This window comes from Petaurus breviceps, unplaced genomic scaffold (genome assembly GCF_028583685.1).
Source record: "Petaurus breviceps papuanus isolate PSGF00001 unplaced genomic scaffold, PetGlider_PUasm1.0 91133, whole genome shotgun sequence".
NCBI classification, from domain to species: Eukaryota; Metazoa; Chordata; class Mammalia; order Diprotodontia; family Petauridae; genus Petaurus; species Petaurus breviceps.
Genome location: NW_027187419.1, coordinates 32,106,293 through 32,178,381, shown reverse-complemented (window position 1 = coordinate 32,178,381; position 72,089 = coordinate 32,106,293). Strand labels below are relative to the sequence as shown.

The 72,089-nt window shown below is 38.6% G+C and overlaps 1 protein-coding gene across 1 annotated transcript; it reads left to right on the top strand.

Annotated features, from left to right (window-relative positions):
• Window positions 1-17,482: 17,482 nt before the first annotated feature.
• MTNR1B (melatonin receptor 1B) lies at window positions 17,483-48,857 on the top strand. Its single transcript, XM_069079901.1, has 2 exons — window positions 17,483-17,774; window positions 47,992-48,857. The coding sequence occupies exons 1-2, from the start codon at window positions 17,483-17,485 to the stop codon at window positions 48,855-48,857; spliced, it is 1,158 nt and encodes a 385-aa protein (XP_068936002.1).
• The last annotated feature ends 23,232 nt before the right edge of the window (window positions 48,858-72,089 follow it).

Sequence of the window (72,089 nt, the reverse complement as noted above, 5' to 3'; positions counted from 1 at the left end):
AGTTGAAATTCAGCCTTAGACACTTACTAGCTATATGAACTTGGCCAAGTCACTTAACTTCTATCTACCTATGTTTATTCAACTGTAAAATGAATATAATATTAGTACCTGCCTCCAAAGAGCTGTTTGTGAGGATCAGATGAGATAATGTTTATAGAGCACTGAGCACAATGTCTGGTATATAGTTGGCATTTAATAAATGTTTGTTTTGTTTCACAAAATATAGCTGCCTCTGAAGAACTAAAAATCAATATCCTGGTGATGGAGAAGCACATGTTGGGTGTGAGCAGGCTGTAAGGAAATGTGAAGAATAAGACTAAAGGTGTTATCAATGAAATATATGCGAGGAAGAGAAGATGGGCTGGTCATGTGGTGAATGTAAGGTCTACTAGGTGCATAGCCCTTGTATTCCACTGATACCTTTGTGACATCAAGAAAATGGGAGGAAAGTCCTTGCAAAACTGTGAACAAGAGTTGCATAAAGAGATGGGCAGACATGGGTGGGTTCTAATCTGAGTTATTGGAAAGAATATCCAATTTGTCCATTTGGGTTGAGTATTTTCACATGTATGTGATCTCTCTTTTGAGTGTTACACTATTTCTATATAACACAAGTATTTGATGGTTTATGTATGTGTGCTGTTGTTATTTTTACTGGAGGAGAAAGTGAGGTTGGTGACTTTGCACAGCACTTCCTCACTTAAGTCCAATTCACTTGTATGTCATGGCATCACCTCCCTGATGTCATGTGCTCTTTGAGAATGAAGCTACAAACTATATCAAATGGACAATGACTTCATCTTCCTTTGATGATACAGATCAGTACCTTCTCTGCAGCTAGGGAAGCTAGCCGAGCAGCTGGGTGATGAAATGGATAGAGCCTGGAGTCAAGAGGATCTGAGTTCAAATCTAGCCTCAGACACTTACTAGCTGTGTGACTCTGGGCAAGTCACTTAACACTATTTGGCTCAGTTCCTCATTTGTAAAATGATCTGGAGAAAGAAATGGTCAACCACTTCAGTATCTCTGCCAAGAAACCCCAAACAGGGTCATGTAGAGTTGGACATGACTAGAAGACTGAACAATAACAACCTTTTCTGCAACTTATAGTCTTAGAGTTTTCTTAGAGCACTGAAATGTTAAGTGCCTTGCCCAAGGTCAAATAGTAGTAAAGAAGAAGTGAGACTTGAACATAGATCTTCCTGACTTCAGGGTCAGCTCTCTACTTACCGTGACATAGACAGATAATATTCCCCTTTTATAGATGAGGAAACTGAGACTTTAGTGATGAAATGACTTGTCTAAGATCATCATCACTAAGTGATAGAGCTGGGACTAAACCACATGTCAATCTATCGATCAATTAATCAACAAATATTTGCTAAGGGACTCCTATTTCCCAGGCACTTAATATTGCTAGACTTTCAGAGACAAAGACAAAAATGAAACAATCTTTGCATCTTATTCTAATACTATCCTAGATTTTTATACTATACATCATACTCATAGTCAATCTACACCAACACCCTGAAGGTGACCAGCCCCTGGGAGAGAGAATCCTTGCCCAAGGTCTAATCCGGAAAACTGACTACATACATAGTTGAAACTACATTCGTTTCTGTAATTTTTGTGCTTGCAAAGGACTTATTTGCTAAGTGGGGGTTGAAGTCACACATGTAATAGAAAGCTGGAAAAGAAAGCTAATGGGGCAGTTAAGTGGTACACTGGATAGAGCACAAGCCATGGAGACTGGAGGACATGAGTTCAAATATAACCTTAGATACTTACTAGCTGCATGACCCTGGGCAAGTAACTTAATCCTGATTGCCTAAAAAAATGGAAAAAGAAAAGAAAGCTAATAGAAGTGAAAAGTGCAAGTGGGCAGATCTTTTCTCAAATGTGTTGCTCAGTAACTCTGTGACTGGCAGATTGTTTTGAGAGAGAGATTGTGTTACGGTCTCCCCCACTGTCTCTCCAAACTATACTGGTTCCCAAATAGAGCAGGTTGACTGTAGCCTGGATCCAAATTTAAAGCTAAGCTACAACTTATGACAAGCTCAAATCCTTCCCAGGACTCCAATAAAGCAGCTGAACAGACAGATTTTCAGGCTCCACATTTCATAAATAAGGACAGAGCCTGCCAAGCGATCTAGGGGAAATACTGATGAGGAACATGGCCATCCTGATGTAATCAGAAGTTCTCTGCCAGCCTGTAGCTTCATGATCATCAAAGGAGATAATGAAGTCTCACCACTTATGCCAAGAGCCATTAGATGGTAGAGGCCTGAAAGAAGGTTTTCCTATCTTCTGGGAATTGCTTATTTATACTTTGGACATCTTTGAAAACTGTGCAAAAAAAAAGTACCATTTAACATATATATTATCTCAGGAAACAACTCAGCACAGTTCTTTAAATATAATAAATGTTTAGTAAATGTTTTGGGAATTGAATTTAATTGAATTAAAGTCTGGGCTCTGTCACTTACTATAAGGCATTTTGGATTGGAAAACAATGTTAATAACCTAGGATAATTCATGTGTACATTTTAAACCTCAGTTTCCTCATCTGTAAAATGGGGCTAATGATAATGCTTGGAATTTCTAATCCATAGGTTATCTGTGAGGATATATAAGTTAATGCATAATAATCAGCTATGAGATAGTTGAAAGAGTCCTGAATCTGCCACTAACTAGCTGAGTAACATGAGTAATTCAAATAATGTTTATGAACTTATTTCCTCATCTATAAAATGGAGAACATGATTATCTCATTACTTACATCAAGGTTGTAAGGAGGTGTATGAGTGCTATCAGTGCCTCTAGCCAAAATCATAGTTGCCCCACCTAGTTACAAGTCTACTCTGAAGATTTGAAGATAAAAATGAAACCATTCTTGTCTTAAAGAATTTTTTTTTCTAACAGGGGAAAATCTTTGTATTTGAGCTGTCTGTATACAGAATAGTCTGCCTTGGGAGGCAGTGGGCTTCTCATAACTAGAAGACTTCATGTGAAGTCTGGGTGACATCATGTTACAGATGCAATTGCAGGGATTCCTGTTTTTATATGGGTCATATTGAGTTACCTCTGAGGTCTCATGCAACACTGGGTTTCTGTAATTTAAAAAAAAAAAAAAGGCAGCACTAACTTAAAGCCAATGAAGCTTCAACCCACTGAACAAAGCAAATTATTCTGCCTACTTTTCAGAAAAATTCCAACCCTGTCTTAAGCCATCCCCATTTTAGGCTGTGTGATCTAGGGAATGCTTAGCCCATGTGCCTGGTGGAGATGACCATCTCCTCTTTCTGTAAGTTTACATACTTACTGTGCTTACTATAGATTTCTCACTGGACCAACACAGAACAATGCATCCACTCATGTACACACACTAATCCTCCAGTGGTTAATCAGGGTCCCTCAAGGGTCTTTGTGTAAATTCACTGAGGCCAGCACACACATACTTCGTATAAGGTATATGCACAGCAGGAGTGTCATTGGCAACAGATTTGTTGCCTGTGTTGGAAGGAACATAGGATTGGGAGTTGAGACCTGTGTTCTAATTCCAAATTCAGCTGTACATCTAATGAGCTGGCCCTCAAACTTTTCATCTGCTAAATGAAGAGAATCACGACAGTCTTGTTTACTATAGAGGTCTATTATGAAGATTGAATGAGCACACAGATATCAAAACACTCAGCAAAGAATAAAATACAGTACAGATGTTATTATTACAGCAGCAATAATAATAACTTGCCTTGACTGGGTAGGGGGGAAGGTATGATTTGAAGCCATGGAGGGGATGGAAGAAGTAGCAGAGAAATGTAATTATGGGAAGAAGGTCAGGAGATGGCCACCATCTTATTCAAATTCCATTCCATTAACTCTACAAACCTTGATTAAGCACTTAACTACTAAGTTCTAGAGTTGGTGTTGGGTGCTGGGAAAACTGTACAAAACCAAAAATGAAATAGTCCTTGGCAGCAAGGTACTTATATACTAATCAGAAAGACAACAATATGTACAAATGGAATTACATAAGTATATACTGAATATATGCAAAATAAACACACAAAGTTCGGGGAAATGTGCTTTAGCAGCTGTGTCTGAGGAATGACTTCACAGAAGGTGGTGCCTAAGCCTGAGTGTTGAAGGAAGCCAGGAATCCCAAGAGATAGAGGTGAGAATGGAGAGCAATGGGGACAGCAAGTGCAAAGGAATGGAGGTAGAAGATGCAGAATGTGAGAAATTCGGAGTGATGGGACCTTAGAATGATCTGTGTGTAGATCTGCCAGTTGACTTTAGTGTTCAGATCTTTGATCTATCAGCTCTATCCTTTCAGAGATCTCTTCTATACTGAATTACTAGAGAAGTGAGCTTGCAAATGTAGAGCATAGCCATGAAAGGCATCAGTTCCCTTAAAACTCTACCTTTAAAAATCTGTTAAAAATATTTTCTGAGAAGAGGTATGTGTGTGTGTGTGTGTGTGTGTGTATGTGTGTGTGCAATTGAGACAATCACCACCTCTTCTTGGGCAGCATCCTTTAGCATTTTTAAGCTTTGGACACTTGTCCGGTTGTCCCCACTGAAAAATTAGAGATAATTTTAATCAAGTGAGGAACATGGAGATATTTCATGAAAATTATGATGCTTATTGACTTTCAGGAACATTTCTAGCTTAGTACATTTTAGAAAATTTACCAAAAAAGCTCAACTTCATAGAAATGCAGAATCTTAGAGTTGAAAAAGACCTAAGAGGGGCGGCTAGGTGGCACAATGAATAGAGCACTGGCCCTGGAGTCAGGAGGACCTGAGTTCAAATCCAGCATCAGACACTTGACACACTATTGTGTGTAATTGGGCAAGTCACTTTACCCCAATTGCCCCCCAAAAAGCAAAAACTAAAACTAAAACAAAAACCAAAAACCTAAGAGACCATGTAGTCCAATCTGTACCTAATTAAGAATTCCTTCTACAATTCTACTAAGAAAGGGTCATCCAGCATCTATGTGAAGACCTCCAGTAAAAGGAAACTCATTGCCTCCTAAGGCAGCACATTCCACTTTGACATTTCTCTTTCTCTGTCTCTGTGTCTCTTCATACATATGTATGCATATGCACATACACATATGCCAACACATGTACATACACAAACACATATATATGCATATGTATCTGCATTCACATATTATCTATGAATTAAGAACATGATTCCTAATATTGAAAATACAGAACCAGAAAGTAGGATGAAATTAGACTGCATCTGCTGACTCCATTTGGTTTTTACTTGATGCAAGGTCATGTAGACTTCTAGGTTCCAAAAGAAAAAAAGGGATAGGGGGAAAGGGAAAGAGGGGGAGAGAAACAGACAGAGATAGCAAGACCAAGGGACAGATACAGAGACACAAAGAGAGAGACAGAGAGACAGAACTTTACCAGTTGTGTGACCATGGGCAAGTGAGTCATTAAACTTGTTTTCTCATCTGTAAAACAGAGATAATAATCCTTGTAGCATCAATCTCACAGGGTTGTTGGGGAGGATCAAATAGGAAAATGTATGTAAAGTTCTTTATAAGTTTCAAAGCTCTTTATCAATTTCAGGATTCAAAAAAGAGAGTTTTTAGAAAACCTGTGGCTCTTTAAATACCATCCATCTGGTCTAGTTCAGGTAGCACATTACCTTCTTCCTTCCTTCCTTCCTTCCTTCCTTCCTTCCTTCCTTCCTTCCTTCCTTCCTTCCTTCCTTCCTTCCTTCCTTTCTTTTTTGTTTGTTTGTTTTTTTGGAGGGGAGAAGGAAGGGCAATTGGGGTTACGTGACTTGCCCAAGGTCACACAACTAGTAAGTGTTAAGTGTCTGAGTATGGATTTGAACTCAGGTCCTCCTGACTCCAGGGCTGGTACTCTATTCACTATGCCACCTAACTGCCCCTACCTTCTTTCTTACTTGACTTGATAACCTATTTCGTGGCATCCTTTGGATTAAAGGCAGTATCACAGTTTCATTTCAAATTCTAGACCAGATATCAGAGTCACTTGGGGCATTACCCTTTTTCATTATTTTGAGTCAAGAAGGTCCAACACTTGTCTACAACAGAAAAGTGGAATCTTTATCTAGTCACATGATACATGTTGTTCCCTTTTCCTGAGACTCATTATTGTGACTGAACCTGAGTAGGAGAGGGTCCAGTTATCTCACTCTTGAGCTAAATACCAGATATTTAGAGAGCAACACAATGGTAAACAGTCAATAGACATTTATTAAGTACCTACTATATGCTAAGTACTGTGCTAATCGCAGATAATAGAAAGAAATGCAAAACAGTCCCTGTTCTTAAGGAACTCCCTATCTAAAGGGGGAGGGGAATGATATGTGACCATCTATGTGCAAACAAACTATGTAATGGGTAAATTGGAAATAATCAAAAGGAGAAGGTACTAGAATTATGGAAGATCAGGGAAGGTTTCTTATAGAAGGTGGGATTTTAGTTGTAATGTGAATAAAGCCAGAGAAGTCAGGAGGCAGAGATGAGGAAGGAGAGTGTTATTTACATGGGAGACAGCCAGTAAAAATACTCAGAGTTGGGAATGGAATGTCTTGCTTGAGGAATAGCAATAAAGGTCAGTGTCACCGAATCACAGAGCGCGCGTGTGTGTGTGTGGGGGGGAGAGGGCAGTTAGTGGTGGTAAAAAGATGTAAGATGATTGGAAAGGTAAGGATGGGGTCAATTGATAATTTCAATATTCTCAAAGATAGTTAAACAGGAAAACACATTTCTCTACTCCTTGGATTGATCATATTTCTGCCCTCAGTTTGTTAAGCTGATTCTAATTCTTCTATTACTTGATATAGGGCAGAGCCAGATCCCTCAACCAACATCTGGAGAGCCAAAAAAATGTCTGTGGGTGATGGTAATAGCATCACATAAGCTGATCTAACCTTGGTTGTCTTGTACTACAAAAGAAGGATTAAAAAGGCCCTCCAAATTAAATTGCCATACACTTTGATATTCTAGAACTTCAGGGCAAAAGGGGGAAAAGTTAAGGATAACAAGAAATATACAGGAAAACATGGCTCAGGAAAAACAAGTCAGAAAGGCAAAAGACTTGTAGACTGCAGAGTGGCCTCAGGCTTTTGCATCATGAATACTTTCTTTGATAAAATACTTCATTGGCACTGAACTTAGCACCAAATAACATGAAATTGATTATATTTTAACAGACAGGAAAAGACTTGTTGTTGATGTAGGAATTATCCCTGAATTAGGAATCTGTGTACAGTTAGACCATGGACTTATCAAGGCAAAGATCAAAAGTAATCAAGAGCAAGAAGAATAATAATGAGAAATGGGTATGAAATCCAAATGAAATGACTTGATCACAAACTATATGTGTAAGTAATTAGGAATGAAAAATGAGAAATGAACAATAGAAATTGCATTTACACCTATTATTATAACTCTATATTGACATTCAACCATTGTAAGTCTATTGTTACCAGAAGACCAAAACAACTAAAAAAAAAAGGATTTTAGTCAGTGGAGGATGAAACCAATTTAAAGATGACTTCTGGTCCTTCTATTATTTTCATTTTAAATGCTCTTGAGATAACTTTGCATTTAAAGAGGAAAATGGGTGGAGAAAAAAGAAGAAAAATGAAAAATATCTGTAAAGATTACTATAATAAACAATTTTCAACATTAAGGATAGTGGAAATATCATGTTTGGATCTTAACGTCAATCTCCTGGATGTGGTGATAGATATAATAAGCAACACCACTAGGAAGGATAAAGATGGGAAAAACAGCTGGATTGGATTAAATGTATATAGAGGAGTTCTATGTTGGAGAAGACATGATTGCATAGGTATTGAGGAATCAATATGTTCTTGAAAGTATCTGAAGGAAAGGAAGCTATTCAAGGCATAGAAAAAATCTTGGCTTTTGTTAATACTCGACAAAGATGACCAAGAAAACATCAACAAATACTGATCAGTATGCCTACAATACCACTTTACCCGAAATGTTAATGTAAGTTGAGGACATTTTCAATGATGATATTATTAGTAAAAGAAAAGGAGGCTTCCACAAGGAATATTCAGTGATAAGCACCATTTCACAACTGACTGAAAGACGAAGAAAATACAAGATCCTACCATGCTATTGTTCGTTGATTATGAAAAAACACTTAATTTTGTGAAAGAGTCAGTTTACAAGCTCTTTCAATAAAACATCGCCCCTTCATACATCAAAATTATTCAAGTCTCTTTGGAAATGCATAGGAAAGAACTCTGTTTATGAAGTTCATATCGTAAGTATCAGTCATGATGAAAAAGACGGAGATGTATACTTGCCAAAAACATTTGCTGGATCTCCTACAGAATCAGAGTTAAACAAAACAAAACTGCAACCGCTCAAAACAGTTTGGTCTCCCTAACCACACAGAAAAGACTAAGTGAATGAAGAATGTCCGCTAAGAAATTAACCAATAAGTATTTAAGTGCCAGGCACTGTGGATGGATACAAATACAATCTTTATGAATGAATGAAACAATCTAGATTCAAAATGAACTTGTCTTCTAAACAGGAGAGATAGCAAGAACATATGTAATTGTATATGCAACTTACAGAGATCATTCATCAGTATTTAAATGTGGGACAGAAAGTGCAGATGGACAGTGATTTAGGTCTAAAATTGAACAAGAAGAGTTGGGTGGGCTGAGTGGCCTTTGAGAAGCTGCCAAACTTCTTTAATGACTCTATGCAAACAAAGACCCAATTTTTTTTTTTAAAGCAATTGGGGTTAAGTAACTTGTTCAAGGTTACACGGCCAGTTATTATCTCTGGGTGTGGTGCTGAGTATCTGAGCCCGGATTTGATCCAGGTCATCCCAACACTGGAGCCGGTGCTCTTACTTGCTGAGCCACCTGGCCGCCCCTAAGCAATTGGGGTTAAGTAACTTGCTCAAGGTTACACGGCCAGGTGTTTCTGGGTGTGTGCTAAGTGTCTGAGCCCGGGATTCGATCTCCAGGTCTTCTCAACACTGGAGCCAGTGCTCTTACTTGCTGTGCTACCTGGCCGCTCCCAAAGACCCATTTTTAATGGAAGTGTTACAAATTATAAGTCCACGAAGAATTAAAACGAGTATCAAAAGAGAACAATGGATAAGAGTATGATTCATGTGAGAAGGCTGCAACATATAGCTGATAAGGCACTTAAAAAGAGGCAAAATATCATGTCATTGGGAAGATGTATGATAAGAAGAAAATATGGGCTGGACATATGACAAGTCTGAAGGATGATAGGTGGGCAACGAGTGCTCCAGTGATACCCTTAGACTGCCAAGAGGATGTAAAGAAGGTCTTTAGCACATGAGATGGACAACATGGACATGGACAGTAATCACACAGAAAAGGAAACCGTGAGTCCACATAACTGAAGGAAAATCTTAAATCAATGAGATCAGAGATCTATTAATCATTTAAATATTAGTTAATATGGCCTTCCCAATACCTCCCTTACCAATAGGTGGCTTGTTTGTTTGGATGCCACAAATGGTCAAAGCAATCCTTGCAGTGGAAGAAACAGAGACTAGTGGTTACGATATATGTGTCACGTTGAAGCCCATTTCTGCCATCCCCTTGAAGCTATCTGTTAGTGTAGCTGTACATATTCCACTTAGGGCAGGTACATGGTGCAAAGGATAGAACACTGGTCCTGAAGACAGGAAGACCTGAGTTCAAACACAGCCTCAGACATGAGTTATGTGACCCTAGTCAGATCTCTTAACCCTGTTTGTCTCAGTTTCCTCATCTATAGAAGGAACTGGAGAAGGAAATGGCAAACCACCCTAGTATCTTTGCCAAGAAAACCCCAAATGGGGTCACAGAGTCATACATGACTAAACAACAGCAACAAATTACACTACAGATGATAGCTAACATATATTGCACTTACTATGTGCCAACTACTTTATAATTATGATCTCATTTGATCCTCACAACAATCCTGGGAGTTGTAGGTGGGTGGTGGGTGCTATTATTATCACCGTTTTACAAATGAGGAAACTGAGGCACACAAAAGTTAAGTGTGATTTGCCCAGAGTTACAGAACTAGTAAGTGTCTGAGACCAAATATGAACTCAAGTCTTCCTGACTCTAGATATGGTACTCTATCCACCGCACCACCTAGCTGCCCTATTGGCAGTTTTAAGCTGCGTGTTTTTATATATGCTCAGAGTGGTACATGGTCTCGGAAAATGTGAGCCCATAAGATATAAAAATCTTCAACCTCAGCATAAAAAAATATGGACAGAGCACATGATCAAAGTGGTAATCTGGCCATCTGCTTTTCAGCCACCTAGCACGAGATGGTGATGAACAATTCTTTGAAACAGAGCATAGTTATGTCCAGTTTTATTTTCATATTTAATGAATAATGGAACCAGCCTGAACTAGCATGTTTTGTCACCATTCAGACAAATGACAGTGATAATGACGATGAAAACTGATATGTTTTGAGTTTGCAAAATACTATATACACTGCCATTTATGCTTTACGATAACCCTGTAATGTAGGTATTCCAAATACTTCCCTTTTTCACAGAATCAAAAGTTGAGTGTTGGATAGGTTATTCCCACACACATAAAGCTAATAGAAGTCAAAAACTGCATTTGAATCCACGTCTTCTTAGTTTCTAATCCAGAACTTTATCTTCAGCATCAGGCTGCCATTTTTTCACATGCAGAATTTGGGCGTTAGCTCTCAGCCTGAAGATAAGTTTTGAGAGGTGTGGGTGATTGGCCTAATACTTGTGGCATGAGAAAACCTTTAACTTCACCACAGACACCAATACCTGGGGAAAAGAAAGCAAGAGTCTGCTTAAGACTAATCAACTTTGCTTGAGGAAAGCAATTCAGTGTTGACAACTGGGAGAAGACAATCAATCATTTGTGTTTTTGAATTTTCCCTGGGGGATGAATTTAACACCTATCCCAAAGCCTGGCACAGTACAAGCTTGTCAAACTGTGATCATTTTCTAGGCAGGTAAGCGAAAGTGTTTGGAGGATCTGGCCAGCTGATAGCCTTCCTCTAGCACCACTGGGCAAATGATAACTATCTGGACCCCTTTGTACAATTATCTTATATTCTATAGGTGGTTTGGGGTAGCAGAATAGTGGAAATAATCATCTCTGTCCCCTCCCTGGGTCAAACCCAACCACCATATTTTTCTTATTTTGAGTAGAAATTATGTATTATTGCTGTATGTGTGAATTATTGGAATGTTACTAATCCATAATCATAATATCACATCCCTGTTAGAAGAGATAGTCTTAAAATGAGGCATCACCTCATGTAGTCATAGACTTTTAAGGCAGTATAGGACCACAGGGCTACTGTTGGACCTTGGGGACATTCCTTTATCTGCCTGGATCTCATTTTCCTCATCTGTAAAATGACAGGATTGAACTATATGATCTCTAAAGTCCCTCTTCGCACTCAGGTTCTACTTCCATAGTTTGTAAATGTGGAAACAGAGACCCAGACAGCTGAATCAAGTTGTCCAGAATCACACATCTGGTTGCTAACATTTTTAGCATTGCTAAAACAAATTTTTTTTGCAATAGTTTTCCTCCTGATTTCAGCTGCATTGATTTTGTCTGTGGAAATGTTTCTCAATTTAACGTAATCAAAATTTTCAGTTTTGTCTTCTGTGACCCTCTCTATCTGTTGTTTGGTCAAGAACTCTTCCCTTATCCATTTTTGTAAAATGCAACTGCTTCCATGCTCCTCTACTTTGTTTGTGATATGACCTTTTATGTCTAAGTCATATATTCATTTGGAGCTTTGGGGTTATTTTGTGTGGGATACTGGTCTGAACCTAATTTCTGCCAGACTGTTTTCTAGTTTTCTCAGAAGTTATAGTCAAATAATGAATTCTTACTTTCCCTTGGATAACTGAACACTGTGATAGTTGGCAGTTAGTGGGGATGGCTGGTGCCTTTTCCACAGGAGCCAATTCCTTAGATGGTGGTTATATATAAGGTTCGGGTTGGAAACAGGACCAAGTGGTCTGAGAGGTGCTGCCACTCCAAGGGCTCCTGTGCTTAGCTGTCTATTGGTGGTAGTTGGTTATTACTAAAATAATCTCAGAATAAAATCTTAGGGTTTTATGAAACAAATGTGGTCCTGATACATTTTTTTTTTATTACTCTCTTCTCTCGTTGTCCCCAGGCTGTTGGTTCTTTCTGACTCAGATTAGTATAATGCAACTGCTTGCTCTCTGTTTTCTTGCTTTCCCTTCCTTAGAAACTCATTCTGTATACTTTATTTTCAAAGGCATTTTGACATGTTGGAGTTTATTTAGAAGAGTCTGACTAGGATGATGAGGGAGGTTGAAACTATTTTGCATGACAATTGGTTGAATGAATTATGTTTAACCTGCATTTGAAAAAACTTATTGGGGTAAAAGATATTCAAGTGTTTAAGTGGTTTTCATGAGGAAGAGGAAGGAGAGGTAGTACAATCAAGCATTTATTACATACCTACAATGTGCAAAGTACCTTACAAATATTATCTTATTTAATTCTCATGATAATCTTGGAAGGTAAGTGTTAGTATCATCCCTCCCCCCTTTTTATAGTTGAGGAAACTGAGGTAGACAGAGGTTAAGTGATTTGCCTAGGGTCACACAACTAGTAAAATATCTGAGGCTAGATTTGAACTCAGGTCTTCTTGACTAGTCCCAGTGTTCTAACCACTGGGCAACCTAGCTGCCTTATTCTTCCTGGCCCCAGACTAGGAGTTAAGGAAGGAACAGATAGGCAATTCAACATATGAAAAAACATTTCCTAATGACGAGAGCTGTCCAAAAGTAGAATGGGCTGTAGTTGGAGTGCGATTCCCCTTACTGGAGGTCTTCAGGTAAAGTATAGATGATGACTTGCTGGGGATGTTATAGTTGGAAGCATGACTCTCTCGGAAATGTATATTCCCTTAATATTATGACTCTGCCTAGGGGAGGGTTTTGTGTGTATGTGTGTGAGTGTGTTTGTATGTGTGTGTGAGTGTGTGTGTATGTGTGTTAAAGGCTGATGTTGTTTTTGCCAGAGATTTTATTTTCTAAATTATTTGTTCTTTTATCGATATTCTTGTGAGCACACTTTTGGCCTGAATTTGAGTCTAGTGAAAGGTGTATGACAAGAAGCAGCTGGATTTCTTGAACCTCTGTTTTTCTTTCTATTCCTCCTTAGTATTTTTTTCCTCCCCTGTGATTTCATCTCACCATAGGTAGCAGCTAATATTTTTGTTTGTTGTGAAAGAATTCTTTCTAGATAAGAGTGCATCAACCTGGAATGCTAAAAGCAATCAGCAGTCCACTCGTATATAGTTATCACAGTCAAAGATTGCTTGCTGCCGTTATTGAAGCAGAAACTTTCCTCTACTGCAATGGAATTGGAAAACTGGGCTAGATTCAAATGTCTGAATAAACTGGTCTATTTCTCTTTCTAGAGGCAACAACATGGGGAATATGAAGTCATTCTCACTTGTGGCCATGGGCTAGTAATCTCTTAGCTTCATTTTCCTCATCTGTAAAATCACAGAAGTTCAGATTAAAAGGGATCTAAGAGTACTTTGGTCCAACCCATACCTGAAGAAGAATTATGTGCCTACCATGTGCCAGAGACTGTACTAAGTGATGGATATACAAAGACAAAAACAGAAACAGTTCCTAAATTCAAGAAGCTTACATCATCTCTAGGGAAACAATAAATATAAATACAAAATACATGCAAAGTAAATAAAATACAAATGTATGTTTGTTGGGGAGCTGAAGAAGTGGAGGGATAGCTTCTGTTAGCATTCAATCAGTCTATTTGAAGAAATCTTATGAGGGAGGCATTCAATCTTCCAAGGCTACTTATTCCTCTGGCATACCTCTAGCCTCTAGAAGCTTTTCTTGAAATCAAGCTTAAAAATGATTCTTTGTCATTTCCCTGTCATTGTTTCTAGTTCTGTCTTCTGGTGCCCAACAAGACCAATGAAGGCCTTCCTCCACTGAAGAGATCTTCAAATACTTGAAGATAGCTATTATGTCTCCCATAGAGTCTTCTCTTCTCCCCCTTCCACTGATCCTCATGTGTATGAATTTGAAGCTCTTTACCTACTATGATTACCCCCCTCTAGATACCTCACTTATCAACCTCAGGCTCATAGATTTCACACTGGAAGGCATTATAAATCTTATTTAATCCAATCTCCCCTTTCCAGTTTTAAAGATGACAAACTGAAATTCAGAGAGACTGGTTATTTATTCAGGGTCACACAGACAGTAAGTAGCAGGGCTGGGATTTTTTTAAACACACATCTGATTACAAATTCACAACTCTTTTCCACCACATTGGTCTTATGGAGGTAAGAAATAACTATCTTCCTGAATGTTTTTTTGGGGGAAGTGCTTTGTGATCCTTAATGTTCTATATAAATTTGAATGATTATTTTTATTACTGTTATCATCTTTATTCACCTTATCTGTAGTAAGGTTGGTAGGGAGGCTAGATTATAGTGAGTAGAGCACTGGGCTTGGAATCAGGAAGACTCATCTTCATGAGTTCAAATATGGCCTCAGACATTTACTAGCTGTATGACTCCAGGTAAGTCACTTAATATCATTGGCCTTTGGGGTGGCCAGGTGGCTCAGCGAGTAAGAGCACTGGCCCCAGTGTCAGGATGACCTGGGAATCGAATCTGGGCTCAGACACTTAGCACCACACCCAGAAATAACTGGCTGTGTAACCTTGAGCAAGTTACTTAACCCCAAATGCTTTAAAAAAAAAACAAAATGAAACACTATTGGCCTTGGTTTTCTCATCTGTAAAATGACCTGGAGAAGTAAAAAGGCATCCCACTCCAGTGTCTTTGCCAAGAAAATCCCAGATGGATTCACAAAGAGTTGGGCATGACTGAAATGACTCAACAACAATAATAAGGTTGGTGTGTAGCCCTGGGGATCCTTATCCCAGCTCCCAATCTCACTGGCAAACTGGGTCCCCAGTAGTTTGAAGTTACATATTTCCCTACTCCCAACCTCTAGGAGTACCTTTAAGGGAAGTGGGGTTCTTCTAATGCTACTAGCTTGAGTTCCCATTATGGTGAGTTCTTCACAATATAAGTCACGAGTTATGGTTAATATGTCCCCTACATCATTGATTGCTCCATTATCAGTGGCACATTACCAATTTGACCAACTAACATCAATTGGCTTTTACAAATGGATATTTACTGAGAAGTTATAGCAAAAACATGTTCCCCCCCAACAGGATTACACTCTTCCCTCTACCACCTCTGTCCCTGAGGAGAGTGGGCTCAGACTTAACGTGTGTTTTACGAAGCATTTACCCCATCAAAGTAATTTCTGAATGTGTCATGGCCACTGGACCAGTGACTCCTTTATTGAAGGACTCTGTCTGTTACCTGCTTGATTCACTGCTGGACTGAATCCCACAATCCCACATCAGGACTTTGCTAGACCTTTACTTGGTGAGTTTATCTATAAACTCTATGAGCTCCTTGAGGGTAAGGGACTATCTTTGCCTTTCTGTGTATGCCCAGAACTTAGCACAGTAAGTGCATAATGGTAAGTGCTTAATAAATATTTGTTGACAGACTTCTGGAAGCTTGGTCTCCTAATGATAGCTAACAATAATGTGGCACTTACTACGTGTTAAGAACTGTCCTGTGTGCTTTACAATTATTATCTCATTTGATCCTGACAGACACTCTGGGAGGTAGGTGCTATTATTATCTCCATTTTATAGATGAGAAAATTAAGTGATTTGTCCAGGGTCATGGGGCTAGTAAGAGTGTGAAGCCAGATATAAACTCAGGTCTTCCTGACTCTAGGCCTGGCACTCTATCCACGAGTCATCTTCAATATTCCTTAATCTAAGAGCAAGAAGGAATAGAGACAAGAGAGACAGAAGCTAAGGCAGGGCCTTATGTTTGAGAAACCTGAAAGGGGAGGGTAGGACACTGGTGCTCTCCCCACTCAAAGGCTTACACTTCTTACTGCCTTTCTTGCTACCAGGAAAGAGATCCATTGATTGGGCTAGTTGGTATCTTTTGAATTCATATCTAGTTCAAACTGAGCAGCTAATCATCAGGTTGTTGCCTCTTTCCCCCTCATCTCTCCCTCTGTTTTACTTGGCCTCCAGGCAGAGTTGCCTCCCTTTTCCTTCTTCTTCTTGTTTGCCCCATTTGTACTTGGATTTAACTCACCTGGGCTTGGACTTTCCCTCTTAAAGGGAGGCATCTTTTTATGTTCAAGGTAGGATCAGGTGAGGGCTCTTTCACTCAGGACTGTTTAATACATGAGAAAGTGACTTTCCTCTAGGACTATGTTTCATGGCCTCCACTGTCCTGGACTAAGAGCTGCTGAATGTGATTAAATAAAATGAGTAAGACTTTTTCAGCATTGGAGAATGAGAGCTACTAAGGCCAAGGGAAGGGGCATGGTCAGGCTTTGGTGAGGAGAGTAGACTGACAATGAAGCAAAGCCTGGGGAGGACAAGAGTAGGGAGAGGAGATGATCTGGTCTATATGGTGAGGACCATGCCTAGGGAAATAGGGGTACCTAGGATTATTCTAAGGGGATACTGTTGGGCAAACAACACAGGTAAAATTGGGATAAAATGAACATTAACATGAAGGATAGCCTTGATGGGAAAAGATCTCACAAATAACTCTCAAGGGAAAAGAACATTCTCAATTCCATGCCTTGGTAACTATTTAGGTGTTTATATACTAACTATGTATTATAAGCTTCAACTTATTTCAATTTTTAAATTTAAACTTAAATTGTTCATTTCTTTCTTTTTATTTAATTGTTCTTGCCTGACTCGGATTTTTTTATTTAGTTATCGCTGCTCAATGCTTGGCACATAATAATGCTTGCTCCCTTCCTTCCTTCCCTGACTTCCCCGCCTAGATTCTCCTCTCTCTTTTCCAGATCAGAGTGCCTCAAAGTATCCATTAACTGAGATAACACGTGCAGTTCTTTGTCCTGGAGCTCCTGGTCACTGTCACAGCAGCTACTGAAGCATAGACTCAGGAGAGAACAGTTATGTGGTGTCTCGCGCTCGGTCGTTATCCCTCTTCGCTCCTTTCCTTTCTAATCCTTAATTTTCTTCTTTCAAGTCCTCCTGCTACCTCCTCTCCTCCCAACTCTCAATGAGCCAGTGAAGTCCGGGTAGTGCTTAACTAAGTGGCAATAAGAATAAGTGGGGTGGGCGAAGCCCATTATAAACCCTCCTGAGGCCAGGAGGGGGCAAGGCAGAGTTGTGAGGCTGGTGGCTTGAGCAAGACCCAGAAAAGCCAGAGGCAAGGACGGAATAAAAGCTAAAACCAGGGCCAGGGAGGTGGGGCAAGGAGAAAAAGGTCGGCTAAGTTCCCGGGTGAGTGCCGAATCACTTGCGGCTACTACTGTGAGGTTCATGCTGCGGCGGAGGCAGGAGCCGAGGCAACCGCAGGTTGGTGAAGCAGAGGTTCTAATGCTGGAGAATGGCTCTCTCCACAATTGCTGTGAATTGGCTGGATCCGGCGGCTCTTTTGACTGGGAGGAGGAGGAGTCAGCTGGGGACTGGACGCAGCCATCCCCGGTCGCTCGGCCCTTTTGGGTGGCCCCGGCGCTGTCCAGTGTGTTGATCATCACCACCGTTGTAGACCTCGTGGGCAATTCACTGGTGATTCTGTCGGTGTTAAGGAACCGCAAACTCCGGAATACAGGTAGGGGAGGTGGGCGGAGCTGTGGCATCTCACTCTTCCTCATTCCACCCACTCGCCTGTCCCACCAGTCTACACTCTAACCTCACTCTTTAATCTGGTTCAGAAAAATATCCTCTCACCTTGGGTATTGATTAATATCCCCTCACCCAAGAAATTGATTAAATTTAAATCTAAATCTTTGAGACAAGACTTTTGTTTTCCCCAGGTGTGACCCAGAACCTAAAAGCTGGGCTCAGGGCTTTGCTGAGGTCAAGTTTGGGAAGTCCAACCCCTTCTATTGATTCAACAACCAAGTTGAAAAGTTTTGTTCATTCACTTTCTGAGGCTATAACCCTCAATATGTGTTTTTGCCAAGAAATATGTTCCATAACTGACTCTCACTTAATGCAATCCTAGGGAGTGGTGCTATCTTAGTAACAAGTTTCTGAGGTTTTCCCTTGTTCTTTGTATAAACTAGGTCTCTTTTCATTGCCAGTTGACCTAGTAGCAAATAAGAAAACTTAGTTGGTCGGAAATTGAATAACTATTCCTGGAACATATAAATATACTGTCTCTTTGGAGGTTAGAGGATTGCTGGAAATATTTAAAGACAAAGGAATAATTTCCCTTCATATTTATGAGTTTACAATTCTGAAATTTTCTCATAGTCTAGACTTTTAGATTTTGTATACACAAGTTTTAGAAGGAAGAAAACTGGGTAGGGGACACACCCTGGACAACTGTCCTGATTGATTATTAAGCTTATGTCATGGTACTCAGCATCACAAATTTACAGCTAGCAGGTCTCTCTGTGAGGCCCAGAGAGATTAGGTGCCTTGTCTAAAGCCATATGTGTCATAAGAGGTAGATATGATATTTGAACCTCTGATTCTGAATTTTTCCACTTGTATCACACCGTCAAGAGAGCTGAAATATCTTTTCTTTGCAACTTTCCTCAGGGTATAAGTCAAACATAGAAGTTATTAAAATGGAAAAAAAAAACACAGCAAAAGCAAACAGCTAACACAGTTTAGAAATGTTGCTCAAGGGATCCATCCCTTAAGGGAGACTATTTTTTAAAGTAAATGTTCTTTTCTTTGACTAGTTGGATCCAGGATTTTCATATAGAAGAATCATTGGGAGATTTGATGTCAAGTCCTTGCAAGACCCACACAATCAGCCAAGAAGCATTTATTAAGCAATTATTAAGATCTAGGTACTATGTACCAGATCATCTTGAAAGTATTCTTTTTAATAGGAACTCTTTTTTAAAAAACCTCTTATGTATATAATTTAATATTACCTCAATGATTTAAAAATTCTTTTAAGTTCTTGTGGTTATAATAGCTTTTTAAAATAAAGTATATGTTAACATTTTATTTAAAGTACCATACTAATTCCCAAAAGAAAATTATATTCAAGATTTTTGCAGGAAGATTATAGCTATTTCTTTTTTTAAAAAGTTGTAAACCAGAACAGAGACATTAAGGCTTGAAAAAAAAACTTTATATAAGTCACAGCTATAGAACACTTTAAAGTTAACAAAAGAATTTTCTCACAATAGCCTGGAGAGGTAGATGCTGTTATTGTTGCTGCATTGTATCATACTCTTCATGACCCCATTTGGAGTTTTCTTGGCAAAGATACTGGAGTGGTTTGCCCTTTCCTCCTATAGCTCATCTATAGATGAGGAACTGAGGCAAACAGGGTTAAGTGACTTGACCAGGGTCGCACAGCTAGAAAGTGTCTGGGGCTAGATCTGACCTCATGAAGATGAGTCCTCCTGATCCAGACCTAGTACTCTATCCACTGCACCACCCAGCAGTCCAAGGTAGATAGTGCAGGTATTATTATTCCCATTTTGCAGATGAGACTCAGAGACATGCAATCACTTCCCTTAAAGTCATATAGCTTATACATTGTAGAGCCTTGTTTAGAACCTAGATTTTCTCCCCCCCACTTAATAATATTTTTTCCAATTACATGTAAATATGGTTTTCAATATTCACTTTTATAAGATTTTGAGTTCCACATTTTTCTCCCTCCCTCTCCTCCCCCTTTCCAAGAGAACAAGCAAGCTAATATAGATTATATGTTTACAATCATATTAATCATATTTCCACATTAATCATGTTGTGAAAGAAGAATCAGAACAAAAGGGGAAAACAACAAGAAAGGGAAAAAACAACAAGAGAAATAGCATACTTTGATCTGTATTTAGACTCCATAGTTCTTTCTTTGAATGTGGATAGCATTTGTCTATCATGAGTCTTTTAGAATTGCCTTGTATCATTGCACTGCGGAGAAGAGCCACGTCTATCAAAGTTGGTCATCACACAGTGCTGCTGTTACTGTGTACAATGTTCTCCTGGTTCTGCTCACTTCACTCAGAATTGATTTATGTAAGTCTTTCCAGAAACTGGGTTTTCTTGCTTCAAACCCAATGTTCTTTTTGTTATATGACTGTCACTATTTTTAAATCCTTTTATTGGGAAAAAAAACGAATCATAAAACCATAATTAATAACCTTAATCTGGATTCTTTTCATGCCAAGGAAAATTTAAGTCATTATCTAAGTTGAAAAGGAAGAGCGACTTCCTCCTTTTCTTTTCACACTCTCTCCTTATGTTTAGTCCAGGAAGAAAAAAGTTCTTTTGTGATTAATGGCTAGCATGCCTCTGTCTGCTCTAGCACATCTTTCTTTTTTTTTTTTTATTTCCTCCCTCCATTAGAAGGACATAAAGAACTGTGTTTCTGCTGAATCTGAACTGTGAGTTAGCCTGGTTAGTTGTGTGTATAGTGAGATCTCCCATTCTCCCAGCTATTCTCCTTCTGTTTGTGGGAAACAGTCCTGCAGAATAATAGCACAGATTTATGTAGTGCAAATCACTTAATCTCTATCACTTTCTTCATCTGTAAAATGGGGATAATAATAGCAGTTGCCTCCCAGAATTGTTGTGAAGAAAAAATGAAGTAATGTTTGTTAAGCACTTTACAAAACTTAAATCACTGTATAAATGCTATTTATTATTACTTCTACAAGGTTCACAAAGCACTTTACATGTGTCACCTTGTTTGAGTATCTAAACAATCCTTTGAGGTCTTCTTATTATTTCCATTTTAAAGAGAAAACTCAGAGATGTTAAATGATTTGCATTACTAGTAAGTATCTGAGGCAGATTTGAATTTAGGAAGGTCTTCCTGATTCTATGTCTGAGGCTCTACCACTTCCTTTCCTTGTTTCACACCCATTCAGAGTCCTCTGAGTTCCTTGCATTTTGGGTGCTCCTAGTGTTGGGTATGATGGAGTAATACAAATGTCATTGAATTTCTGGCACCTCATTTATTCTAATTCTTTTCCATCTCTTGCATCTGATACATTTGAGCAGCAGAACAATAATTCTCTACTCTAAGTTGTATTTATTTCTGAAATGCTAGTGGCTGTCCCTGGTCTTGTGATTTATTCAATTCTAAGCTAACCATTGTGTCTAGATGGTGGTATTCATAAAAATTATTTGATATTGACTTTTAACAAAATGATTCCCCTGAATAAGCCATTAGTGAACTCCCCAAGAAAAAATCTCCAGATGGGTTTGCCAAGTGAATTCTATGAAACATTTAAGGAACAATTGATTCTTATACACTACAAACTACTTGGTAAAATAGGTGAAGGAGTCCTGCCAAACTCCTTTTATGACACAAATATTGTGCTTAGACATACACAAGGAAGAGCTAAAACAGAGAAAGATAACTATAGACCAATTTCCCTAATGAATATTGATGCAAAAATTGTGAACAAAATATTAGCAAGGTCATTGCTATCACAAGATATCACAAGAGTTATATACTATGACTAGGTAGGATTTATACCAGGAATGCAGGGTTGGTTCAATATTAGGAAAACTATCAACGTAATTAACCATATCAATAACAAAACCAACAGAAATCATATAATTATCTCAATAGATGCTAAGAAAAAGTTTTTGACAAAATATAGCCCTATTCCTATTAAAAAACACTAGTTAGCATAGGAGTACAGGGAGCATTCCTTAAAATGATAAGCAGCATCTATTTAAGATTGCATCTATAATGTGGATAAGCCTTCCCAATAAGATCAGGGGTGAAGCAAGGATGCCATTATCACCGCTATTATTCAGTCTTGTAGTAGAAATGTTAGCTATAGCAATAAGAGAAGAAAAAGAATATGAAGGAATTAGAGTAGGCAATGAGGAAACAAAACTATAACTCTTTGCAGACGATATGATGGTATACTTAGAGAACCCTAGAGAATTAATTAAAAAACTACTTAAATTATTGACAACTTTAGCAAAGTTTCAGGATACAAAAAAACCCACACAAATCATCAGCATTTCTCTATGTGACCAACAAAGCCTAACAGCAAGAGATAGAGAAATTCTATTTAAAATTCCTGTAAACAATATAAAATACTTGGAAGTCTACCTGCCAAGACAAACCCAGGAACTATATGAAAACAATTATAAAATACTTTTCACACAAATAAAGTCAGATCTAAACAATTGGAAAAATATCAATTGCTCATGGGTACAACTAGCTAGTATAATAAAAATGATAATTTTACCTAAATTAATCTATTTATTCAGTGACATACCAATCAAACTACCAAAAATTATTTTATAGAGCTAGAGGAAATAATAACCAAATTCATCTGGAAGAACAAAACATCAAGAATATGAAGGAAATTAATGAAAAAGTACAAAGGAAGGTAGCCTAGCCATACCAGATCTTAAACTATATTATGAAGCAGTAATCATCAAAACTATCTGGTACTGGCTTAGAAATGGAGTGGTGGATCAGTGGAATGGATTAGGTACACAAGACATAGTAGTCAATAACCATAGTATAGTAACCTAGTGTTTGATAAACCCAAAGACCCCATCCTTTGGGATAAGAACTCACCGTTTGACAAAAACTGCTGGGAAAATTGGAAAACAATGGAGAACAAACTAGGTATAGACCAACATCTCACACAGTAAACCAAGATAAGGTCAAAATGGGGATGTGATTTAGACATAAAGAGTGGCACAATAAGCAAATAAGAAGAACCCGTCTACCTGTCAGATCTATAGAGAGGGGAAGAATTCATGACCAAACAAGAGATAGCATTATGATCCAGCAGTACCACTACTAGGTCTATATCCCAAAGAGATCATAAAAAAGGGGACTGGACTGCCATGTGCAAAAATATTTATAGCAGTCCTTTTGTGGTGAAAAATCTTGGAAATTGAGGGGATACCCATCAGTTGGGGAATTAATGAACAAGCTGTGGTATATGAATGTAATGAAATGTTATTGTGCAACAAGAAATGATGAACAGGCAGATTTCAGAAAAACCTGATCAGAAAAGGCTTCATGTAGAAAGTGGCCCAAGGTAAGTTTTAGAAGAACAAGTGATTCTAAGAGGCAGACATTAGGATTACATTATAGGCATGGGAGACAGCCTTTGCAAAGCTACAGATATAGGAGACTAAGTGACATGTCTGAGGAACAGAAAGAAGTCTAGTGTGGCTAGACTAGAATGCAAGAAGAGGATCAATCGATATGATTAGAAGGGTAAATGTGGGCTGGGTGGTGAAGGGCTTTAAATCCCTTATAGTTCTAGAACTATGATCCTGTGGTGCCAAATTACAAACAGGAGTTTATAATTGATCCTACAAGTAATAGGGAGACATTGTGCTTTATTTTATTTTATTTTCTGGCTTTATTTTGGAGGGGAGAGGGCAGCGCAATTGGGGTTAAGTGACTTACCCAAGGTCACATGGCTAGTAAGTGTGTCAAGTGTCTGAGGCTGGATTTGAACTAAGGTCCTCCTGACTCCAGGACCAGTGCTCTATTCACTGGGCCACCTAGTCTTCCCCTCCCCCCCCCACATTGTGCTTCATTGAATAGGAGAGTGACATAGGCTTTAGAATAAAAGCACTCTACTCTTCTCTCTCTTAGTTGTAGAGAGTTGTGATTGAGGTTAGGTGAATTATCTATCTATGGTCACTCGGACAGTATATGTGATACTAGATCATCCTGGCATTGAGGCTAGACTTCTATCAACCACACTATGTTGCCTCTCTGGCTGGATTCTATCGTATTACTGTCCTTAATGTTAGTTAGAATGTGACACTAATGATAAATGACATCACGGGACCCTGCAGAGAGTGCTTGCAGACAAAAGAAGCTGAATAATAGTTATGATGCTTATCAGCCATGAGATCTCAGGCACATCTCTTCACTCCTTCTGGGCTTAGTTTCCCATCTGCAAAATGGGGAGAAGAGAACTATTACTATTCACTGTTAAAGGCTTTCTCTGACTATGATTTTTAGTGCAAGGCAACTTTCTAAGGTTATAAGTTATAGGTGCTTTTGGAGGCAGTTTTCCATGTTGGTAATGAAACCCAGGCTTGAGTTTTTAAAAAATAGTTGTCAGTAAATATTTTTTGAGTATTTTCTATGTGTCCAATATTTTGCTTCGTTCTGGGCACAGGGATGATGCCAGCAAAGAGACAGAAGGAAGGAGATAAGCGTTTAGTAAGCACCCACTATGTACCAGGCACTGGGCTAAACATTTTACAGACATTATCTCATTTGATCCTCATAACAACTCTGGACGTAGGTGCTATTATTATCCCCCATTTTATCATCAAGGAAATTGAAAGAGAAGAGGCTAAGTAACTTAACCAGGGTGACAAAGTTAATAAATGTCTGAAGCTGATTTTGAACTCAGGTTTTCCTGACTCCAGGCCCACCCCTCTATCCACCCCACCACCTAGCTGCCTAGAGGCTGGAAGGCAAGGCATCAGGCAAGCAAGGAAATATAGCCTTGGCAGTGAGAGTAGGTTTGGCATTGCAGGCAGTGATACAAGCTTGGAGTAGGGTCCAGACATAGGTAGAGTGGAAGCAGAATCCATGAATAAATGATTTGCGTAGGGAAGGTTTGGTTTTTGTTTTTAAATTTTTATTTTAGACATATAATTTCACTGGTGTGTGGAATTCCCTCCCACTAAGGTAATTCCCTCTACGGATGAACACTTACTCTGTAAATGATAGTCTTGCCATGTTGCCTGAGGCATGGAGACGTTAATGCCTTGATCAGGGTTACATAGCCAGTAATATTCAGGACCTGTGCTCAGAAGGTCTCCATTGAAGGAGCAAGGGGAAAGTCAGAGACTTGGCCAGCACTGTTAGCCATTTCCTTATCATCTTTGGTCTCCAGGTTTTCAGGATTACCTGCTTATTGAAGACTAATTTGTTCCCTATTTTAGTCTCTGGGCTGATATGGGCCTCTGGAGGGACCAGACTTGTTCTGTACTCTGTCAAACTCCCCGTGGATACAGTCCCTTTTTTAAAGGCCCTTATCACCCGGGAAGTGTTTACTCATCATTTATTATTGTTTCAATTCCTTTCTCTGGATAGGTCCCTTACTACCCGTTTCCCCTATATTTGTGTCTACCTTTGAACAGCTGTGGGTGAATTGAACAAGTTTCTTCAGTTTTCTATTACCAAAAAAAAAAACATTTTGTTCCTGACTTTTGGCTGCATGTCACAATTTTTTTTTGGTGGGGGGGAGGAACACCTTTCCACATGGAATCCTCCTTTGTGGCAGAGAAAGGCTATTAAGTAGAAAACTCATATTATGACTATATCTGACAATGATAAAATATTTTTCACTGTGAGTCCCCACACCTTTTAGCCATGAAGCAGAAGATATGTTTCTCTATCTGTTCTCTTGGACATTTACTTTTTTTTTTTTTTTTGCTTTTTGGAGGGGGGAAGGGAGGACAATTGGGGTTAAGTAACTTGCCCAAGGTCACACGATTAGTAAGTGTTTAGTGTCTAAGGCTGGATTTGAACTCAGGTCCTCCTGACTCCAGGGCCTGTCCTCTATTCACTGCACCACCTGGCCTTCCCAAGGACATTTTCTTTTAAAATTTTATTGATATTAGTTTTTCAAATACTTAGAGCTTAGCTTCCTTTTAGTGATAGTTTCATTTACATTGCTGCTCTCATGTATGTTCTTTTAGTTCTGCTTATTTCATTCTGTATTGGTTAATACAAATCTAATGTTCCTCTGAATTCTTTGTATTCACAAATTATTATGACACAATATTCTATTACACTCTTATGCCGTAGTTTTTCCAAACATTAGCCAAGTGATGGGTAGTCAGTTTGCTTCCATTCCTCTGTTACCACAAATAAGGCTACTCAACCTATTTTGTTTTATATAGAAACTTTATTTATGTCTTTGACTTCTTCAGGTAAATGTGCAGAAGTGGATAAAAAGACCAAAGGATAGGGAAACTTTAGTCACCTTTCTCGTATAATTTCAAATTTATGTCCAGAATGGTTGGACCAATTTACAGTTCCACTGATGGGTGTAAATGTGTCAGCCTATACTCAACCCTGTTAACATTTCCAGTTCACTTTTTAATTGTCATTTTTGCCAATTTGCAGGGCATGGGTTGAAATACCAGAGCCATTTTAATTTTCATTTCTTCTTACTGTTTTGGAGTGTGGTGAAACATCTATGTGATTAATCAGTTTGCATGCTCTCTTTGTATAGATCCTGTCCCTTTGCTACTTTTAAGCTTTTTGAAGGGAAGAGGAGCCCAGTCTTCTGCCTTTGTCATTCCTCACAGCACCTAAAACACTGCTTAATCATTAAAAGTCAGTGTGTATAAACAAGGTTTGATGTAAGGAAACATTTCTTGGCAACTCCATGCTCCTTTAGGCTGTATTAGGTTCACCCCTCCCTTCAAACAGAAGCTCCTTAACCATTTATTTGTGGTGTCATCAGTTGTGCACAGAAGGAGGGCCACACAACCTATTCCTTCTATTACCATTGACCTTCCCCCTTCCTCTTCAGGTGGAATTTGAGCTCCAGGTATTCCCCACCTATATTCTCTGCATACCTAAATTATGGTGGGGATTCATTCTTGGTCAGGTACAACTTGGTCTAGATGACATCCAAAGTTCCTTCCAGTTGTTAGTTTCTGTGATTTTGTAAAGTTGAAACCATATTTGGATCCATATTTAGGAGACCTGAGTTCTTGTCCCAGCTCTACCACTAATTAACAGGTATCCAAGGACAAGTTGTTTCTTGTTCTCTAGATCTGAGTGTCCTCATCTGGAAAAATATTAGTGTACCCCAACCTCTCAAATTGCTTTCTGTTTACTTAGCATGGATTTTAAATGTACTTATTTGTATACATGCTATTCCCCTCTTCTCCCTAATCCCCCAGAGAATGTAAGCTCCTTGAAGGTGGAGACTATTTTTACTTTTGTCTTTGCCTCCCTAACACCTAGCACAATGTCTGGTACACAATAAGAACTTAATAAATGTTTGCTGAAATTCAGGGACTTGGACTAGACAATAGTAACAATATTTGTTGTTCTGTCATTCCTGATACTTCATAAGCCCTTTTGGGGTTTTCTTGGCAAAGATCCTAGAATGGTTTGCCATTTCCTTTTCCTGCTCTTTTTACAGATGAGGAAACTGAGGCAAACAGAGTTAAGTGACTTGCCCAGGGTCATACAGGCAGTAAGTGTCTGAGGCCAGATTTGAACTCAGGAAGATGAGTCTTCCTGACTCCAGGTCTGGTACTTTATAACTTATCTGTGCTACTGTGCTAGCTGCTCAATAAAAATATTTAGGACCGTAAAGGTGACAACAGGACCATATCTAGGACCTTAAAGGTGACAAAGTGTTTTTCTCACACTTCTGTGTCAGAATTCCAGGCCCTGTTAAAATTTCCTATTGGATCTTATGAAAGCATCTCAAATTTAACATATCCAAAAGAAAACATTTCTTTCTCCCCAAACCAACTCATTCCCTTTCCAAACTTTCCTATTTCTTTTGATACCACTAATCCTGCAGCCTCCCAGGTTCATAACCTTATTGTGATCCTTGACTACTCACTTTTACCCCTCCAGTTGCCAAATACTGCCATTTCTACTTCTGTAACACCTGACATCCATCGTTTTCTCTTCACTCACACAGTTCCCACTCTAGTTCAGGGCCTCATCAATTCTTGCCTGGACTCTTGTAGTGGTTTCCTAAATGGTCTCCCTTCCTCAGGTTCCTCCACACCCCAGTCCACCTCCAAAATCTCCAAGATGATTTCCTTTCTTTGTCAGGTACATATTCTTTAATTCTTCATCAGTGGTCCACATCCCAGTAAAACTGTCTTGGCAGAAGGGCTAAACCAGGTTGAGGGTCTCAAACCCATTGATGAGTTATGGGAATGTCTTCCCAAAGCATGTGAAGACTTTCCCCAGTGGAATGGGTGGATGAGAGCAGTTTGTTCCAATGGCCAGGAAAGCGGTTGAAGCAGGCACTGTGGAGTGCTTAAAGTTTGGTCAGCCATCAAAGACACCAAGACAATCCATTGCATCCCAGGCCATTGCTAATTTTCACGACTTTTGTCTTGCCACTGGACTTTGATGACTCTGGAAAGAGAGAGTGAGACTAATGACTTTGTGTCACTCTGCCTGCCTTAATTCTAATTCATATGCAAGTCATCACCCATAATGTCATCGATCCTTTTAGAAAATGAAGGACGAACAACAATATATCATTCCCTATAGTCTTACCAACCCGTCTTTCTTACAGTTTATAATGAAAGATATCCCATCGCCTTTCTCTGTGCCTTTTTATTTTTTGTTCCTGATTGATGAAATCCACTCCCTCCTCACCACAATCTCTCAGAATCCCTAATTTCTTCCAAGGCTCAGCTCAAAAACTGCCTTCTATGTGAGACCTTTTCTTATCTTCCTAGTTACTAATGCCTTCCCTCTCAAAATACTTTTGTATCTAATTTTTAAATTTCTATATATGTGTGAGGTATTGCCCTTTTTTTAATCTGGACATTTTATTTGCTGAAAGAGGTAAGATAAAGATTTTTTTTTGGTGAAAAGTTGAGGAAAAATGCTTGAGGAGAGACACAGACAATTCTGAGAGGACCTGAGAGAAAGTAGTCCCTCAGAAACAAACCTAATTATTGATAATAAAGATGACTATAATGCATCATTTCCCACTGGTTAATTTATATATCACCCACTTTAGGACTTTGATTCAGTTTTCTGGTTACTACAAATAGTTACAAGAACTATTTGGGGAATAATGGGACAATTATATATTGTCTATTTGTGTCATATTTAACAGAAATATGGATTTTAGGTTTTTCAACCTGGGATAAACCACATAAAGAGGCCTTGATTTGAGGCAGGGGAGACATGAGAAGTTTAGAAACCAAGAAATTAACAGAAGGCAGAAGGCAATGGAACTAAGAAGCTAACACTTGCAGAGAAGCAGAACAGAGAGCAAGAAAAGAATAAAAGAAGGTTCTTCAAGGTGATTCTAGAAGAGTTCAGTTGGTTAGAAACAGACTCTGGAGTTGACACTGGGAAGTCTATCTGACTGGTGAATAAGAAAGCACCTCTGAGAAGAAAGGAGACTGTTTCGGAAGAAAAGACTCTGCTACGTTACTTGAAAAGCCATCTGGGCTTGTCTACCTTGCTCTTTAGCACCACCTACAGCTTCAGAGAGGAGTAATTCCTCAGAATCTTGCCCACATTTCCCATCATTGCCCTCTGTGTCCTGAAAGTGAAAAACGCTTCAAAGCCCAGTGAGCAGAGATAGCTTAAGGGAATTGAACCTGAAAGCAAAAGGCTAGCTGAGCTGTGGCAGAGAAGAAAGAGACTGAGGGGGACCTCAGACCCTGAAAGGCATCTTGGAGCACAAGTCTCTGTCCAATCAGGTTGTGAATACCTTTAAAGGACTCTGAAGTCCCCTCTACACACACTTGCCAAATCTGCTCTTTACCCAACTTTCCGCACCCAGGCCTATCCAGTGACAGATACTATAATATACTCAGTGCTCATTTCTTTTACATAAACATTTCCTGAATCTTGATTTTTGCCTCAAAAGCAAAGAGGTCGAGGTTAGCTAGAGATAAACATGAATTTAATTTAGGGTAGAGAGCCAGATCTCTGTCTAAACATTAAGAATTTTCCTAATTGGGGACTCTATGCTGTTGTATTGTAACCATACTTTTGTATGTTTACATACAACATATGGTTACATACATACAATACATACCATATTGTAACCATTTTTATCTGATATAAATTTCATAAAGCAACTTAGGTGGGAATCATGTGGATGTGAGGGACATTATATATTCCCTCCCTCACAAGTGGCCTGCCTTCTACGTTTTGCCATCCCTTATTATGACATGAAAATTCTACTTCATGTTTCCAGAGGACCTGATGCCTCATGGCCTTTCCAAGCCTTCCTAGCCTTTGGATGGTTGTTATCTGTTGGAGTTCAAATCCATTAGCCTTGGACTTCACTCCCTAAGGTTTTCTAAGCTTTCCAACTTCTCACTTCAATTGTGAATACTTTATTATCTTCCCTCACAGCAAAAATTAACTAATTTTAAATCCTGTAATTATGTCTTTAGTTGGATAATCAGAAAAGCTTGTAATCCTCTTTAATTCTTCTTATGCAACACCCAGTAGACAAGGGTTATAAAGGCTTTGATGTTTCTTGCCTTTATTCTTAGATACCTGGCTCACTGTTTAGACTCAATGCTGAAATATGCCTATTTAGAAAAAAGTGGGTGCTCTACTGGACCTTTTTGCTAGTCTGAATGAATATTTGTTAAAGGTGTGAAAAAAAAAACCAGAAAAATGGAAGATAGAAAGGAAGCGATCCAGAGATGATGCTTAAGCTTGTCACAGCTTCAGGCTTATTCAGGCAGCATGAGTGAAAGGGAAAATAATCCACAGCAAACCTAGAGGTGTGGGGACTGGCCAACTTAGGTCATCAGGATTTGCAGGATTTACTGGAAATCTGGATTCAAGTCAGCTACTGGCTCTGAGCTTTAAAGAACTGGAATTTAAATCCTGGTGTTCTTTATGAATTGAGCCTATGAACATCAAGGGTACAGTAGACTCTCTCCAAAACTTAGTCTAGGTCTTTGGAATCGAATTCTGTTAACAGAAGCTGTGGTTTCCAGAAATCATTTCTGGGCTATGTGAAATTCTACATAAAAGTGTATCATGAAAAAATCCTTGGTATGAACTTTGTTACTAAGGAAAAAGAAGCTGTAGTTTCCACAATCATTTCTGGGCTATGTGAAATTCTGCATAAAAGTGTATCATGGAAAAGTCCTAGGTATGAACTTTGTTACTAAGGAAAAATTACCAGAGAAAACATTCAGTTTGCTCCTAGATAAAATAACACCAGCTAACATTTAACAATGCTTTATGGTTTGGAAAGTACTTTACATACTTTATCTCACATGATCCTTGAAACTACCCTATGTTGTTATTGTTGGTCAGTTGTTCAGTCATGTCTTACCCTTTGTGACACCATGGGCCATAATCTGTCCAAGTTCATGTCCATTGTTTCCATGACACTATCTATCCATCTCATCTTCTACCATCCCCATTTCCTTTTGCCTTCAATCTTTCTTAACATCAGGGTCTTTTCCAATGAGTCCTGTCTTCTCATTATATGACCAAATAATTTAAGTTTCAGTTTCAGTATTTGACCTTTCAGTGAATAGCCTGAACTAATTTTTTTTTAACTATTGACTGATTTGGTCATCTTGCTGTCCAAGAGACTCAGAAGTCTTCTCAAGCATCACAATTTAAAAACATCAATGCTGCAGTGCTCAGCTTTCCATATAGTCCAACTCTCACAGCAATATATTGCTAGTGATAAAACTATAGCTTTAACTATACAGACCTTTGTTGGCAAGATGATGTCTCTGTTTTTAGTATGCTGTCCAGCTATGCATAACGTTCCTTCCAAGGAGTAAGCCTCTTTTATTTTCGTGGCAATTGCCATCTGCAGCGATCTTTGAGCCTAATAATATGTAATCTGATAACTGCTTCCATTTTTTCTCCCTCTATTTGCCAGGAAGTGATGAGACCAGTTGCCAAGGTCTTAGACTTTTGGGGTTTTTTATGTTAAACTTCAAGCCAGCTTTTACTCTCTTCTCATTTATTCTCATCAAGAGGCTTCTTAATTCCTCTTTGGTTTCTGCCATCAGAATCTGCATATCTGAGATTGTTGATATTTCTCACAGCAACCTTAATTCCAGTTTTTGATTCATCCAGCCTGGCATTTTGCATGATACACTCTGTAAATTAAATAAGATAACAAATACTCTTTTTCCAATCTTAAAACAATCTTAAAACTGTTGTTTCATGTTTAATTCTAACTGTTGCTTTTCTTGACCCACATATAGGTTCCTCAGGAGATATTCTCATGTCTTTGAAGACTTGCTACATTTTGCTGTGATGCACACAAATGCTTTAGTGTAGCCAATGAAGCAAAAGTAGATGTTTTTCTGGAATTCCCTTGCTTTTTCCATAATCCAACAAGTGTTGACAATTTGGTCTCTGGTTTCCCCGCCTCTTTGAAAAGCAGTCTACTTTTCTGGTAATTTTCAGTTTACATATTGCTGAAGCCTAGATTGTAGAATCTTAAGCATAACCTTGCTGGCATGTGAAATGAGTGTAATTGTTTGGTAATATGATCCACCCTATGAGGTAGGTGTTATTATTGTGCTAATATTATAGATGAGTTAAATGATGTTGACAGAGGTTAAATGACTTGCTCAATGTTACACAATTAATTAATATCTGAGGTCAGATTTGAACTGAATCCAAATCTGGTGCTTTAGCCACTATGCCAAGTTGCCTCTATGATTATATGCTTAATTGAAATTAAATTTTGTTCTTTCAATTGAAAAGCATTTAACAGGTGAACAAAAACCTTGAAACAAAAAGGAAGAATGAATCAAAGCACTTTCCAAAATGTGCAAAAATGTGTTTCATTCTGTTTATTTAGTCCATCACCTCTCTGTCAGAAGGGGGAACATTCTTCATCATTGGTCCTATGGAAACATGGTTGGCAATTGTGTTAATCAGAGTTCTTAAGACTTTAAAGTTTTTCATGTTATTAAGTGCTTACTATATGGCACAGTAGATAGAGCACTGAGCTTGGAATTGGGAAGACTCATCCTCATGAGTTAAAATCTGGCCTCAGACACTTACTAACTGTGTGACCCTGGGCGAGTCATTTAACCTTGTTTGCCTCAGTTTCCTTATTTTAAAATGAGCTGGAGAAGGAAATGGAAAGCCATTCCAGAATTTTTGCCAAGAAAAACTCAAATGGGGTAACAGAGAGTTGGACATGACTGAAATAACTCAACAAAAACAACGTATGGTAGGCACAATGATAATAATCATAAGGATAAATAGAATTATAGATTTAGTGCTGGATCTGCCCTTAATTGTTACATAGTCTAACCCCTTCATTTAAAAGACTGGGATCCAAAGAGATTATTTTACTTCTCCAAGGTCACACAAGGAATAATAGCAGTTAGATTTTGAACCTATGTTTTCTGATATCAAATTCATCTGGTACTCTTTTTATGCATGTTATCTTATTTCATCTTCACAATGTCTGTAAAGAAGGTAGTGACAATATTGCTGCCCACCCCCATTTTAGAGATGAAGAAACTGAGGCTTTGAGAGATTAAGTGAATTGACAAAGGCCACACAGGTAATTAAAAAGAGTCTTCTGGCTCCGAGTTCAGTATTCTTTATCATACAATCTCAAAGATTAGTGAATGTAAGGAAATGGGGAATTTAATAGTCTAGTTGATGGGAATAATAGTTCCCAGGGCTTTTATCTTATACCCTGGTGTAGCAGCAAGCACCCCAAGCGTGCTCAGGGTGGCTGCCCATACAGGTTCTTGGATCTGCTTTGTTAAAGGAAAGCAACTCAAAATGAGTTAACAAGCTTACTTTAATCAGTCAGACATATATCATTTACCTTGTTCAGGAGAAAAGGTCAGCACCCCGAAACTTCAAAGTATACAGGCAGAATTATCAAGACAGAAACAGATCAAGTAGACAGATTTCCAAACTGTCCAACCATTACATCCATACCCAGTCAACATCTGGGTTTCCACATCTGGGTTTTTCAAAGCCGGGGGGGCCCTGGACAACGGCTTCCCAGAATACAGATCAAATCACAGAACACTTCTCAAAGTGAGCCCCCAAAACAAAGCTACACATCAGGGCTTATATAGCCTTCTCCTGGCTCAGACAATGTAACAACCTTTTGGACCCACTGGCCAATCAAAAAGTATCTACTGAAAAACAAGCCTCCCACCCCAGGCTTCAGGTGTACTTTAGCCTAGGGGCAGGGAAGATCTTCCAAATTTGCATTCCCATTACAGCCTGGTCAATCAGAAAAAAAAAACAACAAACATCTGTATGCTTGTTAGCTTACTTGCCCAGAGAAATGTGCACTGGAGGAGCTTGAGGGTTTGAGGGTGAAATGAGAATACTTAGAATGGATTTTTTAAAAATTAAAGTTAAAATTAAAAAATTAAGTCTCATGCACAGAAGGCTGGCTTGAATTAGTGAAAATTCTATATTATATACAATTTTGTTAATGAAGTATTTCCTGTTTGAGGTTCTCAGGCATACTGATTTAATGGTTAGGGAAGAATAATTTATAATGATCATATAAATTGTTTTATGTAAATAGCTGCTCTTAAAATGCTTGAATGAATTTTCTTTAAACATAACATCATAATTTTGTTTATACTGTCTCCTATACATCTAAGGTTGGGAGAATCTCTTTCTCTAATGTTATTAAACTTGAGTTCTCACTGGGTGTGTTCCTACCATTGTTAACCATGAATGTCTGGTGTCCCAGTTCCTCTTAATCAATTAACATAAATTAGTTTTTACAAAAGAATATTTCCTTTGAAGATACAGGAAGAACAGAAAAGGACAAACATTTCCTCCCCAGCATCTTAGGGGTATACTTCCCTTATATTACCTCAGTTTCTGGGGAAAGTTGGCTCAGACTTAGTAAGATTTCAATGTAGTATTGGTCTCACCAAGTTCACTTCCAAACATAACATTGCTGCCAGATGCTTCCTCATCTCCACTCCTGACTCACCTTAGCTAGGCTGGTCTTGAAGGATGCGCTCTGGGTCATCAGTTCTGGGCTGGCTACAAAATACAGCATAAACTTTACTCTTAGACCTTGGGTGACTTGCTTTCCTGACCTTACAAAACAAACAAGATTATTACTCTCAACTTTTGGGAAAATGAAAAAATATTAATAATAATAATGGCTATCATTTTTACAGTACTTACTATGTGCCAGGGTATTGTGGTGATCATTTTATAATTATCATCTCATTTGATCCTTACAATAACCCTGGGAGGTGAAAACTAGAATAATCCCCATTTTACAGATGAAGAACCTAAGGCAGGAAGAGGTTAACTGACTTGTCCAGGGTCAAATAGCTAGTATCTGGAGCCAGATTTGAACGAAGGTGTTCCCAAATCCAGGCCTGGTGCACAATCCATGATACCACCTAACTGCCTCTGATTCACATAAAGAACCAAAGTCCTTATTTGTAGGTGCATATATTGGCCTGGGGGGGGGGGGGGGGGAGAAAAGGGAGGAAAGGAGGAATGGAGAGACACAGAGAGAGAGGAAGGATGGAGAGACAGAAAGAAACAGAGACAGACAGACAGCAGGCAGAGTCAGGCCTCTCTCCTCATAGCACTGTCTCTCATTACGTGCCGTCGAGAGCAGAGGGCCCACCAAGAGTAGAGCCTAAGGATGACAACTCCTTTTCAAGATGTTCCAGCTTGTGTTCTACAACTACAGTAAATTTAAAAGGCTACTATGTTTAGCTTATGGGAACCAGTTACAGAATATTTATACATGCTCTAAAGTCTCTCTAAGGCACTTTTATTATACAACAACAGGGCTGTCCTGGAAGCAGACCTCCCAGCCTTCCCTCCCTGTACCCTGTGAAGGTTCACAAGGTCTGGCTTTATTGTCTGGTGCCTTTTTATACATACATTTCCCATGAACACTTTCAGGAAAAGAATTATTTTTCTGGAAAAATGAATTAATTTGGATACCAATAACCATATTTTATGTAATATTTCATTTGTCTTGTATTTATTTTTATTCATTGTGTTACTTTATATTACATGTTTATTACTTTATTTTATGTTATCTATTGAATTTGTTTTTGTTTTATATCTTTTATATATTCAAGACTTGTAAACTTCTGAAATGTTTTAAAATATCTCATTTGATTCACATAAGTACTCTGGGAGATAAAAAGAACAGATATTATCATCTCCATGTTATATAAAAAAAGACACCCAAAGCTAAGTTGAAGAGAATAAAGTTTCTACTTTAACTTTTCTGTCAGTGTTATAGAACTTTCTTTTTCTCAGGGAGCTCTGGAACATATTAGCTCATTTGTCATTTCTGTCTTCACCGTAAATCATTTGTAATTGCATTTTAGATTTGGGTTATTGTGTGCCTGAGTGTGTGCACACATACACAATACAATGATCTAAACCTTGTTTTGATGCTTCCTGCTTCCCTTCCTCTCCATTCACACAGCTACCACTTATGTTCACACTCATCACTTTTCTTCTGGGAGATTTTATTAGCTTTCTAACTGGTCTCCCTGCCTATAGTACTCACTGTAATACCCTCCAGTATTCTCTTGTCTTACCAGTCACTGTGTCGTTGCAGCTCTTGCCTGGAAGGGTCTTCCCCAAAAAGTCCAGAAAATCTGACCTCAAAGTCAGACCTCTAAAAAAGACAACATTGGGTCAGCTAGGTGGCGCAGTGATACAGCACCGACCCTAGAGTCAGGAGGACCTGAGTTCAAATTTGAACTCAGGCACTTGGTACTTAAGTAGTTGTGTGACCTTGGGCAAGGACTTAAGCCCAATTGCCTTGCCTTCCCCCCATTCAAAAAGCAAACAAACAAAAGAAAGACAAGATCTGGGAGTATGTGGAGTAAAAGAGAGAAAGAAGAGGTAAGAAGCAGTCTTCTACTTTTCTGTTTCTTAGGCTGGTCCTTTTTCTTTGGGGGAGGCCATGAATGGGTCTTAAAGATGCAGATTAGCTTGATCTTTGTATCGTGTCTTATGCTGGCCAATTTCACAAGTCCTATAATTGACATTTATCCAATTATTTCTAACTTTGGCAAAGTTAGATCTAGAAGATACTACTTTCCATTTTCATTTGTAAACACATTTTAGGTTTTGGGTTGTGTGTGAGTGTCCATTAATAAGTATTAAATCTTATTTTGGTACTACATCCACAGTAATCCCTCCCCATCTGACCCAGGTATAGGGACATCATATTATGTGTTATACTATAAATATTAATGAGATGCTGCTGCAAAAGCTTATTAGCAATCTCATGTGCAACCTAATTTAAACCTGTCCTGTCTAGGGAAGAAACGTATGGGGAAATTATTTCTCCTTGACTATAGACCAAACAGGCTGGATCTGATTTTGTCTTGAAAACAAAACAATTTTTTTTTCCTTCTTCCTCCCAGAATTGTTCAAAGACCCAGGTGAATGTGTTTCTGCAATTAGTTGATTCGAGCCTGCTAGGAACAGCCACTGTATTAGAGGAGAATAATGAGATCAATTTCCATGAGGAAACCAATGTATTCCTGCCTTTTTCCACATGCTGTTCTAGCCCTGCAGGGCCTCATTCTTCCATAAGGGAGTCTTTGGAACTGAATCCCTCTTCCCAAGAGAAACAGCTGGTAGAGAGTTGGCAATAACTCCTACAAGTGTTGGACTTTCACAGCTCATGTGCTAGCAAACATAGAAAGCCTGTTAGTCGCTCAGAAAGGGAAGACAGAAGTGCCTCTCTTGAACTGATTGCCATGCATTGAAAAGAGGAACATTTTAAATAATTTCCCAAAATAGTGTTATGGAGTAGATGGGGGTGGGACATTCCAAGAATACATCTGTGGGCAATTGAGCATGAATGAAGAAGTACCGGTATACAGTAAGCATACAGTAATATTTGATTGATTAAACTGCAGAAGTACTAAGGTTAGGGAACTTTTTTTTTTACAATCAGGATAAGTCACTTCCCCAGGGTCACAGAGCTAATATCTGAGAACAGATTTGAACTTAGGTCCTTCTAACTCCGGGATCAGTGCTCTATCCTCTGCACCAGCTAGCTGCCCCTGACTAAAGAAATCCTTAAGTCTGCCAACTCTGGAGAGAAGAACACGCTGTTGATTCATCTGAACCCCCAAAATGCTCCTCTATCACCCCAAGTGACTCCATATGCTTATATCATTGTATATTTATAGGTGGAAGAGATCACAGAAGTCATCCAGTCCAAACTTTCTTATTTTCCTGATAATGAAACTGAAGACCAGAGAGGTCAAGTAACTGCCCAAAGTTACACATTAGTAGGGCTGGGATTTGAACCCAGTTCCTCTAATGCCCAGTTGTGCACACATTCCATCATTCTGAAAACTTCCAGGGAATGATCACATTATGAAAAATGTTCTTGTTAAATAATGCACTGAGTATTTGGATGCCCTGGGGAAACCTCTAAAAATGACTGCTACCAATAGATGTGATTCTTAACCACTAGCCAAAGCTATGTAAAAGAGTTGGCATTATTATAATGCTCATAGTGGCTATTTTGACTTTTCTTCCCTTTTTCTATCTGTCCGTCTTAATAGAAAATGTCACCTTTTACAGGAAGCCTTTTCTGATCCCCACCTCTCCTCTTGGTAGTGTTTTCTCTCTAATGATTATTCCAGTTTATCCTGTATATACCTTGAATATGTATAGTCATGTTTGCATGCTATCCCCGCCATCGAACTGGGAGTTTCTTGGGAGCAGGTGCTGTCTTTTGCCTTTCTTTGTACCCTCTGCACTTAACACTGTGCCTGGGACATAGTAAACACTTAGTAAATGTTTATTGACTCATTGACTGACTAATGTAGTACGATTCTATCCAAGGAAGTCAAGACTTTATCAGGAGGAGAAATAAATATAATTAGCTGCTGCCTTTTTATCCCTTTAGAATGCCTTTTCCTAGATCTTCTCTGCTGCTCGTCGGCGTTTAAAGAACAAATGGTATGGCAAGTTCCACCCCAAGTAAAACTATTTCTGTGAGATATTTAGCAAGAGAGACAATCTAATATGTCCCCGGGGGCATAAAAGAGTAAGAGGTAGGAATAACTGAGGCAGTATTCTTAATAACCAAAGGCTGTATAATGTAATTTTAATGTTAAAAATTGACTAGCATTTATGAAGCACCTATTATATGCTTATCCCTGAGGATACAAAAAAAGGCAAAAAAAAGTTCCAACTCTCAGGGAGCTCATAGTCTACTGGAGACAACATGTAAACAGCTATACACAAAGAAAACACAGGATGCCCTGTATATATTTGTATTGTTAGATTGTAAGCTCCTTGAGGGCAGGGGCTGTGTTTATCCCTAACATGTAGCACAGTGCCTGGCACATAGTAGGCGCTTAAAAATGTTTATTGATTAATTAATTGATACATTGGTAATCAAAAAAGAAGGCACGTCATTTAAGGAAGACTGGGAAAGGCTTCACCTGACAGCTATCAATCTGAGCAGTTTGGCATCTGACATCTTCTCTGCGGTCTCGTAAACTATGAGCTTGTTGATTAATAGGCTTTGTAAGTCTGAGCAAAACAGTTTGGCCCTAGTTTATAAAACAGAGATGATTGTGTTGGACATGACTTTCGGTTTTTCTTATTCACTCTTAATTGTCCTAGGTGATCTTAATATCATAGGAGGACTTTTCCTAAACTGGCTGGTCCCTTACCTTTTTGGTCAATGGGAAGGTACCCTCCTGTATGACCTCGTGATTCCCTAGCTGCCTTCCTCTTTCTGTCATCAACATTTGCTTTAAACTCACATATGCAGGTAGAGACAACTCTTCAGCCTGTTCTTCCAGCAAAACAAAGTATAACAGCAGAATTGTTCTCTCTGGAAGTCAGGAGGAAAGTCTTCCAAGGAGTCTGTTAGAGTCCAAGAAGGGCTGAGAAGGTAGTTACTCCCTACTCTGTGAAACTCTTAGAAAGACCAGGTCAAAAAAAAAAAAAAAAAAAGAAAGACCAGGTCAAAACTTTAGGTCCTGGTTGGCTGAGGTTGGGTGTGTGTCACACACACACACACACACACACACACACACACACAAGGACACACCCAGGTATGTGTATGTATATATACACGTATATACATACACACATATATCCACTTAAACAAATTAATACGCAGTTGATTCCATTTCTTCACTGTCTTCAAGTCAAGTCATCAAGCATTTTTAAGTTCCTACAGTGTGCCAGACACTGTGCTAGCAAAGAAAGGCAAAAGACAGTTACCGCTCGCAGGGAGTTCATGGTCTAATGGGAAAGACAACATGAAAACAACTATATAGGCAGAATAGACTAAAGATCTACTTAGAGGAAAAGCACCAGTATTAAGGAGTATTGGGAAATAAACACAAAGGTCCAAGCTTTTGGGACAAGAACTCACTGATGGACAAAAATCGCTGGGAAAACTGCAAAGTAGTTTGGCACAAAGTAGGTATAGACCAATAGCTCACACTGTAGACCAAAATAAGGTCAAAATGAATACATGATTTAGATATAAAGAGTGATATCATAAGCAAATTAGGGGAACATGAAATATTTTTACCTGTGAGATCTATGAATGAGGGAAGAATTTATAACCAAAGAAGAGATAGAGTACTAAGCTATGTAAAAATGATAATTTTATTACATTAAAATTTTAAAAATTGCACAAGCAAAACCAATATGGCCAAGATTAGGAGGAAAGCAGGAATCTGGGGAAAAATTTTACAGCAAGTTTCTTTGATAAAAGGCTCATTTCTAAAATATATAGAGAACTAATTCAAATTTATAAGAATATGAGTCATTCCCTAACTGATAGTCAAAGGTTATGAACAGGCCATTTTCAGAAGAATACATCAAAGCTATCTGTAGTCATATGAAAAATGCTCCAAGTCACTATTGAATAGAGGAATGGCAGAAAAGGGAAATGACAAATGTTGGAAGAGATGTGGGAAAACTGGGATACTCATGCACTATTGGTGGAGTTGTGAACTGATTCACCCTTTCTGGAGTGCAATTAACTTTTGCATGTCCTTTGACCCAACAATACTAGATCTGTATTCCAAAGAGGTCAAAGAAAAAGGAAAAGGGCCATATGGACAAAAATATTTATAGTGTATATTTTTTGTGGTGTCAAAGAATTTGAAATTGAGGGGATTGTAACCATAATGCCAAGGAAAGGCAACTTCCCAAGCTTCAGAATACCAGCATAGGTGCTCTCCATTTTATTCAGTGACAAATTAAGAACAGAGAAGGTCAAAATATGACATCATTCAAAATACAGCATTTACTAAGTGTGATTAAATAATCTCCAAGTACTACTCCACCCCAGGACCTTACATTCGTTCAATCAATTACAAAGTCCCTGTTCTAAATACTACTCCACCCCTAGGCTGTACCTTCATTTAGTCCATCATAAAACCCCTCTTCTCAAATGGAGATTAGTTTCCAAACATAAGTAAAGTACATTCATTTGTTCAACCATAGAATACAAAAAGGTCAAAAGTTCCCCACCCCTGGATCACAATTGAATCTACCCCAGAGTTACATCAAGTCCAAGCACAGCACTTAATACCCAAATGGAGGTCTTTTCTTCATCTTGACAAGAGGCAAGTTCTCAGCAATCTTTGTTCCTGGGGAGACAAAGCTTAGCAAGGCCACAAGATACATTGCCAGTCTCTTCATTAATTCATTCTCTGTCAGCAGAACAGTCCTAGGACCCCTGAAAACATTAGCAAAACCCTCTCCCAGGATTTCTGTAAACATACAACAAGAAAATCCTTCTTCAGGGCTTCTGAACCAACAGAAAGGTTCCCAGACCCCTGCAACAACAGCACTGTCCTTCACCAGTGGACAGTATTCACTCTCTGTCTGCAGGACAGTCTCAGGGCTTCTTAACCAAAAGCCAGGTTCCAGGACTTCTTCAACAACAGGACTGTCTTTCACCAGTGGACAAATCTGGCAAAACAACATCAAAACAGACAGACAGAGTACCAGCAAAACAGCCATGTTTCCTCAGTCCTTGGCAGCTCAGGGGGCAGGTCTCAAAAGTCCAGGGCAATTCAAAGTGGCCCTCAGCAATCCTCTCAGTCTCTCTCTGCCTCTCCAAGGTGCTGCTTCCAAAAAGTTCTTCTGCCTCTCTCCTGTCTCTCCAAATCTACATCACCATCTCCTCCCAGTTCAGGACTTTCTTTTCACATCAACAAGTCCATCCCACAGGTGGGATTAACAAGCTCTGGGTTTTAACACAATCAGTTTGAAAACCAAGCCAATACAGGGGGATCTTTATATTCCATTACTATCACAGGGATGCTCATCAATTGGGGAATGGCTGAACAGGTTCTGGTATATAATTGTAAAGGACAATATATATTGTTCTACAAGAGATGTGAGCAGGATGCTTTCAGAAAAACATGGAAATATTTACATGAACTGATGCAAAGTGAAGTGAGTAGAACCATGAAAACATTGGACACAGTAACAACAATATGGTACAATGATCAGCTGTGAATGACTTAGCTGTCTTTAGTAATATAATGGTCCTAGACAATTCCAGAGGACTTATGATGAAAAATGCTATCCACTTCCAGAGGAAGAATTGATGAAGTATGAATGCATATCATAGAATGCTTTTTAAAATCTGTACTTTTCTTTTTGCGGGGGAGGGTCTATGTTTTCTTTTACAATATGACTAATATGTAAATGTTTTGCATTACTGCACAGATATAACCTATATCAAATTGCTTGTCTTCTCAAGAAGGGTGGAGATAAGGTGGGGTGGGAGAGAATTTGGAAACTCAAATTTTTTTTAAAAAGGAATGTTAAAAATTGTTTTTACATGGGATTGAGAAAAATTAAAAATTAATATTAGGAAAGGCTTTTTGTAGAAGGTGGGATTTTAGCTGGGACCTGGAAGAAGTTAGGGAAGTTGAACTGTGAAGATAAGGAGAGAGAGCATTCTGTACATAAAAGGTAGCCAATCAAAATGCCCAGAGTGTCTTGTGAAAGAAACAGCAAACAGGTCAGTGTCTTAATGATTTTTTTTGTTGTTGTTGGGAGTGGGAGGAAGAAGGTGTTAAGATCTGTGAGTTTTTCAGTGTGGAGTTCATCATACTCCCTGTATGAAAACTGCCTCCACTGATACAGATGAGCAACCTCTCTGTAACTTAAAGTTTTAGAGGGTTGCCTGGAGGAAGAGTGGTGAAGAGTTTTATAGTCACAAAGCAGTATGTGCCACAGAAAGGACTTGAATCCAGACCTTTTTGATTCCAAGGGAAGCCCTCTTTCCATGATGTCACATTGCCTTTTGTCTTCATGATTTTTTTTTACCACCCTGTGATTTCATCACTAACAGGGAGTTCTTTACCAAAGTAAGTCTGTACCTTTTCTATAACTTATAGTGGTACAGAGTTGCCCAGGGCACTAAGAGGCTAAGTGAATTAGCCAAGGTCATACATTTAGTGTGAGTCAGAGGCAAGAGTCAAACCCAGGTCATCCTGACTCCAAAACTAATTCTGAATCCACTATATATCTCGATGAATATATCCATCCTTGACTTAGCTAAAATGAGTAGGGAACTTCTCTACTGTATGAGCATTCCATGCATAAAAATTCAAGTGCAGAGAGGATTGCAAATGACCATTATTAAATGGTAAGGACCTACCTATTAATACTCATGAGTTTATATTCCCCACAAAGAAACTCTCAACTAAAGTCTGGTTTCTCCCTTCTCTGTGGCTTTTCTTCCATTTCTTGACTTCCTTGTACCTCTCAGACACATGGTGGCAGTAAAGATCTATAGCCATCATTAACAAAGCTGATGACTTTACCCAAAGAAAGTCTGTTCTATTCTGTTGGCCTTTGGAATGTTGTTGCTATAAAGCAGCTAGCTCACGTAACTCTTCATGTTGCCTGCAAATGAAGTTCCCACCAAAGATCAGGCAGGAGTTTTGCTTTTAACTTGTTGAAGAGATCAAGAGAGAACCTTTGGTCTTAAAGTCACTGTGCAGAAAGTGTGGGTCTGACCGCTGGATTTAATGGATGAAGAATGAAATTAGAAGGCAATCCCATTCTAGGTCATTATTGCTTTGGGAAAAAACATTTTAGAAGACTAGGGTGGTTCAAGGGCTAACTCATATAGGTTTGTTACCGACCCCATAGGCGATAGAATTAATTTATTTTTTGGTCTCATACTAGAGAAGACCTGACATTTAGGTCAACCCAAGAGGCACTCATGGGAAGTATCTTTATCTTGCTCTTCCTTCTTGAGGTCCCTGTTACATTTGATGCTGCTGACCACGCTCTCCTCTTGGAAACTCTCTTCCCTCTGGGTTTTCACGATGCTACTTTCTCCTGGTTCATCTCCCACTTCAGTCTCTCCAACAGAGTTCTCTCAAACCTCTCCTCAGTCTCCATTGCTGGCTCATCATTAATATCATGCTTTCTAATTAGGGGAGTCCCCCAAGGCTCCATTCTGGGGCTTCTTCTCTTCTCTCTCTACAGGGTCTCTCTTGATAAGAACTCCCATGGGTTTAATTATCTTTATTTGGATGATTTAAGATCTCTATGTCTAGACCCAGTCTCTCTTGAGATCTAGTCCCACATCACCAATTACCTATTGCATATTTCAAACTGAATGTCCCAGAGATATCGCAAACTCAACATATCCATAGCAAAACTCGTTACTTTTTCCCTTTCCTGCTTAACCCTTTCTAAATTTCCCTATTTATGTCAAAGGTACCCCCCCCTTTTTTTGCCTTTTGGAGGGCAGTTGGGGTTAAGTAACTTGCCCAAGGTTACATGGCTAATTTTTTTGTCTGGGTGTTAAGTGTCTGATGTCAGAACTGAACTTGGGTCCTCCTGACTCTTGGACCAATGCTTTACTCACTGCGCCATCTAGCTGCCCCTAGGTATCACCCTTCTTACAACCTCTTATTTTCATAACCTCAGTACTAGATGATTGATTGCTAATCCCTATATCACTAATACCAAGAAGGCATGTATGACCAATGGAACATGAATGGAGAAGGAAGTACCTGGTACACAGTAAGTGTACAGTAAATATTTTATTGACCAAATATCAAAAGTTCTAAGAGTAAAAAAATTCTTAAAATTCTTGGGTCTTATTTTAAGGGGGTACAATCAACTGAGACACATGCCTTCTCTCCCCCCCTCAATTGCTGAAGCACTTTATGCTTTAGAATGACTCAGAAGCAACATGGTCCAATGATATCAGTAAAGACTGCTTGCGTCAATGGGAGATTGGCCAGTGGGCAAAAAGGGAAGCTACCTACTTGGTAGACTTTAAAAGAAATTGACTCCGCTTCATGACCTACTTTCTTCCTTCCTCCCTCCAGAATAGGACATGTTAATCTCTGGAACTTTTAGTGAGGGGTGGAGTAAGAGCACCTTTCTCCTTCCCTCCTTTATGTTGGTTTTGAACACTTGTGTTACCTAGGCAACCTAGAGCCTGCATCTTGGACCTCTGCCCATTCCTTCTGCTTTGTGTTTTCTTCCCCAAGTATAGCAGCCTGAAAAGCTACCTCAAGGAAATGTCTTCTGACCAGTCAGGTCAGAAGTTGGGTCTTCTCCCCTAGTAGTTTTCTCCAGGAAACTCCAGAGAACACCTCCCATTGTACGGTTGACACCCACTGAGGGACTCAGTAACTCCTGAACTCTTGAGGTAACCACTCCTGAAAAGTCTATCTTTAAGAATGGATGAAAGGCATAGAGATCCACCATGTCCTACTGGAAAAGTCAAAGGGGGCATGAGAGAAGATATGGGAGAGAGCAGATTGGAGGAGGGGATATACTGTGGGACTGCTATTTTGGGGCAGTGAGTAGGGGAAAAAAAGGGGAGAAAATGTGTAACTCAAAATCTGGTGGAAATTAATTATGTAAATAAGAAGTTAAAGCATTTGAAAAATGAAAAAAAAAGAATGGGTGAAAGGCACAGTAAAGATGGGGAAAAGGGGAGGGGTCAGTAGATTACCACCATTCTACTAGGAAAGGCACATTTTATGAGTGAGACAGCATTCTAGCCATTCACTTTTTCATTTTAAAGAACTTGAAATCTGTGGGAAGAAACACTTCAGGCCAAAGCAGGAGAGGGTGGGGAGGGCCCTAAAACTTCCTGAAGGGCTGAAGGGGATGATGACCTGGGCATTTTTGTCATTTAGTTCACCAGAGGAAATTGTTTTGCCAGTGACTGACATCATAATTAGCACCTTAATCTCATATATCCCACATGTCTGATCAGCTGCCAAATTCTGTCATTTCTACCTTTACACATCTTGCAACCATCCACTTCTGTCTATCACTTAGCCACCAGTGTATTTCAAGCCCTTATCACATCAGATTTGGACTATTTCAATAACTGCCTAATTAAATCCCTTAAGTGTCTCCCCATTCCAAACCATACTCCACATGCATCAAATTGGTTTTCCTAAAGTATAGGTCTAGCTTTGGGTAGAAGTCACTACCTCTCTGATCCTTAATTTCCTCGTATATAAAATCATAGAGTTGAATCAGATGATTTCTTTTTTTTTGGTCTTTATTAATTTGTTTACTTTTAGTTTACAAGATTCATTTCCACAATTCCTTGAATTTTCTCTCCCTCCCCTTCTCCCCCACTCATGGCAGCATACAATTAAGTACAGTATCTGCTAGTACTTTCACATTAGGCATTAGGTTATAAAGGATTGTATCAGATGGAATGAACAATGGGAAAGAGGAAACAAAACCAAACAAGTAAAAGAAAAAGAGCAGGTAGTTTGCTTCAGTCTGGGTTCAAACTCAGTTCTTTCTCTGGATGTAGACATCTTTCTCCATCATGAGTCTTTTGGGGTTGACTTATAACCCTGCATTGCTGAAAAGAGTCCAGTCTATCAAAGTTGGTCATCACACATACATTGTGTCCGTAATTGTATACAGATTTCTCCTGGCTCTATTCTTCTCACTCAGCATCAGTTTGTATAAGCCTCTCCAGGTAAATATGAAGTCCATCTGCTCCTCATTTCTTATAGCACAATAGTATTCCATAATATGCATATACCACAACTTGTTCAGCCATTCCCCAATTGATGGGCACCCCCTTAATTTCCAATTCTTTGCCACCACAAAAAGAACTGCTATAAATATTTTTGTACATACGGGTCTTTTTCCCACTTCTATGATCTCTTTGAGATACAACCCTAGAAGTGGTATTGCTGGGTCAAAGGGTATGAAATTATTTATAGCCCTTCGGGCATAATTCCAGATTGCTGTCCAAAATGGTTGGATCAGTTCACAACTCCACCACCAATCATTAATGTTCCAATTTGTCCACATCCTCTCCAGCATTTGTCATTTTCCTGTTTTGTCATCTTAGCCAATCTGACTGGTGAGATGTGGTACCTCAGAGTTGTTTTGATTTGCATTTCTCTAATCAATAGTGATTTAGAGCATTTTTTCATATGCTTATAAATATCTTTAATTTCTTCCTCTGAAACCTGCCTGTTCATACAATCAGATGATTTCTAATGTCCTATCAAGTTCTAATACCCTAATAGTTCCTCTTTCCTTTTTTTGGTCTTCCCATTACCCTGCCCCATCTTCTTCTGCTTCCACTATTTCTTGCCAGTCCCAGCCCCAATATCACCATTTATGATGAATCAGCATGATATATGACTCCTCTGAATTGGTATGTCCTATCTCTGACACCCATTGGCTGTGGGACCCTAGGCAAGTCCCTTAACCCCTCAGCACTCAAGGCAATTTTCCAAGATCACTAGCTGTAGAAAAAGTTCCATCCTCCCTTGGGAGAAACAGTCTCTTCACCTGGGAGCTTCCTATACCAATGACATGACAAGTTCAGTCACTATCCCTACCCCTAAGAGTAAATGGAAGTAGAAAGTAGTTTGTGCAATTCAGGCAAAATTAAATTCTTTTAAGACTCAAAGTGGAGAGAATAGCAAAAAAACTAAGTGTCTTGCAGATTCAATATAGGCCTTGAGGATGTATTTTTTGAATGAATAAGTAAATGCTTTGGTTATAAAAAATAACCTTACATGTCTCATGTGTTGGGGGAGGGGGAAGCAGGGTTAATTACTGATCTGTCAGTTAAGTACCCACATTGTTCAAGTGTCTACCATATGCATTTATTATGGATGCAGTCTCAAATGACTGTCACCTCTCTTCTCTTCTACCTTAGGTAATATGTTCTTGGTGAATCTGGCTTTGGCAGATCTGGTGGTTGCCTTGTACCCCTACCCCCTGATCCTGATGGCCATTCTCCACAATGGCTGGGCCCTGGGTGAGATACACTGTAAAGCCAGTGGATTTGTGATGGGCCTCAGTGTCATTGGCTCTGTCTTCAACATCACCGCAATTGCCATTAATCGGTACTGCTGCATCTGCCACAACCTTGGCTACAAAAAGATCTACAGGGCCTGGAACACTGTCTTCTACATCTGCCTCATCTGGGTCTTCACAGTTATTGCCCTGGTGCCCAATTTTTTTGTGGGCTCCTTAAAATATGACCCCCGCATCTATTCCTGCACCTTTAACCAGACAGCCAGTGCCCACTATACCATCGTGGTGGTGGTGATCCATTTCCTTGTCCCCATCACCATTGTCACTTACTGCTACCTGCGGATCTGGGTGCTGGTGATTCAGTCCAGGAGAAGAGTCAAGCTAACAAGGAAGCCCAGGCTGAAACCAAGTGAGGTCAGGAATTTCCTCACCATGTTTGTTGTCTTTGTGATCTTTGCCATTTGCTGGGCTCCACTAAACTTTATCGGTCTTGCTGTCGCCATTAACCCTTTGGATATGGCTACCCGGGTTCCTGATGGGCTGTTTGCCACCAGCTATTTCCTGGCCTATTTCAACAGCTGCCTGAATGCCATTATATATGGTCTTCTCAACCAGAATTTTCGGAAGGAATACAAAAAAATTCTTTTGTTTCTATGGATACCAAGGCTCTTCTTTCAGGGCAATTCCAAAGATGGGACTGACAGTCAGAGGAAGAAGCCTGCTGCTTTAAACAAGAACTATCCTCTAGATACCAAGACCTTGTAATCTTTCTACAGAACACCTAGAATGAATCAGTGCATCTGGGATGAGTTCTCTGGCAGAGCAAAGAAAGGACTCATGGAGTTTTATTTTATTAAGCAGTATTTGACTTGTGGAACTTCATCTTTTGTATGCTCACTTTTGGATGAGATGCAGTGGACTTGTACAGGGGCACCATGGTTAACTAAGCTCATGGGCTCACTATCCCTTTTCACAATTACCCTGATCTCTTTCATTTTCTGCATGGTAGCCCTGGGCATTTGGTGCATCTGAAGAAAGACTAAGAAGCTGCACAAGGCAACGATGGTCTGATTTCTGGTCTGCCAACACCTTCCCATGGGGACTTCTGATTGTACTGACATTTTGACCTCTTGGTGCTGTGTTCTCACTGTTCCATCCAGAGACAGAAAGAACACCTTCCTTCTTAGAATGGTGTCAAGTCCCACGTGGGGGAAGAAGGTCAGTCATTCAACCAAGGAGGTCCCTCTGAAAAAGGAGTCTCAGCAAAGTTACTAAATATCCCATAACTCCCATCGATTTTCATTATTTAGGCGAAACCAGGTGAAAATAGGTAGCTAGGGCAGTCTTTAAGGGAAAGGAAAAGGGCTATGCAAAGATAAAAAGGGACAGGTAACAAGAATGGGAAAGGGGAGAAATAATGTCCCACCTTTTGCTTTACGTGTGTGTTTGTATGTGTGTGTGTGTGATGGGCAGGTGGCTCAGTGAGTAAGAGCACCGGCTCCAGTGTCGGGATGACCTGGGGATCAAATCCGGGCTCAGATACTTAGCACCACACCCAGAAATAACTGGCCATGTAACCTTGAGCAAGTTACTTAACCCTGATTGCTTAAAAAAAAAAAAAGAAAGAGCCTCAAGTCTTTTTATTTGTTTAAGTACCACTAGAAAGTCACCTCCTCCCCACTCTCTCCATAAGCCTTTGATTGTTCAGCTGTTGATAGTCCTTGGAGGATTCCCAAAGGTTGGGTTGATCTACGTGATTTAGTGGATCCTGAATCCATCCCAACCTTCCATGGGTGTAGAAATAAATGTGGGAGACATGCTGCATTTACATAGGCTACTTCAGTTATTTCATGCTCATCTCCATGATGTCAGTAAGGGAGGAGGAGGACGAGAGAATTGGGGTGATGGGGGGCATACTAGAGTCACCTCTGGAGAGCTAAACACACACACACACACATGCACAAAAAGAAAGAAGGAATTATGAAGGTCAAAAGGAGGGACTATTTCAATTTTTTCAATCTTCAGTGTCTAACACAATGCCTGGCATGCTTAATAAATGTTTCTTGATTGATTGAGAGAGGCAGGGAAATAGGTAGGAGTAGGAATAGAAAAACACAAAAGAAAGTAAGGAGGAGGAAACTGTTGAGTAAACAGCCCCAAAGTGCAACCTGGGACAAAACCTTAACTAGACTTACTTTGTCACTCAGGTGTTGCCTAATATTTTTTATAATTCACTAACCCAAACCTCTCCACTTTTTCCCATAGGTTCCTGCTGTTGGGCATGGGAGTTGGGGAAAGGGATGAGAATGGGGCAAGATGGGACATTTTGATCTATATACTAACACACACATGTGTTTGTATATGTATGTATGTTTATATGTCTGTATACATATACACACAGAGGTTGTTTTAAGCTATAGAATTTGACTCTCAATAAAGAAAATTTTGCCTGAAACTCTTTTGCCTGGAACTGTTTCCCCAATGGTCCAAGAACTTATCTTTACCCACATTTTTCCTGCTCCCTCTCTCACATGTATGCTGGTTGCTTTCCTTCTCCATAGTACTCCACTCATTTTCCTATGTCTTTCTTCAAGATCGTCATAATAACAACTACCCCATACATTTGTACACCACTTCATATTCTTTTTTTGTAAATAGTATTTTATTTTTCCCCAATTACATGTAAAGGTAACTTTCAACATTAATTTTTTTGTTTTTCCCCCCTTATTGGAGGGGGGAAGGTCGGGCAATTGGGGTTAAGTGACTTGCCCAAGGTCACACGGCTAGTTTTGTGTTAAGTGTCTGAGGCCGGATTCAAACTCAGGTGCTCCTGACTCCAGGGCCAGTGCTCTATTCACTGTGCCATCTAGCCACCCCACAACATTCATTTTTATAAAATTTTGAGTTCCAAATTGTTCCTCTTCTCTCCCTTTCTTCCCCCATCCCCAAGAGGACAAGCAAAATAGGTTATACATGTACAGTCATGGAAATATATTTCCACAATAGTCACGTTGTAAAAGAAGAAACATAATGAAAAGGAAAAGCCACAAATTAAAAAAAAAGTGAAATAATATGCTTTGATCTACATTCAGACTTCATAGCTCTTTCTTTGGACATGGAGTCTTTTGGCATTGTCTTGCTGAGAAGAGCTAAGTTGTTCATAGTTGATCATCACACAGTGTTACTGTTACTCTGTACAATGTTCTGGTCCTGCTCATTTCATTCAGCATCAGTTCATATAAGTCTTTCCAGATTTTTCTGAAATCCACTTACTCATCATTTCTTATAACACAATAACATTCCATTACATTCAAATACCACAACTTGTTCACTCATTCCCCATCTGATGGGCATTCCCTCAATTTCCAATTCTTTGCCAACATAAAAAGAGCTGCTATAAGTAATTTTGTATATGTAGTTTATTTTCCCTTTTTATGATCTCTTTGGGGTACAGACCTAGTAGTGGTATTGCTAGATCAAAGGGTATGCACAGTTTGATTGCCCTTTGGACATAGTTCCAAAGTGCTCTCCAGAACAGTTGGATCAGTTCACAACTTCACCAAGAGTGCCTCAGTGTCCTAATTTTCCCACATCCTTGACCACATTTATCATTTTCCTTTTCTGTCATAGTAGTCAATCTGAAAGTTATGAGGTGGCACCTCAGAATTATTTTAATCTGCATTTCTTTAATCAAAAGATTAGATTTAATGATTTAAAGCACTTCCTCAAATGCCTATAGAAAGTTTTGATTTCTTCATCTGAAGACTGCCTGTTTATATCATTTGGCCATTTCTCAATTGGGGAATGGTTTGTATTTTTATAAATTTGACTCAGTTCTCTATATATTTGAGAAATGAGGCCTTTAACAGAAACACTTGCTGTAAAAATTGTTTCCCATCTTCCTGCTTTCCTTCTAATCTTGATCATGTTGGTTTTGTTTGTGCAAAAGTTTTATAATTGAATGTCATCAAAATGATCCATTTTGCATTCTATAATGTTTTCTATCTCTTGTTTGGTTATAAATTCTTCCCTTCTCCATAGATCTTACAGGTAAGCTATTCCTTGCTCTCCTAATTTGCTTATGGTATCATCTTTTATGTCCAAATAATGTATCCATTTTGACTTTATCTTGATATGGTGTGGGATGTTGGTCTATAAAAGTGGTGACAATAGGCACCCTTGTTTCACCCTGATCTTACTGGAAAGGCTTCTATCTCATTCCTAATACAGATAATGTTTGGAAATGATTTTAGATAGTTCACTGCTTATCATTTTAAGGAAAAATCCATTTATTCTTATGCTCTCTTGTGATTTTAATAGGAATGGATGCTGTATTTTGTCAAAAGTTTTTCTGTGAGTATTGAGATAAGTATATGATTTCTGTATTTTTATTTATATGGTCAATTATGCTAATAGTTTTCCTAATATTGAACTAGCTCTAGCATTCCTCACCACCTCATATTCTTAGGAAGCACATTCCCATATATGAATTCATCTGGTCCTGGAAACAATTGTGAGAGGACCAGTTTCAGAGTGAATAAATAAAGATCCATTCAAATTCTGATATCTTAAGGCAAAGATTCTTAACCTTTTGTGTGTTGTGAACCCTTTTGGCAATCTGGTGAACTGGATCCCTTCTCAGAACAATATTTTTAAAGGCTTAAAGTAAAATAACTAAGATTACAAAGGGAGTAAATTATTTTCAAATGATGTTATTGAAATATATTTAAAAGGTTAGGTGGGGTAACAATACCTAGATTGAGGAAAATGCCAATCCTATATGCTATCATCAGTCCTCTCTTGCTGAGCCATGAAGTAAGGACTTTAGAAAAAGGGAAAGAACTCTGGCTTTCACCAAATCATTGGTTGTTACTAATCATTTCTCTCAGACTTATACTTCCTTTAATAATAATAATAGCAGTAGTAACTAGCATTAATATCTTGTTTACTATGCACTAGGTACTGTGCTAAGTGCTTTACAAATATTATCTCACTTGATCCTGGAAGGTAGGTGCTTTTATAATCTCTATATTGCACTTGAAGAAACTGAAACAAAGACTAAGTGACTTGCCCAAGGTCACACAGCTAGTAAGTGTCTGAGGCCAGATTTGAACTCATCTTCCTGACTCCTGGCCAGGCACCTAGCTGCCCTCTGAGTCAGAAAACAGCAACAACAAAAAAGCTTTCATTTGTTTACAAGGGAGTCTTGTCAACCTACTGGCATTTGGCCAGCTTGGCTAGTACTTCAAGACTGGAGCAGGTTGCTTCTTAATGGATGTGTTATGGCTGGATTTCAGTTTTGCTATTGATGACCTTGGTTATAATCAGGAGCAAGAAATCTTCCCAGGAACACTTGGGTTACAATCAGTGAGCAAAACAGAGAGGAGAGGGAGTTTTCTTTTCTTTTTTAAGTGGTATTTTTCCTGTGTTACATGTCAAGACAATTTTTGGCATTCATTTTTACAATATTTTGAGTTCCAAATTTTTCTTACTCCCTCTCTCCTCTCCCCTTTTCTGAAAATGGTAGGCAATTTGATATAGATTATATATGTGCTACAATGTAAAACATATTTCAACATTAATCACAGTTGTGAAAGAAGAAAAAGATCAAAAGGAAAAAACCATGAAAAGGAATAAAATAGGTGAAAAAAGTATGTTTCATCTACACCATCAGTTCTTTATCTGCATGTGTATAGCATTGCATTCTCTTTCATGAGTTCTTTGTGCTTGTCTTGGATCATTGCGTTACTGAGAAGAACTGAGTCATTCATAGTTGATCATCATACAATGCTGCCAATACCGTGTACAATGTTTTCCTAGTTCTCATTTCATTTTGCATCAGTACTATAAGTCTTTCCAAGTTTTTCTGAAATCTGCCTACTCATCATTTCTTATAGCACAATAGTATTCCATTACCCACAGCATGCTTAGCAATTCCCCGTTGATGGGCATCCTCTCAGTTTCTAATATTTTGCCACCACACAAAGGGCTGATATAAATATTTTTGCACATGTAGGTCCTTTTCCCTTTTAATGATTTCTTTGGGATACAGATTTAGTAGTGGTATTACTGGGTCAAAGGGTATACAGTTTTGTAGCCCTTTGGGCATAGTTCCAAATTGCTCTCCAGAATGGTTGGATCAGTTTACAACTCCACCAATAGTGCATTAGTGTCCCAATTTTCCCACATCTTCTCCAGTATTTATCATTTTCCTGTTTTGTCATGTTAGCCAATCTGATAGGTATGAGGTGGTATGTAAGAATTGTTTTAATTTGTATTTCTCTAATCAAAAGTGATTTAGAGTACTTCCTCATATGTCTATAGAGAGCATTGATTTCTTCATCTGAAAACTGCCTGTTTATATCATTTGGCCATTTCTCAATTGGGGAATGGTTTGTATTTGTATAAATTTGACTCGGTTCTCTATATATTTGAGAAATGAGGTCTTTATCAGAGACACTTGCTATAAAGATTATTTCCCAGCTTTCTGCTTTCCTTCTAATCTTGGTAGCATTGGTTTTGTTTGTGCAAAAGCTTTTAAATTTAACATAATCAAAATTATCTATTTTGCATTTCATAAAGCTCTCTATCTCTTGTCTGGTCATGAAATCTTCCCTTCCCCATAGTTCTAATAGGAAGACTGTTCCTTGTTCTCCTGATTTGTTTATGGTGTCACCCTTTATGCCTAAATCATGTACCCATTTTGACCTTATCTTAGTATATGATGTGAGATGTTGGTCCATACCTTGTTTATTCCCTATTGTTTTCCAGTTTTTCCAGCAATTTTTGTCAAATAGTGAGTTCCTATTTGAAAGGCTTGGATCTTTGGGTTTATCAAACACTAGGTTATTATGGTTATTTACTATGTTTTGTGTACTTAATATATTCCACTGATCCACCACTCTATTTCTTATCCAGTAAAAGATAGTTTCGATGATTACTGCTTTATAATATAGTTTGAGATCTGGTATTGTTAGGCCACCTTCCTTTGTATTTTTTCATTAATTCTTTTGATATTCTTGACCTTTTATTCTTCTGGATGAATTTTGTTATTTTTTTTCCTAACTCTATAAAAGACACACACACAGACACACACACACACACAAAGAAAAACTAAACTCTTGAAATAAATATGCTTAATCAAGCAAAACAGTTCCTGCATTGGTCATGTCCAAGAACATCTATGTCTCTTTGGTCCCTGAGTTCACCTTTTGTCAGTAGGTGGGTGGCAGGCAGAATAATTGATCCTCTGGAATCTTTTTTTAAAATTTATTTTCTATATATTGCTTGCCTTCTCAATGATGATATAGGGAAGGGAAGGAGGGAGAAAGACTTTGGAACTCAAAAAATTTTTTTTAAAGTCTTAAAATTGTTTTTACATGTAATTGGAGAAAATAAAGTATTAAGTATATTTAAACTTATCATCTTTAAAAAATTTAAACTACTAAAAATATTTTATAGAGTTATAAAAAATAATAACAAAATTCATCTGGAAGAGCAAAAAGTCAAGAATATTAAGAAAATCAATGAAAATAATGTGAAAAAAGGTGGCTTAGCAGCACCAGATCTTAAACTGTATTGCAAAGTGTTAATCATCAGAAACAATCTGGTACTGGCTAAAAGAAAGAGTGGTGGATCAGTTGACTAGATTAGGTACACAATACCCAGTACCAAATGACCATAGTAATCTAATGTTCGATTAACCCAAAGATCCAAGCTTTGGGAGAAAGAACTCAACATCTCAGAAATTGCTGGGAAAACTGGAAAGCAGTTTGGCAGAAACTAGGTATAGATGAACATCTCATGCTGTAGACTAAGCAAAGATCAAAATGGGTACATGATCTAGACATAAAGAATGATCTCATAAACAAATTAAGGGATCATGGAAAATTTTACCTGTCAAATCTATGGATAAAATAAAAATGTACGACCAAACAAGAGATAGAGAGTATTATGGGATGTAAAATTAATTATTTTGATTATATTACATTGAAAAGGTTTTGCATACAAAAAACCAATGCTGCCAAGATTAGAAGGAAAAAAATTTATAGCAAGTTCCTTTATTAAAGTCTCATTTCTCACATATATAGAGATCTGATTCAAAATTATAAGAATGCTAGTCATTCCCCAATTGATAAATGGTCAAAGGATCTAAACAAGTGATTTTCAGAAGAAGAAATCAAAGCTACCAATAGTCACATGAAAAATGCTCTGAATCACTATTGATTAGAGAAATTCAAATTAAACAATTCTGAGGTACCTCCTCACACCTACCAGATTGGCTAATCTGATAGAAAAAGAAAATGACAAATGTTAGAAGGAATGTGGGACAATTGGGATATTCATGCACTATTGGTGGAGTTGTGTACTGATTCACTCATACTGGAGAGCAATTTGGAACTATGTCCAAAGGACTATAAAACTGTGTATACCTTTTGACCCAGAAATACCACTACTAGGTCTATATCCCAAAGAAATCAAAGAAGATGGAAAACAGCCTGTATGTACAAAAATATTTGTAGCAGGTTTTTGTGGTGGCAAGGAGTTGGAAATTGAAGGAATGCCTGTCAATTGGGAAAGGGCTGAACAAGTTGTGGTATATGATTGTGATGGATTACTATTATGCTATAAAAAATGATGAGCAGGATGCTTTAAAAAAAACCAGGAAACTCATGCAAAATGAAGTGAGCAAAAACAGGAGGACATTGTACTCAGTGACAGCAATGTCACAATGATCAACTGTGAAAGACTTATCTACTCTGATCAAGACAGTGATCCAAGTCAATTCCAAAGGACCCACAATGAAAAATGCTATCCAACTCCAGAGAGAGAAAACTGATGAATTCTGAGTGCAGATTGAATCATACTTTTAAACTTTATTTTTCTTGCTTTTTTTATGTTTTCCTCTGCAATTTGACTAATATAGAGATACATTTTACATTATTTCACGTATATAATAAAGATCATATTGCTTGTCTTCTCAAGGAGTAGGGGAGGGGCAACATGGAGGGATATAATCTGGACCCCAAAATTTTGTAAAATGAATGCTAAAATTTTTTTATACATAATTGAGAAACATTTAGTGGAATATATGCGAAATATTTGTTGATTGAAAAAAAAGTTTAAAATAGTCCTTGTAGTGAGTGAGATAATAAACTGATTAGGCAGATATAAAATTATTGCTTTATTGCAGTGAGAGCCTGGATGAGAATATTTAATATACATTTGCAATGAACTTATGTGGCATGATTTCAGGATTTTTTTTCCGTTCTGTTCAGCAACATATGAATTAATAGTCAGGAAGGTGGCAGATAGTAGGGATAATATGAGTCTGAAGTTTGGCAAGACATAATCATTGACAGGACAATGTGATGGTAAAAGATGCTGAGAGCACGCCACGTGGGGAGCAATTAAAGGAAGTGGGCATGTTCAATCTGGAGAAGATAAGACTGGGGAACATGAAAACGTGTTTAAGTATTTGAAGGATTATCCTATGGAAGATAAATTGGGATTGTTCTGTTTAGCTTCTGAGGGCAAACCCAAGAATAGTGGGTAGAAACAGCAAATTGAACATTTTGTTGGACATAAAGACTAAACCGGCCTCACAACTGGTCTGAGGAGGTAACAAGTTCTCCCTCTTTGGAGGTCTTCCAGGGGAGGATGAATGATCACTTGTCTGGGAATTTCTGTCAGGTATGAGTTGAATCAGATGAAGTTTTGAGATTTTGTAATGCTAGGCAGTAATGAGGGCCCAACTGGAATAATTTGTTTTTTCTGTGCCACAATAAAATCTAATGATAACTGTAGAATACTCCAAGTTAGTAGGAGTTTAACCTGTTCTACCTGGTGTAAGTGATAGACTTGGAGGCCTTTCTCTCTTTAAAAAATATATTTTATTTCATTAAATATTTTCTAATTATATTTTTAAAAAATTTTAGCATTCATTTAAAAATTTTTTGAGTTCCAAATTCTCTCTCTCCTATGCCTCAAGAAGGCAAGCAATATAATATTGTTAAACACATGAAGTCATACGAAACATTTCCATATTAGCCATGTTGCCAAAGAAAATACAATAAAAATAAAGTAAAAATGTGTGCTTTAATCTGCATTCAGATTCATTAGTTCTCTCTCTGGAGGTAGATAGCATGTTTCATCATGTGTCATTTGAAGTTGTCTTGGATCATTGTCTTGATCAGAGTAGCTAACTCTTTCATAGATGATCATCATTACAATATTACTCTCACTAAGCACAATGTTCTCCAAGTTCTGCTCCCTTCACTTTGCATGAGTTAATGTAAGTCTTCCCAGGTATTTCTGAAATCATGCGGCTTGTCATTTCTTATAGCACAATAGTATTCTATTACATTCATAAAGAACAACTTGTTCAGCCATGCCCCAGTTAATGGGGATCCCCTCAATTTCCAATTGTTCTCCAGAATTAAAAAACGCTCTCTCTCTCTCTCTCTCTCTCTCTCTCTCTCTCTCTCTGTCTCTCTCTGTCTCTGTCTCTCTCTCTCTCTCTCACACACACACACACAAACACACACACACACACTTACATATAGGTCCTTTTCTTTTTTCTTTGATCTCTTCGGGATACAGACCTAGTATTGATATTGATAAAAAGGTATGCAGTGTTACAACCCCTTGGGCATAGTTCCAATTCTTCTTTGGGGCCTTTTTTCAGGGGGTCTCCCTTGGTGGGGCTCTCCAGTTACGTGCAAGTTCTTCCTGATGGAAGGGAGGGAAGAATAATAACTCCTAATTTCCCTGAATTGTTTTGGGATAAAGAGTCCAATGTAAGTGAATCTTACAGAAAACTAGAGCTTAACTACTGCAAATGCCAACAACTTTGCTTTATTTTAACCATTTAAATGGATTTAAAAAAAATCCCACTTTTACAAACAGAATATTCTGCACTCAGTTGAATATTAAAAAACAAACAAAAAATCCCACCTTCCCCAACATGATTGTAAACATTCACCAACACAGTCTTGCATCTGCTTTTCAGTTTTCACTTCACATCGCCTCCCTCTACCTCAGTCTGTCAGCTCCCACTTCCTGCTGCTGTCACCATGCCCATCTTTCATGGCCACCCACATTTTTCTACCCTGCTGCTTCTGGGCTGCTCTTGGCAGGGAAACCGTGCCATAATAATGCCTCCTGACATTGATGTAGTACTTTAAGATTGGCAAAGTACTTCATATAAGTTGATCAGGAGGTATGTGCTATTATCCCCTTGTACTAATGAGGAAACTGAGGCACAGGGAGATTAAGTGGCTTGATCAGGGTCACACAGCTAGTAAAAGTCTGAGTCAAGATTTGAATCCTGGCTTTCCATTGTCTGAATCCTGAGTGATGTGCCCTAGATCATCCTGCCTCCCAAAGTAGCCAAGTTTGTTTACCTTTGTGTTTTATATAAGAATAAATAACCACTGAGAGCCTGAAGGCCCCTCCTGTGGCCCAATAAATGGCCATCATGCTGAGGAATTTGTGGCAATTATGAAAATTTTTTCTAATTTTTTTTCTACTTTTTCCTGGTTGGGGATCACATCCTGGAGGGTGGAAGGTGTCAGAAAGTTGACCCCCATTTAAGAAGGGCATCATGGCCTTTGTACCTTCTCAACTGTGAGCTTTGCCTCAACTTTTTGAAACTCTGTAATTGCTGTCTGCCTGGAGAAGAATGAACCTTCAAAGAGAGTACTACAGGGGGAAAAACTCCTTTAAACTTTATTTCAATGTAGGAATGTTCTTCTTCAAAAGCTCATATGCAGCCCAGCTGCTGGGCCTTTCAAGTTTGTAAGTCAAGGCGACCACGGAGAAGACTAAAATCTTTTATGATAGAGAAACAGAGGAGCCTGAAAGAGGCTGTAGAGCTAGCTTCTGCAAGAAGAACCAGGAGGTAGAGGTAGGGGAGCACACCAACTGGTGACTCTTGGCTGTGTGGTAGCATCAGCCATCACTTCCCAGGCTGTTGGACTTTGGTGTGTTTCAGGAGATGAGAGCACCTGATGCCAATGTCTCCTTTTTACAATTTGGCCTAGGCACTATGTCTAGGCTAGAAATTAATATATTTTTTAAAAAATTACTTCCAAAAGTCCTCAACAGAAAGAGTGTGGTTTCTGTCCTGCTGAGAAATTTGCTGGCAGGAGGCTGGGAGACACCTTTTCTGCTGTCTGTTCAGAAGGACTGTGTCAACAGGCAAATCACAATTTCACAAACTCACATGAAAATTAGGCTTATTCCAAGAGAAATGAACATGTGTGTGGAACCTAAAGAGTTCACAATTCATACAGAAGTTTGCATATCTATGACCACAGAACAAAGGAAGGAGGAAGAAACACAAATCTCCAACTAAAGGGACATAGCAGGAAAGGGGAAAGGCTCAGTAAAAGTAGGAAAAGAACAAAACCCTTCCCAAAGGGGAGGAGCAAGGTGACTGCAAAAACCCTAATTTTTTCCCTTGGGAACTGCTAGATCATGAAGATGAGAGGGTCTTCTCGTATACCAGGGTCCCAGCTGCACAAGCCTAATGCAGACTGTCTGGTGCCTGTCTTGACTCCCGAGGACACACAGGGAGTCCAGCTTGGGATGCAAACAACACATTATGTCAACTCAGAATAGGCTTTGTCCTTGACACATTCAGGGCCTCTTGCAAACTTGGGTTCAGAATTTCTGGAAAATATGGCAATGCAAAAAGACAAATTGGGGGACTTCTTAACATTTCTTAACAACTGGTCTAACTTCCAAGTAGCCTTGGCAGCTGACTATAGAAGGTGGTTCCAGGGACTGGTCTCCTACTCCCAAATATACTGTCCGTATCCAGTTAACCAATATCTGAATTCTCTTAAGCTGGGGAAAAAGCTTTTGCTCCCCAGTGAGGAACTGGGACTTACATGGAAATGTTCCTACAAGGGGTACCAAAATGGCTTACTTATTTACTCTAACAAGGTTTTTTGTTTTGTTTGCTCTCATACACTCCTTTGGTCTTGGTGAAGTCTATGGTCCTCTTCTCCATCAGCCCAACCCTCTCATTGTACAGATGCAGAAACAGAGGTCCTGAGTGGTTACATGACTTGTCCAAGGTCATAGAGGTAGTGGTAAGCATCAGAGGCAGAATGTGAGCCCAGGTAAATGGACAATGGGGAAGAGAGAGAAAGTCTTTACCTTTTCCTTGTGTAGTTTCAGACCTATTTTCTAAATCCCAATGTATCTGATGGATCATGTCTTCTCCATTAATTGGAATCTAGCCTCATGGTTTATACCAAACCACATCTGTTTTGGAGTTCCTGACTCCCCTCCCCCAGAAGGATTAGGTTCTCCTTTTAATTCTATCCTCACCCTAGAGTAAACTACAGGGGAATGTCTATGACTTTAATAATAATGATGATAATGATAATGATAGCATTTATAGAGCTCTTTGGCAAACTTTATTTTGCAAAATTTAAGTTTGCAATAAGCTACTGAAAACTTTAAGATTTGCAAAACATGTTACATATATTAATTCATCTGACTCTTATAGCAACTCTATGAGGTAGGTGCTTTTATTTTCCCAATTTTACTGAGGAGGAAACTGAGGCAAATAGAAGTTAAGAGGCTTGACCAAGGTAACACAGCTAGTAAATGTCTGAGTCAGAATTTGAAATCAAATCTCCTTGACCCCAAGTCCCTCATTCTACCCATCATACCACCTAGCTGCCTATAAACCTTAGGTGGAACATGTCTAGGGTCTCCTTAAAAGTAGGTAACAGGATCCCCTCATGCAAAAGTGCTCAGTGTACAAAATGGGTGTGCCTTTAATATACAAATCTAGGACAGCTTTTTATTTTCTCCATCACAGAAACTTTTCAAGATGTAAAAGACTTATAGGTGGACATGAACAAATACAGGAAACAAAAATAGTCAAATAGTTCATTATAGCCATTGTATTCCCTCTTCCACACACACCGGACCCAAGATAAAAGCTTTTTGTGGGATTGATGAACAGATATTTCACAATCATCTTGGACCTTCACTTGAAGAAGCACTTCCCACTTTCTGACAAAGAAGTGAAAGACTCAGGATACAGAACAAAACATATTTTTAGGCATGGTCAAAGTGGGACTTTGTTTTACTGGATGATGTTTATTTGTTATAAGAGTTTTTTTTTCTTTTTCCCAGTAAGGAAGAATATTCAGGAAGAGAGGGATTAGAGATAATGAAGAAAAAAGGAAGGAAGGAAGGAAGGAAGAAAGAAGGAAACAAAGAAAGAATGAAAGGAAGGAAGAAAGAAAGAAAGAAAGAAAGAAAGAAAGAAAGAAAGAAAGAAAGAAAGAAAGAAAGAAAGAAAGAAAGAAAGAAGGAAAGAAAGAAAGAAAAGAGGGCTACTGAGGCTTATTTTTTTAATGTAGAAAAGAGAATGGAAAGAAGGCCAGAAAGAATCACAGACATGCAGAACTTTGAAAGCTAGAGGTTGAACTTATACATTTAAAAGCAAGTTGTACATAAGAGAGACTTGTAGCTTCAAGTTCAATCTGCCCCAGGTAACTCTCTAAGATTATAAGTTAAGGTTGAGTTGTTCCATCATTAGAGGGATCTTCCACACCAGGAGTTCCATACATTAGCAAAATTCTAGGTATACACCTTCCAAATACAAAGAGGTTTGCAAAATGCTTTCTTCACAATAATACCTTGAGAAAAAAAAGTGTCCCCATTTCTTAAAATGAAATCAAATAGAGTCCACTTTATCTGGCTGCTGTGAGGATCAAATGAGAAAATACATAATCATAGTGGCCAAATGAATCTATAAAATCTCACTGATTTGGGTGTTCCCTACATTGGTGAAAATTGCAGCCTGTCTATGCCTGTCCATCATGGGGACTCTTATCCATGTCCACCTAATGTGCTAGCAGGACTTCCTAGATTTCTCCTGACATCCCAGGGGTATCTGTGGAACACTCCGGATATCTGTCTGCCTGTCATCCTTTGCTCTCATCATGTGACCAGCCCATCTCCACTTCTTATCCTGCAATTCCTGGAGGTTATCTTTTGCCCTTATTTTTCAGAGCTCCTCATTGGTTATATGCTACAGCTTGCTCACATTTGCCACTCATCTCACCAGTGTCCTCTGTGTGATATCAATTTTTAATATCTTGGATACTTGGGAGCATATTTTACTATATGTAAGTATGTATATACATATTATCACAGGTTGAGAGAGAGAGATGGAGAGAGATCTTTTAAATACCAATATTCTATCAGTACTACTGTATGACAGCTATTGCGATAACTGGTATTTTAAAAAAAATAGGCCTTTGCTCTTCTGGGAAACTCAGGAGTCAGTCAATAAAGGAGCTCAGCAGTTTCCTGAAGGCAATTCAGCCCGCTCTTCTCCTATTCCACTATACTCCCCCACCCACACACACCTTTTTTGGTCTACCTATACTCTCTGTCCTAGATATATATAGTAATGAATGAGTCTTAGAGGTTGTCCATCAAAATTCATATCATAACCTAAGCAATGGATATTCTTCACCCACTTATTCTTTCCTGTATGACTGGTTAGACCAAACTCTCCTGAGTTATGAGTCTCTGTCATGTACTGTGTGGACTGGGACTTAATGTAACTAGCATAAGCATCATCTGCAAACCAAAGCATCTCAAGGACCCCTCAATGCACAAGGAATCTCTCTTCTATTTGAACTCTGTGCTAAATTCCCTTCATCACGGTGGTGAACACCTTTTACAAACATAGAGGGGGATAAAAAGGGGTCTGATTTCCTTGGTGTAAGGACCTCAAGAAGGTCTTTTTCCAATGAAGATCAATGCCTTTTCTTATATCACTCCCATTGCTCTGGAAGCTCCTCAAGACTCCCTTGGGGCTCTGTTTTCTTTCTTTTTTTTTTTAGCCTTTCTTTACATCCCCAGGGCTAAGTGCCATGCCTCTTACTTAGTAGGAGCTTAATAAATGCTTGTTGTCTGACTGGTTTCTGCATCTTTTACTCTACTTGCAGCCTCACAGCCACATGTGGCCCTCTAGGTCCTCAAGTATGGCCCTTTGACTGAATCTAAGCTTCACAACAAATCCCCTTAATGAAAAGATTTGTTCTGTAAAACTTGGATTCAGTCAAAAGGCCACACCCAAGGACCTAGAAGGTCACATGTGGCTTTGAGGCCACAGGTTCCCTACCCTTGGACTAAGATAGTTACATCAGGGGTAAGACTTGAACTCAAATCTTTCTGGATTCAAGGCCAGCTCATCTACTGTGTCACACCACCTCTATTGTGAGCACATATCTCCTTTTTTATATCTCACTTGATGTTTATTATCAGAAAGTTTTTGAATAGAATGATTTCTATTGTTATAACATTCAGAACTCATTTTTACTTTTGGTTGCCAGCTGCTTATTTAAGTAGTCCAGCATTAAGTTGTTTTAACTGCATGCTATATCTTTTCCCCATTTTTATTCTTTCTGCTTGCTCATTTACTAATTCTGATGTTATCCCTGATGGTTCAGGGTGGTCTGACTGCATTCACAGAACAACTTCCAGATTATCAAACAGTCTTTTCCTATCCATCATTTAAATCTTAATATGAATCTTAGTCATTGTATAAGGGAAGGCCCTCAGTCAATTTAGTCACAGAATGCCCAGAATGTAATCACAAGGAGTTAATGAATTGCAAAATAATTAGGGATATGCAGCCACATCCCGATCTCTTAATGGGGGAGTTTTGTTTGGGAGTTGGGGGTGGGGAGGAGAGATACCTCTAAGATTGAATCAAGAAAGGAAAAACATGGGGCAGCTAAGTGGCACAGTGAATAGAGCACTGGCCCTGGAGTCAGAAGGACCTGAGTTCAAATCTGGCCTCAGACACTTAACACGTATCAGCCGTGTGACCTTGGGCAAGTCACTTAACCCCAATTTCCCTGCCCTCTCCCTTCCAAAAAAATTTTAAAAAAAGAAAGGAACAACATAATTGGGTGAGCAAACAGATGAGCCACACCTCTGAGGACTTTAATAGCTAAGCCCTGTATAGATTTCAGAGTTTGAATGAAAGACTTGCAGATATTGTAAGTCAGGGATTTCTGTAAGAAGTTGGGAGTGAAGGTTAGGAGTGAGGAGTGAGGAGATTTTTCTTTCCTCTCTGCACATTAGGCAAGCAAAGCATATTAGCTACTTGTTTCAGTTCTTCAAGTGTCTTTGAGCTTCTGCCTGTGATTACATCAAGTCCTTGTTAGAAACAGAATCTGTGAAGTCCACAGTAGGAGGAACTTGCCAAAAGACCATGTAAAAGCAGGAGCACATTCTGGGACCAAGCAGAACTGGGAGGAAGGATGGCTGTGGTGCTGGCTCTCTGTTTGTCTGTTCTGTCTGGGTTGATGTTACTTTGTCAGACCTGTCCGCTGATAGAGGATGTTGCTGTTGTTACAGAAGCCCTGGGACCTCACTGCTGGTTCAGAAGCCCTGAAAGAGGACTTCCTGTTGTCTGTTTACAGAAGTCCTGAAGGAGGGGCTTACTGATATTTTCAGAGGTTCCAGAACTTAACTGATGATTTGTGTTAATATCTCAGAGGGAGACCCTGTCTGTTGGTCCATGTTGATTTCACAGGCAGAAAGTGAATTGACGATAGTGCTGGCAATGTGTGTGAGTATTGTTTTAACTGCTAATCTTGAAGTGTGGAACTGGACTGGAAGCTGGACCCAGAACTGGACAAGGAGCTAGACCAGGGGCTGGGAGCTGCCTACCTGAGAATCACAGGCAAGAGCTGGGAGCATGGAAGAGGAACCATGGAGTTTGGGAGTCAGCCTCCAGTCAAGATGAAAGAACCTCTACTTGTATACTTAGTGCTGACTGAGAGATTAAGACAATATGACCTAGGGGTGGGAGACCTTTGTACTCTGTACTTTTTACCTTTTAAGGATGATTGTTCTTTAAGAATGATTGCATTAAGGATGATTGGAAGTCAGTTTCGACCAAGATGAAAGAAGACTTTAGATGGATACTTTATATTGATTGATTCAGATTGTTACTTACTGAATGATATCTTTTGTTTAAGACTATGTGATCACTTTAGAAATAAGTTGCTACATTATATGACTGTGAATGTTGTACTTTGGTTTCTGTGGATGTCTGGCTTTAGTTTACTGCTGAATAAAGAGAGTTTACTATACTATGTGATCAGAATCTTAAAGCTATTCACAGAAGCAGTCCTCAGGAGAGGTGCTCATGCTTGGCTTTACAATTATATATATATATATATGAAGGGGAGCTAGTGATGTGGAGTGGTAGGAGGCACTTAATAAATGCTTGCTGTTTGATGATGGCAATGATGATGCATACAGGGAGTTACCAGAGACAGAAAGCAGCTTCAAGAAACACAAATCCTGGCAGTAGATTAAGACTGTGGAAAGGCTCAGATCCTGGGAATCTGAGTGACTCAACAAGCAGAGATATAGCATCTAAGGGAATCTTTCCAAGGATTCTAATGAAAGAAAGGACTTACATGTCCTGTAGCACTAGAAATAGTGAATTGCCTCTGCCACCTATATACCACTACCATTGTACTCTCAGTTTGAACCCACTTTTCCCAAGGATGCTACATGTGTTTGTGAGAAAGGTTGAGGGATAGAATAGTTTGTACCTATTGTTCTTACAATGACACTTGAATGAGTCTTTGTTAAGAACTAATTGAGTCTACTGGCTTTTTATTAATGGGAAACATGTGGGTGGTAGCTCATGGGACTTAAAAATTCAGACCCACAGAGGGGGATCAAAACTGGACTTGTGATTTCCTTGATGTAACGACCTTAAGGTCTTCTTCCAATGAAGATCAATGAGTTTTCATGACATCTTCCCCATTATACTGTGAGCTCCTCAAGATATGCATGGAGTTCTGTTTTTTGTCTTTCTTTACATCCCCAGTGCTAAGTGCCATACCTGGTGCTTAGTAGCAGCTTAATAAATGATTCTAGAATGTAGCTATTGCCCTTTGGGGACTCAATCCTAGAGTGTGGGTATAAACTAAAGGAGGAAGCCAAACAAAGCAGGTGTTGCATTACTTTAGCTTTCCTATGGGAATTTGTCTTTTAAGTTTTATCTCAAGTTAAACCTCAGAATACAAGAAATTTAGTCTAGAAGAAGCCCTAAATATTACTGGATCCAAACCAAATATTCCTTGATCCAAATTTTATAGATGGACAAATTGCCATACCTCTCTGGGTATCAGTTTTCTCAAGGTAATACAAATAGTTAATAACAAAGCAGAGACTAGAATCCACTTCTCTTCCATTGTTCATTTCAAAGTCTTTATTCTCAATGATAGGAATTAGACACATTAGTGAGCAGGGATGGGTTGGTGATGGGTGGAATGAGGTGTCCCATATCCTTGATATCATACCACATAAGCTATAGCCAATTCTACCATACGTGGACCTCCCTTAGCCACATTCACATCTAGTGCACTAGGTTATTGAATTCAAATAGTAATGGGAGTCACAAATTATCAGGTGTACATTGACTTAGAAAACCACATATTCACATTTTCTATATTCTACTGTATTTTTATTTATTGTATTAAATATTTCCCAATTACATTTTAATTTTGTTCCAGCTATACTAAGGAATGTGACCCCATGTTTGATGCCTCTGTTCTATAGAAGTGCTTAAGAAAAAAACATGTATATAGAACTTCAAGTTTACCAAGTGCTTTCTGTACATTATCTTCTTTCATCCTTAGATCTATGTGGGGTATATATTATTACCTGTAACTCATTATTGTCTCATTTTATCTTCCCACTAACAGTGGAGATAAGTGCTAATAAGTATCCCCATTTTACAGATGAGTAAACCAAGGGAGACAGATTAAGTGATTTGCCCAGTATCACACATGTAGTTAGTGTTGGAGGCTGTATTCTCAGGTGTTCCTGACTCCAGGTCCAATGCTCTGTGCTACCTAGCTACCTCGGATTTGCCCAGGGCAACATAGTATGTGTAGGAGGCAGGATTTTTAACTCTTATTGGTCTTCTTGATCCCAAGTCCAGTATTATGATGGATCCATACTATTCATTGAATTGTTCAAGGGAAATAATTTGTTAACAGGTGAAATGTGAACCTAAGGTTAGGTATTGTATAATGTCCAGTTCTGGCCTTTTCTTCTTCCTGACTGGTGACAGGTTAGCCTAAGAAGTAAAAAAAAACTCCCCCATTCCAAGAACTCTCCAAGTTTTTCCTTAGAGACTGTACTTTAGTCTCAACATCCAGATTGTTATTGAAGTAACTTCTTTCTGTTGCCTAGAAATTGGGTTTAGCCCCATTTCAAACAAAAGCTTCTTAATTAATAAAAACCTTAATACATCATGGACTAATTACTTTTCCTCTTGAAGATTATGAACCATCATTAATTCCATTTGAAGAGAAAGTAAACAAACTACTTAATCTCTTGTTTTGAGGGGAGTAGTGTGAATGGCTAAATAGGCACCTCACAGCTCCTTTAGTTAAAAGAAAAACTAATTATGCTTATTATTTCTGCAGCTGTTTTTGAAAGGCCAAAGGGAAAAGGAAATAGCAAACACATTTCAAATTGTCTTTAGATTTCACATACAAATACATATTTCTTTCCCCTCACTTTCTATTTCGGACATTCAACCCCCAAATGTTCTTCATGTCCCTCCTGGCTGCCCTCCTTTGGATTTCTCCATCATGCCCCAAGAACTTCTCCATTCTGAAAGATCCCAGCAGTATCCCTCTGGAACTTAAATCATTGCCTCTGGCCCTGGGATCCTCACCTCTGAATCTCAGAGAGTGGAGAACTCCTTCTAGAGCCTCCATTTAAGGAGGGTACCCGGGTCAGCCATCTCTTCGTTACCCACCTGGCTGCCCCCTGTATTTCTCCATCATGCCCCCACTCCCAAACCCTGCAAGCACTTCCTGTCCTCCCCTTCAGTTCCCTATATATTTTTGTCATGTTTTGAGTTCCAAGTTGTCTCTCTCCCTTCCTCCCCATCCCACATTAGAGAAGTATATATCTGATATGCAAATGTGGAGCTACACAAGACATACTCTCTTATATTAGTTCTTTCTCTGGAGGTGGATAGCATCTTTTTTCACAAATCTTTCATAGTCGATTTGAATGATCATATTACCCAGAGTAGCTTAGTCATTCAGTCACTCTTCAGACAATATTGCTGTTATTGTATATAATGTCCTCTTGGTTCTGCTGATTTCACTCTGCGTTATTTTATGCAAGTCTTTCCATGTTTTTCTAAAACCAACCTGATCATCATTTCTTATAGCATAGTAGTATTCCATCACAATCATATACTTAACTTATTCATTTGTTACCCAGTTGATGGGCATCGCCTCACTTTGCAATTCTTTGTACCACATTAGAGATGCTATAAATATTTTAGAATTAATAATTTAGAATAAATTGCCTTTATCTCTGATCACCTTGGAGAACAGACCTAATAGTGGTATTGTTGGGTCAAAGAGTATACACAGTATCATAACTCTTTGGGCACAATCCCAAATTGCTTTCCAAAATTGTTCGATCAGTTCACAATTCCACTGACAATATACTAGTCTCCCAGTTTTTCACATCCCCTCCAGCATTTGTCATTTTCCCCTTCTGTCATTTTAGTCAATCTGATAGTTATGAGCTGGTAGCTCAGAGTTGTTTAAATTTTCACTTCTCTAATAAATAATGATTTACGGCACTTTTTTCATAAGATTACATATAGCTTTGGTTTCTTCTTCCACAAATTGCCTATTCATATCCTTCGACAATTTATCAATTGAGGAATGACTAAAATTCTTGTCAATTTGACTCAGTTCTTTATATATTTGAGATATAAGACCTTTATCTGAGAAAATGGCAATAAAATCTGTTCCTCTACCTCCATCCCCAATTTTCTGCTTTCCTTTTAATCTTGGCTATAATGACTTTATTTGTACAAATCCTTTTAAATTTAATGTAATCAAAATTATCCATTTACATCTCACAATGCTCTCTATCTCTTGTTTATTCATAAATTATTCTCCTATTCATAAATCTAAGAGGTAATATGTTCCATGCTTCTCTAATTTACTTGTGATATCTCCCTTTAAGTCTAAGCCATGTATCCATTTTCACCTTATCTTGGTAAACAGTATAAGACATTGATCTATACCTAGTTTCTGTCAGACTGCTTTCCAGTTTTCCCAGCAATTCTTACAAATAATGAGCTCATATCCCCAAAAGTTACATCTTTGCATTTATCAAACATAAGGTTACCATAGTCATTTACTACTATGTATCATATACTTACTCAGTTCCACTGATCCACCATTCTATTTCTTAGCCAATACCAGAGAGTTTTGATAATTATGGCCTTAACAACATAGTTTAAGATCTGGCACTAATAGACCTCCTTTGTGTTTTTTTTTTTCATTAACCCTTTGCTATTCTTGAGCTTTTGTTCTTCTAAATTAATTTTTTCATTATTTTTTCTAGCTCAATAAAATGCTTTTTTATAGTGTAATTGGGATGACACTGAATAAGTAGATTAGTTCAGGTAGAAATGTCATTTTTATTATATTGTCTCGGCCCACCCCCAACAATTAATATTTCTCCAATTATTTAAATCTTTTTATTTTATAAAAATGTTTTTATTTATTTATAAAAATGTTTTATAATTATGTTCCTATCCTGGGTTTGTCTTAGCAAGTATACTGTCAGATATTTTCCATTGTCTATGGTTATTTTACATAAATATTACTTACTATCTCTTTTTGCAGAGTTTTGTTGGTAACATAAGGAAATACTAATGTTTTGTGTGTATTTGCTTCATTCTATATCCTGATACTTTGCTAAGATGGTTGTTTTGAATATTTTTTTAGTTGAATCTCTAGGGTTTTCAAAGTATACCACCATTTCCTCTACTGTTCCCTTTTATATGTTGTCTTCCCCCATTAGATTCTTGAGGGCAGTAATTATCTTCTCTTTCATATTTATATTCCCAGTGCTTAACATAGTGCTTAGCACATAGTAAACGTTTGATAAATATTCCTTTTTTTTTTTTTTTTTTGCTTTTTGGAAGGGGGAGGGCAGGGCAATTGGGGTTAAATGACTTGCCCAAGGTCACACGGCTACTAAGTGTTAAGTGTCTGAGGCTGGATTTGAACTCAAGTTCTCCTGACTCCAGGGCCAGTGCTCTATTACTCTGCCACCTAGACACCCCAATAAATATTCTTAAGAAATATTTGACTGACTTTGAGCAAATGCTCTGTAACCCCCTGTTAAATACGCTCTCGGTGGGATTCATGCACCTGACATTAGGTGACCACAAAGTGTTCATCTAGCTCTGTGATTCAGAAATCTAAATGTCATAGGGATGAAAAAAACACCTCAAATCTCAGTTTGGAATTTGGGGGAGAGATCCTAAGGTTGTCAGGATCCACTGAGTCCTAGCAGCCTTTATTTGTTAATTAGGACAATTTCTATTCTTCTTCAAAGAAGTTATAGAATGGTTTACAGTCTCTTTTTCTGCTCCAGCTCATGTAAAATGCCTTACATTAGGGCACTTTCTCTTCCTCTCCACTTTAGCAAGACAGAGGTGGTTGTACCCTTAATCTCCCCATCCCCAAAAGTGTTTTGTGAACTATGACATGTCTTTATCTGATGATAAACTTTTATTGTTTTATTTTTCCCTCTGCCTTCTTTGGTCCCTTTCTACACCATCACATATGCACTGAGCACACTCTTCTTCCTTCCTTGACCCTTTGATGAACCAGTTCAACTTTGTGTTTTCTTCTGTTCTCAAATTTCTCATCCCTTTCTCCTGTTATCAATACTTTGTTGCCAAAACCCAACCCTTTATTACTTCTGCAATCTCCTACCTATTCACGTGCTACTGAAGTGACTTAGGAAAAATTATGAAACCATATTGATTGGCTTCATTACAAATTTATTCTTTAATCTCAACTGGGTATTCACTGCAGCTAGGCAATCCTTTTTTAATATTGTAGTGCATCTCTG

Coding starts and splice junctions, on each gene's coding strand:
- MTNR1B (XM_069079901.1), top strand. CDS start 17,483: ATGCTGCGGCGGAGGCAGGAGCCGAGGCAACCGCAGGTTGGTGAAGCA. Junction 17,775..47,991: donor CCGCAAACTCCGGAATACAG/GTAGGGGAGGTG, acceptor CTTCTACCTTAG/GTAATATGTTCTTGGTGAAT.